At 46.8% G+C, this 62,728-nt stretch overlaps 3 protein-coding genes across 7 annotated transcripts; 1 reads left to right on the forward strand and 2 right to left on the reverse strand.

The window, feature by feature from the left end:
* Positions 1 to 9,306: 9,306 nt before the first annotated feature.
* ISCU (iron-sulfur cluster assembly enzyme) lies at positions 9,307 to 16,477 on the reverse strand. Of its 2 annotated transcripts, none has more exons than XM_035017222.1 (5): positions 16,321 to 16,464; positions 14,491 to 14,604; positions 13,505 to 13,615; positions 11,511 to 11,589; positions 9,307 to 9,844 (listed from the first exon to the last, which is right to left on the reverse strand). In XM_035017222.1, exons 1-5 carry the CDS (start codon positions 16,432 to 16,434, stop codon positions 9,759 to 9,761), a joined length of 504 nt encoding a protein of 167 aa, XP_034873113.1. In that variant the 5' UTR covers positions 16,435 to 16,464; the 3' UTR covers positions 9,307 to 9,758. The 2 variants fall into 2 exon arrangements, with proteins under 2 accessions (XP_034873113.1, XP_034873112.1); XM_035017221.1 differs by lacking the exon at positions 9,307 to 9,844 and adding an exon at positions 10,844 to 11,073 and having other exon boundaries at positions 16,321 to 16,477.
* Positions 16,478 to 17,808: 1,331 nt separating this feature from the next.
* SART3 (spliceosome associated factor 3, U4/U6 recycling protein) lies at positions 17,809 to 52,921 on the forward strand. 2 transcript variants are annotated; one of them, XR_004681436.1, is made up of 20 exons: positions 17,882 to 18,196; positions 26,056 to 26,182; positions 27,256 to 27,360; positions 30,332 to 30,516; positions 31,691 to 31,742; positions 32,855 to 32,979; positions 36,512 to 36,667; positions 37,392 to 37,530; positions 38,001 to 38,108; positions 38,538 to 38,615; positions 38,741 to 38,799; positions 39,742 to 39,851; positions 43,011 to 43,123; positions 44,431 to 44,507; positions 45,089 to 45,257; positions 47,436 to 47,890; positions 48,428 to 48,580; positions 49,415 to 49,605; positions 50,580 to 50,832; positions 52,755 to 52,921. XR_004681436.1 is itself a non-coding variant. In XM_035017223.1 (19 exons), exons 1-19 carry the CDS (start codon positions 17,882 to 17,884, stop codon positions 50,755 to 50,757), a joined length of 2,895 nt encoding a protein of 964 aa, XP_034873114.1. In that variant the 5' UTR covers positions 17,809 to 17,881; the 3' UTR covers positions 50,758 to 51,656. The 2 variants fall into 2 exon arrangements, 1 of the variants encoding a protein (XP_034873114.1); XM_035017223.1 differs by lacking the exon at positions 52,755 to 52,921 and having other exon boundaries at positions 17,809 to 18,196; positions 50,580 to 51,656.
* Positions 52,912 to 58,691, reverse strand: FICD (FIC domain protein adenylyltransferase). Of its 3 annotated transcripts, none has more exons than XM_035017225.1 (3): positions 58,588 to 58,691; positions 56,756 to 57,125; positions 52,912 to 55,807 (listed from the first exon to the last, which is right to left on the reverse strand). In XM_035017225.1, the coding sequence occupies exons 2-3, from the start codon at positions 57,054 to 57,056 to the stop codon at positions 54,732 to 54,734; spliced, it is 1,377 nt and encodes a 458-aa protein (XP_034873116.1). In that variant the 5' UTR covers positions 57,057 to 57,125; positions 58,588 to 58,691; the 3' UTR covers positions 52,912 to 54,731. The 3 variants fall into 3 exon arrangements, with proteins under 3 accessions (XP_034873116.1, XP_034873117.1, XP_034873115.1); XM_035017226.1 differs by having other exon boundaries at positions 56,756 to 57,108; positions 58,588 to 58,689; XM_035017224.1 differs by lacking the exon at positions 58,588 to 58,691 and having other exon boundaries at positions 56,756 to 57,680.
* Positions 58,692 to 62,728: the final 4,037 nt, after the last annotated feature.

The following is a 62,728-nucleotide window of genomic DNA, read 5'->3' on the forward strand; positions in this document are numbered from 1 at the left end:
TGATGGTAGAGGAAGAGATGGATGTGGAGGTGATGGTAGAGGTGGAGATGATGGTGGTAGAGGAAGTGGGGGTGGTGGTGGAGGTGTTGGTAAAGGAGGTGGTGGTGATGATGGTGGAGGTGATGGTGGAGGTGATGGTTAAGGAGGTGGAGGTGATGGTGGTGATGGTGGAGGCAGTGGTAGACGTGGAGGTGATGATGGAGGTGATGGTGGAGGAGGTAGTGGTTGAGGAGGTAGAGGTGATGGTGATGGTGGATGTGATGGTGGTAGTGGTAATGGTAGAGGAGATGATGGTTGAGGAGTTAGAGGTGATGGTGGTGATGATGGAGGCAGTGGTAGAGGTGGAGGTGATGATGGAGGTGATGGTGATGTGTGGAGGAGGTGATGGTGGAGGAGGTGATGGTTGAGGAGGTAGAGGTGATGGTGGTGATGGTGGAGGCAGTGGTAGAGGTGGAGGTGATGATGATGGAGGTGATGGTGGAGGAGGTGATGGTGAGGAGGTAGAGGTGATGGTGATGATGGTGGATGTGATGGTGGTAGTGGTGATGGTGGAGGAGGTGATGGTTGAGAAGGTAGAGGTGATGGTGGGGATGGTAGAGGCAGTGGTAGAGGTGGTGGTGATGATGGTGGAGGTGATGGTGGAGGAGGTGGTGGTGGTGGACATCCTTGCCTGGTGACTGATCTTAATGATAGTGCTTCCAAAGTTTTCCAGTGGGCAAATGGTTTGCTGTTAGTTTTCTGGTAAATATCCTTTTTCAAGTTAAGGAAATTCCTTTCTATTCTTAGATTGCCAAGATTTTGTGTCGCAAGTGGGTACTGAAGTTTATTAAATGTTTTCCAGTATCAGCTGAGATGAGACAAGTCCTTTTTCTCACTGTGGGGAACTGGAGGCAAACATCACTGGGGCCATCTGAATGGGCTGGGTTTGTCTCGGGCAGGGAGCCTCCCTGCGCCCTGTCCGCCTTCCTGGTCTCTCCTTTCTTCTTCCCTAAAACACAGACGCTTTTCAAGGCCTGAGGAGGGTGAGGCATCAGAATAGAAATGATTTCCCCGTGCTGGGTCAGCGCTTTCTGCCTGCCTGACTTCGGCTCCTGTTTCCTGTCCTAATCCCGGCGGGGGGAGCAGTTCCCCCCAGCTTGTTCCAGACATAGCCCGAGACATTCTGAGGTTGCGTTAAAATGTTGGTGGCAGACAGACGGGGGGCATCTTGAAGCCTTGCATTCCTCTCCAGGATACCAGAAGAGGGGTGGGGGGAGGTGGAGTGGGTATGTGGTGGGGGAGGAATTTTTCTTGGGGGGGGTTGATTCAGGGTGTGGGGAGAAGGGCTGGTTGCTAGGCGAAATCGGCAGAGATGAATCATGTTCTGGCATGAGTTGGTTATTGGCTAAAATAGAAGTTGTCCAAGTTTGTGGAATCTTTTTGTTTGAGCTGGAAGGGAATATGGAATCATTGGGCTCAATCTCCTCCTTTTGCAGAGAAACTGCAAATACAGAGCAGGAGAAAGATTTGCCCAGGGATTGAGAATGGGTCTCTTTTGCCTCCCACCTTTTTCAGGACTCGTGGCCAAAACGGGCCTTTGGGAGCACTTCCCGTATTGTACACAGTTACTGTTCTAGGCATCGGAGATTGACTGGTGAGTCCTCAGACATACCTACCCTGAGCAAGGTGAATCCAGAGTGCTGTGTATGGTGGAGAAAATGGACAGGGTGATGAGCTAGTGAGTAGGCATGGGTTTCTACCTGAGCCAGGGTGGACGGGATGAGAATGGAGGAGGCAGCCTTGGGAAGCTCTGGGGAAGGGGGCTCTGGGCAGAGGGGCCAGCAAGTGCAAAGGCCCTGAGGTGGGAATGAACTTGGTGAGTCTGAGGGATGGCAGGGAGGCCACTGGGGCTGGAATGGGGTGAGTGGGGCAAAAGGTAGGCAGGTAGGCCTCAGGGGCCAGAGAGACGTTCAGTGACAAGCTGTTGCTTGGCATGAATCCTGACATCTCCTGCCCTGTGGTGCTTGCTAAGGGCCTGTCCTGTGGATTTAGTAAGCACCTACTGTGTGCCTGGCTGTCCTGGGCACTTTGATTGTGTGACCCCATTTTGCCCTGTAACAGCCCCTCGAAGGTTTTTTAAATGAGAGGGGCCCACACTTGCTTGTGGCCATGCAGTGTAGGCGGCCCTGACCCAGGCTCTCTCCCTGAGGCCGTCAGCTCCATCAACTTGGCCAGAAAGGGACTTGCCTGCACGAGCAGATCATCCTTTGGTTCAGCTCCCTAGAAAAAAGAGTGGGAAAGGTCAAGAGGAGACAGATTGCGGCGGCCGCCCAAGAAGGCTTGCCAGGAAGCAGGGCCATGGTGTCCTAAGCCTTTGGGGTTAGAATGGATGAGTACCCACTCGAAGGGAGATGGTCTCAGGGGCCCTGCTGTTGTGGGAAAGTGAGCAGGATTCTGGGGCTGCAGGGCAACTGGGACAGTGTGAGAAGCTCCCATAAAGCTCCTTTGCCCCCAGATAGTAAATCCAACAGATGCCTGGAATTCCACCATTAATGATTTATTCATTGGTGGTAAGCCCTTGGCTCTTCTTCTTGTAATACACACATCTCCTTTGGAAAACGAGTGGGAAGATGAAGGCTTGAAACCAATATTGTGATAAATTCTAGAGATTGTAAGCGACAAGGGCCCAGATGCAACTCGGAGGGGCTACTCGATTTAGAGCTCCCCGTGGGATGGACAGGCACTTTTGTTGGGGGTACACGGCTGTCCATCTCCTCCCTCAGCCCAATCCTGCTTTCTTACCCCCCTTCCACAGGTGTTGATATCAGGAACACTCCCAAATAAATACCCTTCATGCTAAGTTCCACCTCAGAGTCAGCTTCCTGGGGAATCTGACTTGTAACAATGATGGTGAGGATGATGGGGATGGTGATGATGAGGGGGATGGTGGTGATGATGAGGATGGTGGTGATGATGGGGATGACAAAGATGGTGGTAGCGATGATGGGGATCATGGTGATGATGATGGGGATGGTAGTGATGTTGAAGGGGATGATGGTGATGCTGATGATGACCATGGTGGTGGCGGGGGTGATGGTGAAGGTGATGCCAGTTAACATTTATTGAGTGCTTACTCCTTGCCTGGTTCTGTGTTTTTTTAACTTGACCGATGATAATCCATTCAATCCTCACAACAATCCTATGACTTAGGAGCCAGTTTTCTGCTGATTTTTCAGAAAGGGAAATCAAGGCTCAGAGTGGTTCGGTACCTGCTTAAGGTCACATGCAGGGATCATGGCAGAGCTAGGATCAGAACCCAAGTCCCCGGGTCCCCATCCAGGGCTGCTCCCTAAGGCCCTGTTGTCCTGCCAGCGACCCAGGGCTGCGTATGGTGGGGAGGTGTTTGGGCAGAGGGGGGTCCAGCCCAATTTCCCCACTGGGGCTTCCTGCGACCCATTGGCCTGAGGTACTGGGGGCAGGATGGGAGGTCCCTGGACCTTCTTTGGCACCAGCAGCTCTAGGCCAGTAATAGTTGTCCTCACCCTGGGGGCCTTTTGGAGTTATTCTGGGAGCTGGGCTTCTCTGAGGTGAGACCAGGAGCTGGAGTTTTCCCAAGATAACTGGGCGGGGAGGGTGGTGGTGGTATCTGAGGCTGGACCTGGGGGAAAGCCATGCCTGTGGTTGGCCAAGCACGGTGGAGGGAGCTTGCCCAGCAAGCCGTGTATGACAGAAGTCACAGCTGTGTGTGTCCTGCACGGGGGCAGCCAGACGAGGGCTCTGCAGCATTTAGAAGGCCTTACTGTGAGGGCCACTGTGCTGGAAAAGACATCATAGGTTGAAAACTTCAAGGTTCTAGTATTTTAAAATGAGTGACAGTAACAGCAACGTAGAAGTAAGAGTAACTGCAATTACTACGCATAATGGTCATAATAACACCAGTGGTAACAGTAATCAGGGCAGGGGAGAGAATGCAGTAGAGAAGCAGCAAGCAGAGTGCCAGGACTCTGGATCCAACAGCCTTGGGTTCGAATCCCACCTCTGTCACTTCCGAGCTGTGTGGTCTTGGACATGTCACTTTACCTTTTAGTTTCTTCATCTGTAAAATGGGATAATAATAGCCTTTGAGCCTTCCTGGGAGGAGTCCATGAGCTCCTCTGTATCAACACCGAGCAACTGTGCCTGGCAGGTGGTCAGGGCTGAGCTGTTGTGCGTGATCATAACCGGCACCGCGACAACGAGCTCTGTGTATCACGTGCTTTATTGCATTGTCTCTTTTAATTGTCATGTCAACTTGACTGCGTAGGTACTGTTTTCATTCCCATTTTGCAGATGAATAAGCTGAGGCTCAGGGTGCTTGAAGTCCCTTGTTCAGGGTCACCCAGTGGCAGCTGGTGTTTGAACCAACCTTTCTGATTCCAGTGCTCCCAGTTCACTCTGCTTTGCCCTGCTGGTTGCCTCCCTGTCTGGGGACAGCCTTCTCTGGGGGCCGGGGGGGCTTTTTGAGGGTTGGCTGAGAAAGCCAGCAGATAGGCCAGAAAGAGCCACTGATGAGGAATGTACTCTACATCCATCTTCTGGTTGGGGCTGGAGCTCATCTGCAGGGTCCCCCTCACTCTACCAAGACTCAGTGGGACCTAGAAGTATTCTGTCCTGCCATGAGGATGGACACAGAGCCTGCACTCCTGCCTCAAGTTCAAGGAGCCTCAGTTATCAAGAGGCACCTCTCATTTGTTTGGCATTCATTCATGAGAGAGAGAGCACCGAGCAAGGGGGAGGAGCAGAGGGAGAGGGAGCAGACTCCCCGCTGAGCAGGGAGCTTGATGTGGGGATCGATCCCAGGACCACAAGACCATGGCCTGACCTGAAGGCAGACGCTTAACCGACTGAGCCACCCAGGGGCCCCTCATTTGTTTGGCTTTTAAAGAAGACTCCAGGATAGGGACAGCTAGTTTTAACAGGACATGCTTAATGTGAGGATCTAACACTGTGCATTCTGATGTGGCCCCAAGTGGCCAAAATCTTGGAATAACATCTAGGAAAGGTTAAATTAGAGACATGGTCATAGTTGTGGTGTGGTGCTTTGAACAGGGTGGGAGGGGGATAGAGGACCCCAGCAGAGTGCCAACCTACTGCTTCCTAGCTGTGTCATCTGGGGCAAGTCATTTCACCATTCTGAGCCTGTTTCTCCATCCATCCATCCATCCATTCACCTACTGTCCATCTATGTATCCATTCACCCACTAACCCACCCATCCACCCACCCATTCATCTACCCAACCATCCACTCCTGCAGTCTCCATCCATCCACCCATCCACTGATCCACCCATCCATCTATCTATCCACTCACCCATGAATCCATCCATCCACCCACCAATCCACGCATGCATGCATGCATATATCCATCCATCCATCCATCCATCCATCCATCCATCCATCCATCCATCCATCCACTCAATAGGCATTTAGGGAGTCCCCTAATACATTAAGAACTGTACCAGATGCTGAGTCCCCTAATTAAGACATTGCCATGAAAATAATCTACACAATCATCAACAGAAAACTAAATTATGGACCTTCATACATGGAATGTTGTGCAGCTGTTAAGAATGTGGCAGGTCTATGGGAACGGATAGGGAATGGCCTTCAGAAATATGGTCAAAAGGAAAATGAACATGGCAGAAGCATGTATAGTATGTTACCGCCTGTGTAAAAAAGAAGTAAGAGAATGGTCTATTTAAACACATGTATACTCGGATTTGCCTAGAGAATTTCTGGAAGGACACCTAAGAAACGAGTATCAGAGATTGCCTCTGGGGAAGGAGACTGGGGAATTAGGGATGGCAAGGACACTTATATAGCACTCTTCCATTTCAGGTTGTTTGAATTTTTTTCTTGTAGCACGTTACCTATTTAAAACTGAAAGAAAAAAAAAAGACTCAGTGTCTGCATAATGATTTGGAAAGACAACAGAACAGCAAATTACAATGCTGTCCATACACATATGTGATTAAGAATAGGGGACTGTGAAAGCAGAGAGCGGCACCTAGCTCAGCCTGGGACAATCTAGAAGGCTTCCCAGAAGAGGTGATGCCTGAGATGAGGCTCCCAGGCTGAGTGGAGGTTAAGGGAAGACTTTTGGCAAGGGCATTCCTGGCGGAAGGAATAGCAAGGGGAAGGCCTAACGGTAGGGTTCGGCATCCTGGAGCAAATCCATCGATGTGGTAGGAAAAGTTTGGACAACTGGGAGCCATGGACAAGGTCACTTTTGTTTAGGAAGACCCCTCTGGCAGCCACGTGCAAAGTGGATCCCAACAGTGAGACTGGAGGCAGGGAGACTAGTGGGGAAGCCGGGAGAGAAGAGGAAGGTCTAAACTGAGGCAGACGCTGAGGGTCAGAGAGGAAGGGACTCAGGAGCTCTTTTGTAGATGGGAAGTGACACCTCCTCACAGGACCGTGCACAGCCACTGAAATCATTTTAGCGAATTGATTTGCAGAGTGCACCGTGGTCTCACCCATGGGTGCACACTGGAAGCTCCTGGGGAGCTTTAAAAACACCAGTGCCCAGGCCCCACCTCCAGGACATGAGATTTAATGAGGCGCCGGGGTTAAACTGGGCTCCCAGACGACTCTGATGTGCAGCCAGGTCAGGGCCATGATGCTTGGTGGTGAGGTGGTCAAATGAATGGATTGGGGCTCATCCTGTGTTGGTGTATCATCTCCATGTGAAGGCTCAGGGCTCAGGTGAGCCTCCGATGTGTGGCCGGTCAGAATCTTTGGTGTGTTCTCCCAAAAGCAAACCAGGAAGGAGAAGTGTGGGCTTTGGCTTGAGTTGGTTTAAATAATGTCCACCTCAGAGGGTTGTCACAAGAAGGAACAGAATACTAATGTTAAGGGCCTGGCACGGGGCTTGGGTGCGGGATACTCTTGAAACTTCTACATCCATATCTCTCTGCCGAAGTTTGACTCAGAGGTGCTCAGATCTACTTTAAGCTCATTGAAGGGTACACGATGCCCTCGTGTGGTTAAAACTAGATTTGTCTGGGCAACGCGGGGAGAGGGGGAGATCTTGAATGTAAGTCACAAAAATTCGTTTCTTTTAGCTGCACAACCACGTATTTTGAGCTTTGGACTGTTCTGGTAATGTTGCCTGAGCTGTTTGTGAGCAGCCTGTGATGTGCAGAATTCTGGTTCAACCCTCAAGAGGCAGAGGTCTCATTTTTTAAATTACAAAGAAAAGCAGTGGGGGAATTGCAGTGTTGCCATATATAATGAAGAAGGGAAAGAGACCAGCTTAGCCTAGAGGGATTGTGAATTAAATAGTAGAATGTGCCACACAGGACAATTTGACGTGACTCCACCCAGAGGCCCTAATTGGAGATTCTTATGAGGCCGTTCTGTGGCCCTCTCCACAGACTATTGAGGGAATTGCCTTTGAAGTTCTGGACTCAGGACTTCTCCAGGACTCAGAGAACTTTTTGTTTTTTCTTTCTTTTTTCTTTAACAAAGGAGACATATTTAAGAGAAGAGACAGCCAGCCCATGCCTGGACAAAAAACCACCATCGGAAAACACACATCTTACTTTTGAAGAGTTGGAAGATTTGAGATGGTTAGCTGGTACTTTAAGATCATGTTTTTGCTAGAAAATTGGGCCTCCTTTAGTGGGATTTTGGCTGATGCAGGACTGTGGGTACCTCGCAGAATGATACCCACAACCCTGGGGGACAGATGGGGGTCAGGAGGGACGGTGGGTAGAATGTTAGGCATGCGGGGGCCAGGGATGGATGTTCTTTAAACCTCACGTCACTGTACACGGAGAGACAGTTCAGAGTGAACTACTTGAATAGCACACCTGTGCAGGGCAGGACGGAGAATGGACAAAAGCAGTTTCTTCCCTGTGGCCTGGCTCCCCCACTACCCAGAACCATCCAGGCGGCCATCAGAAGTCACAGGCATTAGAATCACCTGTAGGGACCTAAAGCCAAAAATGATGGGCCTAGAAATCTCCATTTTCAACTCATCCCCTAGGTGTTTTTTTTTTAAAATCATATTGTTAACAGCCTTTAATGTATGAAATCTGAATCCTGTCAGTGATATATACATACCTAGATAAACTTCTTGGGTCAAAGTTGTGGCTAAATTCATTCTTAAGTTCAGGGTTCCAAGTGGCTGGGCCAGTTCTCTGAAACCTCAACAGCCTTTCCTCACAATATTCATCACACTGGATTTTCATTACCAGCTTATCACTCTTGCACTAGACTGGGGTCCCCTTGAGAGCTGACGGGCACATTCATTTTGCTGTGAAGTAGGTACCAAATTATTTGATACATGAGTAATGGACATGTTTCTATTCAAAATTATTGAGTATTTGAAAATCCTCACAAAGAAACGGACACCAAGGCTTTTGAGATGTAGCCTGTGCTAAATCATTTTTAAGACTTGGAGCTGAAGCATTTTAGTATAAAAAGCTGGTACCTCTATACTAGTAAGAACTTCAACTTCATCATCTGTTTAGCTTTGCCTTCTAGAAAAATCTTCAGCTTTATCCACTCTGGCTGCTATGTTCGGAGATCTTCCAGTCTGGGTGACTTTGAGAGCATCATTTGCAGGTGAGCAGCTCGGCCTTCTCCTGTAGTGCTGGTAGTAGGCCTTATGCCTGTGTTCGTGTTACTTCCTGTTTTGTCATTTGAGGTCCAGACCCACCCCTGTGGTGGCCACTACCGAAAGCAGATTTTGGTAGACTTTGAAAAGCTTGTTTTGCCAGAGGCTCCACGTGCTTCAGGGTTTGCAAGACGTAAGGTTCTACAAGTTTCCCCATGCCAGAGGGCAGTCTAGCTGCTACCGTGGCCGTGGCCCTGGCTCGGCCTCACTGCCCTGAGAGCGCACTTCATCCCAGCCCAGGGGCCACCAACTCCACCCCTCTACCGGAAGGTGACAAGGCCACCACCACAGACACAGGTGCTCCCCGCCCCCCCCACCCCCCCCACGCAGCTGCTCTGTAGCTTTAGGGGATTGGCGGAGCCAGTGTTTCTCAGGTTTTAGCATTTCACAAACCAGTGAAATTACAAAAAGAATCTTCTGGACTCCTGTTGATTTGTCAATCTATTTTGTAAAGTACAACGAAGAGATGGCTCTCTCCTTTCACCTTTGCCCCCATTCCATAAAACATGACACACATCTGGCTGGCTCTGTCCATGGTCTTTACTGTCCAGTTTGCTCAGAAAGGTGCACACATCATCATGGTCCTGTACCTGGGAGCCTCAAGGGGCTATGGGCAGGACCCTGGGGTGAATGAGGGATCCAAGAGACAAAGCTTATCAGAGAAAAACATGGGTCTTACGTTCTTTTATTTTATATATATATGCAATATACTTATATGCAAATCTGTTTTATGTACAATAATTGGTTCTATCAAATAATCATACCGCAGCCTTCTATTGGTAATCTTCCCCAAGGTAGTTTTAGGTGAAATTAGATATTTGTGCACTTCGTGGACTACCGCACTTGAGCCTTCGTGACTAATTTCAGTTTTGAGGCCAAGCATACAAATCAAAATATAAACAGGGTTAAAGCGCTAAGAGTGGGCTGAAAGAAAGCACAGGACTTGGAATGAGTAAACTGTGTATTTTGCTTGCATGGCAGCCCCCAGGTAACCAGCAAGCGCTATGCGTGTCTCAGAGCTCCTTTACTATAGCGTGGGGGGGCTTTTGAACATCTGTAGTGATTGCGCGGCAGGTGGACAGACAGCAGGTCTGACCTGCTGGATGCTTTGCTGAGGGCTCACTGCTTCTCCGCCTCTCCTTTCTTGGGTTCTTGTTTCAGTTTGTAATCCGCTAGGGCAGCCCTGATTGCATCTTCGGCCAGCACTGGAAGGAGCACAAGGAAAGACAGTTTGTAGACTGTACAGAGAGGGTCTTGGGAATCGCATCTTTAAGAGCTGGAGGGCAGTGGTGCTGAGAAGGGCTTACCAGAGCCCCCCAGCCATAGTGCTGGGGGTCAGGAGCAGGCCTGGAAAGCCAGCCAGCTGTTTCCTGAGCCCAATTACTCCTGCCTGTGGCTTAGGAGGCAGACTAGGGTTTAAATACCTGGGATTCTAGGCTAGTCCCTCAGCCTCCTGGAATCCCCTTTCTGTTCTATAAAACTGGAACTTTTTTTTTTTTTTAAGATTTTATTTATTTATTTGAGAGAGAATGAGAGACAGAGAGCACGAGAGGGACAGGGCAGAGGGGGAAGCAGACCCCCACACTGAGCAGGGAGCCCGATGTGGGACTCGATCCCGGGACTCCAGGATCATGACCTGAGCCGAAGGCAGTCGCTTAACCGACTGAGCCACCCAGGCGCCCAAAACTGGGACATTCTTTCCTTGCTGGGATAGTGTGAGGGCTTAATAAAGTGACATGTCGGAAGGCCACAAGAGTGGTTAGTTAGTTCTCATCTGCTCACACGGAAGTCAGGAATAAATGTAGTGAATGCTATTTGAGCAAGCTGCCATAACGTAGGTCATGCCACTCTGTTGACAGGTGGCATCTGCCACATCCTCCTTAGGGATCCCAAATTCGAAAACTCTTACTTTGGAGTCAATATGAAAATGAGGCTATATGGGAAAATAAAAGTAAGCAAGCAGCAGAGAGCAGTAGCTAAAGGCTGCAGTGCCCCAGAAGGCCAAACGAAAAGGCTGGGGGTTTCTGAAAATGTTGACAAGCTATGGCCTTTATTTCTGGGTACTTGGAATCCCAGCTCAGATGGAAAGAACTCGGGTCTTAGCAGACTTCCTGACGACTGTGTTAGCACGTCCCTGCCCCTCAGTTCCCCTGTGAGTCTTACTCTGGCAAGAGGCCTGGCTCTCTGCTGATTTTTAACTAATTTGGTCAGTAAGTTAAGGCTACTGTTTCTCATTCCCTCCTTCCCCTAGAAGGTTGAGAGAAGATGGAAAAAGCTTTAGATTTAAGACAGAGACTGAACTGGAACGCCAAGTGTAAGTCCTAAGGCATCTGGGCTTTCTCTTAGGACAGCGTACAGGGGACTGTTGCACGACGGGGCTTAGTCACTCCATACGCACGTACACACGCAGGCAGACTGATACACGTAACTGCACCTGGGAAGGGAGTGGTAACACATGCGACAGATAGGATTATGGCAGAAGCTGAACTGTGCGGGAACAGCACAGATTCTGGAATCAAAGATTGGGGCGTAGGGCCTGGCTTTCCCACTTAGAAGCCATGTGACTGGGGTGCTTTAAGCTGAGCCCTGCTTTCCTGGTAAGAGGGAGAGATGATGACACCGTCTGTGGACTAGAGGACAATTCTGAGGCTTAGAAATGATACCACAAAGTGCTCGCTTGATGCCCAGCACACACCACCTCCTGTAAGACCCTCCTGGAGATAGGTTGTGAGACCCAGGGGCTTTAACCATCTGAGGGTTATGGACTCCGCGACCAAACGATTTGCCATTACTCTGCACAAATGCCAGTTGATGCCATTACAAAATTACTCCCAACTGTGCAAGCTCGTTGGCATTTTGGAGCAGACTTACTGGAGCAGTGCAGTTTCACGGGGGGAAGACAGAGCTCCTTGGCGATGTCCGTGTTCTTGATGGTCAAGGCTTCCTCCACCTGAGAGGCATATGTGAGAAAACAGTAGTTTTAGTGATGCTCTAGCATGAGGAACAGGCAATAAACAAGGAAGGCCATAGAGGTCCTGAGGACAGGGTGGTGGGGGATGACTTTCCATTTAACAACCCCAAAGGACGCTCACTCGTGCGTCAAGGCTGCAGCTGGGACTGTCCAGTATGGAGTATACACACTCCACCACTTGGCTGGGTAAGCAAGGCCGGCAGAGACACTTCTACAAGCCAGCCAGTGAGACGTCTCTTAGGGGTCTGCTTGAGGCCAGCGACAGGAGTCTCTCTTTAAATTTAAAAGCAGTGGTTTCCTATTCTGGTTTTGTGAGCATCAGCTTCACCGATGTCCTTGTACCAAATGTTTAGAATAAATCCCTTCAACTAGAAGTGCTGACTGGTGTCAGGGCGGTCAGAGAGATGGCAAGGAGGCCAGTGGCACTCCAGCACTTGGCAGTGGCACAGACCGGTCTTGGGATCATCCTCTGCCCAAAAGAGAATCTGTCTGGTTGAAACAGACCAAAAAGGATGCCTGAGTTTGCTCGAGTGCCCAAGGGCATGGGAGGCAGACGCACGTGGAGCGGAGCCCTGCTGCTGCCTTAAGGAAAGCCGGGGTTCCCCATCTGTCCCCCAGTTTCTCAATTCTGACTTCAAGGGTAAGGCTTCACGTTCTGTTCCTAGTAACTCAGATGGGAGGACCTCAAGGTCAAAGAAAGGCCCTCTTCCTCCACTTTCTGATCACAACTCAAAGGCCAGATTCTGGGAGCACAGGTACCTTGTCTCACTTCCCCTTTTCCCTGAGGATAGGTCTTAATAGATCACTTCAGAGGCACCTCCTCCAGATCAGGTTAGGTCTGTGCTCGCCGGAGAAGCTCACCAGCCAGAAGGCCCAGAGCCACAGGAAGCAGGGGGCACAAGGCATTGCTGTAGAGCTGCCCAGCTCCCCAAGCACACACCTCTGTGACTCAGCTCCCTGAACTTGGTCCCTTGGGGCTGCAAAGATAAGCAGCCCTGTATTTTCGCTTTTCCAAGAGGTTTTAATGACTGGATTTTAGAAACTCCAGCTCTTCACTGGGTTTGGGACCTTCTACCTCTGCAGCTGCTGGGAAAGAGGCTTTGGCAGAGAACAGAACAGAAAAGATGCTCCAGCTCCTCGCATTTCCACCCTCAGAGGGTCTGCCAATGAGCCACCTAGATCACTGTTCTGATTTATTTGTTCACTTTGCCTCTATCTTTGCGGTTTTTGATTCTTTAATTCCTCTTTTAGCACAGGCTAGTTTGTTATTTCATGAATCCTTACAAGCCACCTGCAATCCTTCCTGAAACATGATGGAAGGAAAAATAAGAACACAAACCACAGTACAACCTCTCCCACCCTTAGACTCCTAAGAAATTTTAATCAGCAAACTTGGAGAAAGCCATAGATTTCTTTATACAGAGGAAGAGGTGAAGTTTTTTTTCTATTTAATTAAAATCAAAACTAAACAGAGGTGCCTGGGTGGTTCAGTTGGTGAAGCATCCAACTCTTGATTTTGGCTCAGTCACCATCTCAAGGTTATGAGATTGAGTCCTGCCTCGGGCTCTGTACTGGGCGTGGAGCCTGCTTCTGACTCTCTCCCTCTGCCCCTCCTCCTCCTCTAAAAACAAAAACAAACAAAAAAACCCTAACAAAACACCACCCAAATCCCCAAACAAAAATGATCGACAAAAACCCCCCAAATAAGAAACACTTAACAAAATTATCCATAATCCCCAATGTGGAGAATTTAATCAAAACCTGAGGAGAAATTTAAAAAATTCTTAGAATATTTTGAAAAAAATCAGCCCCCCATAACTAGACCCTTCTCTTAACTCAGAGGCAGGTTTGTCAGGAATGTGATTTAATTCTGTCAATCTGCAAGCAACCTTACCGTCTTCCCTTTTACCCATTCAGTGGCTAACGAGCTGGAGGCAATAGCAGACCCACAGCCAAACGTCTTAAACCTGGCGTCCACAATCTTCCCCTTTTCATCCACTTGAATCTAGAAAAGAGAGAGGAGTTAAGCAGTGGTTCCTGGCACTGCCCCGTAGAACCTGCATTTATGGGGTTCACTGGGGCTCTCCCCAAGGGCTTTGGTCTTGCTTTCCACACCCTAAGTTTTAACATTACTGAATTTGCTTTGTCACAAAGGGCTCGGTGATGAAGTGTTAAATGTAGGAATGATCATCAGAATGATACAGGCCTACCCGGTAAAGATAAGCTGAAAAATACGCGCCCCCCCCCCCCCCCCTTTTATTTTGCAACCCTAGTCTGCTTTTTGGCTATGAAGTTCTGCTCCTAGCTGCTCTGTCAATCTGCATCTTTAAATGCTGGGAGAGTCTGCAATAAAGGTCTCTGGTTAGTGCTTTTTAGTTTGGCATGAAATGACATCTAGTGGTTTCCTCCTGCCTTGTTTCTGTTTTCCAAGATAGGCATGAAGACCTCTGGCAAGCTGCCTCCTCACCACAATGAAGTAGATGTGGACAAAGCTACGGTTTACTCAAAGCGCCAGTCACTACCTTTGTGTTGTTTCCAATTTGGGGGAGGCTTGACATGTGGCATTTCCTGTCTCACTGGGGATTCCTAACTAAATGGTTGTGGTTTTCCTTTGATCAGTAAAATTCACAAAACTTTCTACTTAGCTGAAGTTGGAATTTAAGCTGATAGTTGAGTAGAAAAGTGACACCAGAAGGGGCCAGCACAGTGTACAAGAGAACTACTGCCCTAATAATTAACTTCGAACCATATCATCATCTCACAAGAATCCATACAGAGCCCAAGTGGAAAGCTGTGCGTGCAAATGCTTTGTAAACAACGAAGCACCGTATGAGCAATGGGGTCACTGTCATTACCATCAAAGATAAAAACCAGTGGTACCTGCAATTTCATTACATCACCACATGCTGGAGCCCCCACCAATCCAGTTCCAACATTTTTTGATGTCTTGTCAAGGGACCCCACGTTTCTAGGATTTTCATAATGATCAACAACCTGAAATGAGAAGGTTAAGAGAAATCTATGATCACCCTTTTTTGTTACTGGTCTCCCCAACCTGACGGTAAGCTCCTTGAAGTCAGCAAGCTGAACCTGGCAGGCAGCCACTAAGCATCAAACTTCACCTGGGGAGGAAGGCTTACACTTATGTCAATGGGACTTTATGACCCAATCTTTGTGTACCTCCAACTACCTTCAGAGATTTGAGTTACTGGAGAAAAATCAGCAAAGTCATGTCTTAAATCCATAGTTTTTTTGTTTTTGTTTTAAAGAATTTATTTGAGAGAGAGTGAGCAAGAGAAAAAGCATAAATGGGGGGGCGGGGCAGAGAGGGAGAGAGAGAAGCAGACTCCCCGATGAGCTGGGAGCCCGACTTGGGGCTCTATCCTAGAACCCTGGGATCAGGACCCCGGCTGAAGGCAGACGCTTAACTGACTGGGCCACCCAAGCGCCCCTCCATAGGGTTTTTGATCACAAATAATTACCTGATCTTTACCACCTAAGTCACCAGATTTAGGCTCAAATAACATTTCTGGTATTTCCAAATAAATCCATCCTCAAAGGATGATTAGTATTAAGAATTTTAAAAATAAGTATGGTCCAGTAATCGAAGGATTTCCCGGAAGCCTCAAGGAGAATGTTACACGAGGAACAATGCTATGGAATGTGTCCATTTGTGTATGATAGAACAGTAACTGTCCCATTACTCGATTTCAAGGGCCAAAAATCTCTCTGGTGGAGCAGCGCACCCTGGTGGCTGAAAAGCTGCCAGCCCGCGTTCGTCGAGCGCGTATTGTCAACAAAACACACCCCTACGCGGGGGAGGAGGAAAGTCCCAGGCAGACGCAGAAGCCAGAACAGAATAGCTACCTATTCAAACTGGCACACAGAGGGCTTTACTGTAACCTTGAGACTTGTTTACTAGTTAGTCTAAGTCTCCGATCTTCCAGTTTCTTTTACCCACTTACCCGACCACGGATTTTGACTCCAAGCGAAGGACCTACAAGATAGTACTTCGTCTGGATTTTTTGCCCCATGTTGATTCTTTAGTCGTTTTCGAGTGGGAACTTTATGCCCTCGGAAGGCAAGGGCTGCAAACTATGCACCTATCCCTACTCCCCAAAGCCCTCCCCCGCTCCCCGGCAAAAAAAAAAAAAAAAAACAACAGGACAAAATTAAAACATTATGACTGTTGATTACGTGTCTGATTCCATTCGGAGGCTGAGTTCCTACAACAGTAACTGCACCGTAAATGATCTCATGTGCTGGGCACCATGCCGAGAACTCCACTCTCGTGTAGGGAAATGCTAAGAACCCATTCTACAAATGGGGAAAACAGGTTCAGCGCAGAGCAGGGACTTGCCCAAGGTCATTTGGATAGGGCAATGGCCTCGCTGAAGCCGGAGCCCGCGCCAGTGTGCGTCTGTCCCTGGAGTCAGGCTGGCAGGTCATAACAAGGCCCTCCTTCCTGGACTGTTGGGTTTTGAGGCACGAAATCACAGCCAGCGGCGGGGCCCACGCGCAGCGGTTAGTTTTATCTGCGTAGCGAAGGAAACCTAGTCCAGTCAGAGTCGAGTGAGGGTGTGGCCCTTACCCCCTCGTCTCCAGATCGGGCCTCCGCTGAGCGCCGGCATACCTGGGTCCTTTCCGCGGTACTCGCCCTCCCGCCCCCTTGCCAGTGAGGGTCCCGCGCATCCCCTCATCTGCCGCTACCTTCTTGTGATAGAGCCGGGCCGGAGCCGACAGCTCCCGGGCAGGCAGGCGGGGGCTCCGCAGCAGCAGGGCCGACGCCGCCCGCCTCAAACGAGCTCCTCCAGCCGCCGCCATCTTCCGGGCTTGCGTCTGCGCAGGCCGAGCGCGAGCCGGAAGGGAGGAACGCGCCCGCGAGTCGGCTCTCGGCTTGGAGCGCGCACCCTTTTACGTCACCGCGACTTCGCGCCTGCGCCCTTCCCCATCGTGCGCGTGTCTGCCTTCGGTCCTGTCTTTACCACGCCCCTCCGGGGTGGGCGGGACGCTGAACTAAAAGACTGAAGTTCGGAGGGTTTGTTCGGAGTGCAGGGTTTGGGTCTGAGGGGGCCTCGGGCGGGAGTCGGGGCCCAAGTTTGCGTTCACAAAGCCCACCGCCGGAATGCGGCATAGCGGATCAACCAGTCTACTTTTCTCAATCCGATTTTGCAGCTTAGCAAGTTGAGGGTCAGAGAGGTTTAGTAACTTGTCCAAGTCTGTCCCAGACAGACTGATTTGGGATTTAAGCAAGGAAATCCTGAGTTAGAATCCGGATTCTGCTCCTTCCTGGCTGTGTGGCCCTGGGCGAATGACATCATCTCTTTAAGCCTTGATCCTCGCTTTTGTACTAATTCAAGGACAATTCATTCATTGAGCAAGTGTCGTGTGTCAAGGCGCTATACTAGGCTTTGGGGGGGTCCAACAGAAAGATAAACACCAATTCCTTACATAATTAACCTTGCTAATGAGGGAAAAAGGCAACAAGTAAACAATATTTTCCTACCTCAAAAATGGGAGCTTAACTGAGGAAACGAACAGGCCATACCCCGATTTTTTTTTTAAAAGTATGTATGTATATGTCTGCATGTATTTCTTTTCATAAAGCAGCAAACTAACATTTACATGACAATGGCTGGAAATGAAGAGTTTCTAACTAAACGCTTAGTAATGGAATTTATTAATATTGGTTCGCAGAATATGATTTTATAAAAAGCAGAAAACACACCTGTATTTAACGCTTCCTTGGGCACCAGGTATTACATAAAGGGAGGGAATCTCTTAGGGAAATAGGTTTTTCTCGGGAATGGTGCAATCGATCCTTCCCCGGGGACTTGGAGTTTTCTCTGCGTTTGAGGCTCAGTTGCTGGGGAGACTGAACCACGCGCCAGGTCGTGTTAGGCGGTAAGGAGGGCGTTTACTCCGATTCCTTTTGACCTTCTCAAGATGGCGCCAAACCCTTCACTTCAATCATCACTGCCTGACTTCCTCTACGGCCTCCACTTCCTGTGCAAAGACCCAACTTCTGCCCGAAGTTGCGACGGAACACATGCCGTGTTGGGGAGTCTTATTCTGAGAGAACTTTTACACCTATGTAAGAGCAATACGAAAAGTTTCACACATTGCGAGATTTTCCCGTCATTCGAGGCTCGCAGTTTCTCTTTCGGTAGCAGGGAGAGCGGGGTTTGATCAGGCGCACGCCGCGGGCAGCTTCTACTTCAGCGGGTCTTCGGCGGCCGCGAGAAGACCCGGGAGTCACTGCAAGCGCAAGATGGCGACGGCGGCCGCGGCATCGACTTCAGAAGCGGAGGCCGAGCCCAAGGCCGGGCCCACCGCAGAGGGCGAGGAGGATGACGTTAAGACGGCTCGGACGAGGAGGAAGGTGTTATCGCGGGCCGTGGCCGCTGCGACGTACAAGGCCGTGGAGCCGGGGTGGGACCAGCCGGAGGAAGGTGCGAGTGAGAGCGATGGGGACGAGGAGTACGCCATGGCTTCCTCCGCGGAGAGCTCCCCCGGGGAGTACGAATGGGAGTATGACGAAGAGGAGGAGAAGAACCAGCTGGAAATCGAGCGGCTGGAGGAGCAGGTGCGTCCGGGGCTGGGCGGCGGGCTCTTTCTCTCGGGTTCCCAGGCGCCGGCCCTCCTCCCCGGTCTCCGGCGATAATCAAGCCGCCGAGGCCGCAAACCCGCTATTAATCGCCACGGCTCCCGTCTCTTGAGCGTTACCGCTTGCCGGGTGCTTTGCAGGCGTTATCCCATTGAACGCCCGCGGCGACCCGGTGAAGGAAGTAGAGTATTCCCCGTTTTACGGGAGGAAATTGAGGCTCCTCGTGGAGGGAATTCTGTAGCTTGCTGAAGATTACGCTTCTGCAAGTGGCGAACCAGGCCTTGAACTCAAACGACTCCAGAGCTCCCGTTCTTAACCACACCGTTAAACTGTGGTCAGCAACAGCAATAAAATTGTACTCGTGAGAGAGAGGGTTTATTTTTTCTCTTTTCAGTAGCGATGCCCACAATGATGAACTACGGTGTGATAGAGCAATGACGATGATGATAGAAACGGGACGGTAGAAATTCAGCGTCTGGAGGCTGAGGCCCCGGTTGTAGCTAGTCCATGCTTGTGTGAGCTTAGGCAAATTTCTTATCTTCTCTGAGCCTCCGCCTTCTCACCTGTAAATTGGGAGCGACAATTTCTGCATCATGTGGTTGTCGTAACAGGAATTAATAGCCCAGTGCCTGGCATGTCTTGGTACCGTGATTTCTAAATTGTAACTCCTGTGTAACCCAGGGTCTCAGCATTAGGATAATTTGAGAGAAGGTTAATAAAGGGACTACTGTGTTTATTGAAGTGTGGTCAGAGAGATCAGGAGGTGCAGTACCTCAGGGCTAGTGACCGCAGGACATTGTGTCCACCTTTAGGCCCAAAGAGATGAGGGGAGAAAGCCGACCAGTTTCTGAATAGTTGTGTGGAGAGGGCACCTGAGAGCAGGTGAGACCTTTAGTCAGGGGCTGCAGCCCTAGCTTCCCATCAGGGATTGGGGTGGGGGAGGAATACCCTGATTTCTCTTCTTCTCTCCAGACTTCTTCTGGTGCCCTTAGTGAGGCAAATCCTGTTGGAAGCAAGAGAGCCAGAGACCCCCACGGATGTGGCCCACACAGGAGGGCACAGAACAGGGAGAAGAGGGGGAAGTAGAATTGGGAGGGCAGGGTCCCTGGATGGTTCAGTCGGTTAAGCGTCTGCCTTTTGCTCAGGTCATGATCCCAGAGTCCTGGGATGGAGTCCTGCCTTGGGTTCCCTGCTCAGCAGGGAGCCTCCTCCCTCTATCCCTCCTCCATGCGCTCTCTCTCTCTCTCTCTCTCTCTCACTGTCTTGCAAAAATAAATAAAATCTTAAAAAAAAAAAAAAAGAATTGGAAGGGCAAAAAGAAATGGAGCACATTCTCGTTTTAGCGATGAGGAAACAGGCTCAGAACAGATGATGAAATAATTTGCTCAGAGTCACTCACAAGGGGAATTGAATTTATCAGGGTTGTCTGTGGACCAAAAGCCACACTGATATGAAATCACTTAGTGATGTGAAGTTGTTAATCTGCATTACTCACTTAACATTGCTGGATGTGAGATTCCTTATAATGTCATCTTTAGCAGTGATATTTTTGTTGTGAAATAGTGATGATATCTATCGGTATCGTTTGTTTCATTTGTCATCACATTTGAATGTCAAAGGAGCCCAGTTGGGGTAGGGAAGTGGTTACCTTTCCTGTTTTTTAGAAATAAGTACGCCAGTGTTCACTCAGTGTTTTATTCATTCAGAAAATGCAGTGTAATAATAGGGTGCCAGGCAGACTATGTCCCTGTCCGGATGGAAATCTGTGCTTCTGACTTCTAGCCTTGGGCTTCTCCACGAGCCATTAGCTCACTCTTCGGTGAGTCAGGGGAAATAAGGATTAGCTGTTTGAGCGGAAGGGGAAGCTTGGAAGCAGAAAGATTAAGGCCTTGTGAGGGTAACCAGCTAGTGAGAGAGCAGGATGGTGAGAGCAGAGGTCTCCTGGCTACTGGTGTTCTACAGTTGCCTGCCCTGCCTCAGGTCACAGAAGGTGGTTTGGAGCTCAGACAATGATGTGAATTGAAGAGCCTCTGGCTTTATCAAGCTCTTTGTCATGGGGTCTAGAGATTGATTTTTCCAATTTTTTCAAACCTCCCTCCCTCCTCATCCTGATCCCATCGCCTAGTTCCTGCTGAAACTGCTCTTACGGTGGAGTGTAATGTTGGAAAACTTTTAGACAGGCCTGTGAAAAACTCAACCTTGTCATATTTGCAGATTGCAGTTCTCTGAGTGTATTTTATGGAAGCTTCAAGTTAGTCTGTCTGTCCATGTAACAAAAGCAAAGATTTCCCGTTATTCGTGTTTGTGTCCTGAAACGAAAAGTGGCACCTCATGGTTATTCCAGCTCTCTGAGCCTGCCCTGTCCTAGGTGGTTGAAAGTAGGGTTGTAACAGTGCCTCCCTCACAGGGCTGTTGCGGAGCTTAAGCGACCTGCTGCTTACAAAGCTCCTGGCAGATTTGACACACAGTAGGTGCTATGCCATGGCCCGCTCTGTACTTTCCCCCAGCCTTCCCGTGATTGCAGGGGTGGTGTCTTTTGGACCAGGCCTCTTGTTGTTTCTTCACCACCGCTCCGGGCCTGGGTTGTGCTGTTAGGGGTCAGGAAATCAACACATCATTTTGTGCGTTGGCTGAGCCGCCTCTTTCTTTAAATCTTCCTTTGTTGTTATTGATGTTCTGAGACCAGAATAGACCAGTATATGTGCTCACTTGTTGGTGCTAAGCGAGCTCTGTTGAAATGTCTCTTAAATGCATCTCTGTGCATTTAATACACATGCCTTTGGAGCACCTCTTCTTATGTAGTGTCTTTATTATTTGGGCCTTCTTAGACATCAGAAATTTAGACCAAAAGCCGTCCTGGGAGGCAGTTTCTCTACTTCATTGACTTTGATACCTTTTTATTCTGACCTACAGATGGTATTCATGTAAGGGGCACTTGTATAGATATCAGTACACTAACAGGACTGTCCCACCCCACTTCATGCTCGAAAACCACATTCAGACCCAGGTGAGTTGAGAGCAGTGGGTGACAGGGAGAGCCTCTGCCTCTTCTTCAAGAAAGTACATTTTGGGCAAACTTCACTTTTTTTTTTTTTTGAGAGAGAGAGAATGAGAGAGATCACATGAGAGGGGTTAGGGTTAGAGGGAGAAGCAGACTCCCTGCTGGGCAGGGAGCCCGACGCAGGACTCGATCCCGCGGATCATGACCTGAGCTGAAGGCAGTTGCTTAACCAACTGAGCCACCCAGGCGCCCTTTTTTAAAGATTTTATTTATTTATTTGACAGAGAGACACAGTGAGAGAGGGAACACAAGCAGGGGGAGTGGGTGAGGGAGAAGCAGGCTTCGCGCTGAGCAGGGAGCCCGATGCAGAACTCGATCCCAGGACCCTGATATCATGACCTGAGCCGAAGGCAGACGCCTAATGACAGCCATGCAGGCACCCCGTGAATTCATTTTAATAGACACAACCAGTGCCACTCTGTTACATGTCTTCTGTCTGCGGGCCTTTTTCTTTTGTTCTGTTAGTTTGTCAATCCTGTGTCAGTTCCACGGTCTAATTCATTGTTACTGAGACAAATCCTCCTCTGTGTATTTTAATGCAGTAGCTAGTGTCTAGATTATTGAGTACATTGTCAGAGTGTTAGTTGGATAAGGAGAGGGAAATACTTCGTGCTGAAATGTTGTGGCAGATGTTGGAAGAGTAGACACTAGTGTTCATGTATAGACTTAAGGGAACCTTATACCCCAACTCATATGAAAGCTTTTTGAAAAAATTAAATTTTCCAATTTGAGATAGTTGTAGATTTCCTTGGCAGTTGTAAGGAATTCTACAGCGATCCTGTGTATGCTTTACTGGTTTCTCCCAACAGTAATCTCTTGTAAAACTGTAGTGTAATATCACCACCCAGATGCTGACGTTGATATAGTCAACACACAGATCAGTTCTGTCACCACAAGGGTCCTTCTTGTCTTTTTATAGTTACAGTTCCTGACCTCTGGCAACCACTAATCTGTTCTCAATTTCTATAATTTTGTCATTTCAAGGATGTTATGTAAGTGGAATCATATAGTATGTAATCTTTTTTGGATTAGCTTTTCTTATTCAGTATAATTCCCTTAAGATTTATCTGACTTTCGGGGCCCCTGGGTGGCTCAGTTGGTTAAGCCTCTGCCATCAACTCAGGTCATAATCCCGGGGTCCTGGGATCCAGCCCCATGTCAGGCTCTCTGCTCAGCGGGGAGTCTGCTGCTCCCTCTGCCCCTGCTTATGCTCCCTCTCTCTCTCTCTCTCTCTCTCTCTCTCTCACTCAAATAAATAAATAAAATCTTAAAAAAAAAAGATTAAGTGGGGTACTTGGTTTTCATTTCCTTTTTCTGGCTGAGTAGTATTCCACAGTGTGGGTGCCCCACGGTTACTTTAACCATTCACCATCGAAGGACGTCTGGGTTGTTTCCAGTTTGGGCTACTAGGAATAAAGCTGTTATGAACATTCGCGTACAGGTTTTGTGGGAACATAGGTTTTATTTCTCTGGAAAAATACCCAAGGGTGCACTTGCTGGGTGATGTAATTATGTGTTGAATTTTGTGAGAAACGGCCCAGCTGTTTTCCAGAACTACCATACACATTTTACATTCCCATCAGCAACATCAGCAATGTATGAGTGAGCCGGTTGGGGTTTTTTCCTCCATCTTCTCCAGCATTTGGTATTGTCACTATTTTTTATTTTAGTCATTCTGTTAGATGTGTAATGATACCTCATTGTGGTTTTTTTTTTTCCTCATTGTGGTTTTAACTTGCATTTCCCTGATAGTTAATGATGTTGACTACTATGTGCATTTATTTGCTGTCTGTGTGTCCTCTTTGCATATGCCTGTTGGTTCATGTCTTTTACCCATTTTCTAATTGGATTCTTTGACTGTTGAGTTTGGAGTTGTATCTTTTAGATACTAGTCCTTTGTTGGATATGTGGTTTGTACATATTTTTTTGAAGTCTGTAGCTTGTCTTTGCATCCTCAGTAGAGTCTTTCATAGAGCAAAACGTTTAAATTTTGATAAGGCCCTAACTGGTCTAGAGTTTTTATCATGAATGGTTGTTAGATTTTGTCAAATGCATTTTCTGTATCAATTGATATAATGATTTTTGTTTAGCCTATTGATCTACTGGATTACAGTGATTGATTTTCAAAGACTGAACTATGAACTAGTCTTATGTACCTAGAACAAATTCCATTTAGTCATGGTGTATGATTCTTTTTATACATTGAATTTAGCTCTGTAAGTTTTCCTCTCCATACTGCGTTAGCTGTATCCCTTATTTTGACTTGCTGTATTTTCATTTTCGTTCAGTTCTACATATTTTTAAGTTTTCCTCAAGACTTTTTCTTTGACCCATGGATTCTTTAGAAGTGTATCACTTAATTTCCAAATGTTTAAAGATTTCCCTTACCATTACTGATTTCTAATTCTGTTGTGATCAGAAAACATACTCTGTATGATTTCACTTTTTAAAAATTTGTCAGTTTGTCTTACAGCCCATGATTTGGTCTCAGTAAATCTTCCATGGGCTCTTGAGAAAAAAAAAAAAAAAAGATGTATTCTGTTACTATCAGATGGAATGTTCTATATATGTTAATTAGATCCTTTTGGTTGATGATACTGAGTTTCTTCTGTATGCTTGCTGATTATTCGTCTAGTAGTTCTTTTAGTTGCTGAAGTGGAGGATGTTGAAGTCCCTATTGTAAGCGTGTATGTGTCTCTTTTAGCTCGAATAGTCTTGCTTAATCTATTTTGAGGGTCTGTTGTTTGTTGCATGCACATCTAGGATTGCTTTGTCTTCCTGGTGGGTTGACCCTTTCATCATTTTGTAATGCTCCTTTTATCCTTGGTAGTTATATTTTCTCTGAAATCTGCTTTATGTGATATTAATATAGCCACTTCTTTTTTTGGACTAATGTTTACATAGTATATCTTTTTTTATCCTTTTACTTTCAGCCTTCCTGTGTCCTTGAATTTGAAGTGCATTTCTTGTAATCAGCATATGGTTGGGTTGTGTTTTTATCCACTCTGCCATTCTCTGCCTTTTAATTAGTATATATATTTTTAAACATTTATTTATTTATTTTATAGAGAGAGTGTGCGAGGGGAGGGCCAGAGGGAGAGAAGCAGACTCCCCGCTGAACACAGAGCCCCATGTGGGGCTCAGTCCCATGACCCCGAGATCATGACCTGTGCCAAAATTAAGAGTCACATGCCTAACCGACTGAGCTACCCAGGCGCCCCTTAATTAGTATGTTGAGACCATAAACGTTTAAAAGATGTATTTATTTATTTGTCAGAAAGAGAGAGAGAGCTTACAAGCAGGGGGAGTGGCAGGCAGAGGGAGAAGCAGACTCCCCTCTGAGCAAGGAACCTGATGTGGGACTTGATCCTAGGACCCTGGGATCATGACCTGAGCCTAAGGCAGACGCTTAACCGACTGAGCCACCCAGGCGTCCCAAGAGCATAAACATTTAAGATAATTATTGCTATGTTAGGTCTAAAGACTGACATTTTATTATTTTCTATTTGTTTCTTTTGTTTCTTGTTCTTCTGTTTCTCTTTTCTTGCCTTCCTATGAGTTACTTGAACATTTTTTAGGATTCTATCTTGATTTATTTATAGTGACTTTTAGTGTATTGCTTTGTATAGTTTCTTAGTGGTTGCCTTGGGAATAGTTTATTTGACTTACATGATATCTGTGTTCTACCACGGAGTGAAGTGTGGATATCGTCCTTCCATTTAGGTCACTTTAGCATCCTCACTTTTAAATATCATTGTTTTGAGTATCAAGTGGTCTTAAACTTTTTGTGTCAGTATCACATACAACTTAGAAAACTCATGAGAAGGACCATCCAGGATACTTGTCTGTATTTCATGCTCTTTCAGTTCTTCATTACTGATGCTACAAGATTTCTTTTATCATTTCCTTTCTCTTCCTTTAGCTATCTTTAAGAGAAAGTCTGCTAGTGACAGATTCTTTTAGTTTTCTGTTGTCTCAGATGTCTGATAGCTTTTTAAGCAGTTATTTTAATTTGTTTTAACTTTTAGTTTGAAAAGTTTCAAATATAAAAATAAATCTCTAGTACCTATCACTCAGCTTCAACAGGTGCTGCCATTCTTGTTCCTCCCAGTAGGGGTTTTTGTTTTTATTGTTTTTGTTTGTTTAGTAAAAGAAAAGAGCTCTTAACCTATATAGCTGGCAGGTGCTAAAGCATGTTATTAATCACGTTTTTAAATCCTCACAAGATGATGATGGGTATTAAAGAGGGCACGTACCGAATGGAGCACTGGGTGTTATACGCGAACAATGAATCATGGAACAGTACATCAAAAACTAATGATGTATGTATGGTGATTAACATAACATAATAAAAAAAAAAACTAGTAAAATAAAAAAATAAATAAAATCCTCACAAGAACCTTAAGGACTAGACCCTAGTGGTATCCCCATTTTAGAGATGAGGAAATGGAGGCTTAGCAAAGTTAATGACTTGCCTTAGGTCACACTTGGTGTTTGTTTCATCAGAATGTTTCTGTATTTCAGAGAACAACCCAACTGGGTTCTGATAGGGACTGGAACAGAGTGGAGGCGCTGTGCATTTATTAGAGAAAGCCCCGTTCATTGATTTTTCTTCCTCTTCCTGGGGGTATATTTTGCATTGCTGTTTCAGTGGCTCTCCCAGATAGCCCATCTATTTTGTTTGTAGCGGACACGTGCGTTGTCACCAGTGGTGAAAAATGCTAAGTTATTTTGATGGTGGCATTTTAAATCTCACCTTGTGTTTTTTTCCTCTTAGCTATCTATCAACGTCTATGACTACAACTGCCATGTGGACCTGATCCGACTGCTCCGGTTGGAGGGGGAGCTTACCAAAGTGAGGATGGCTCGCCAGAAGATGAGTGAGATCTTTCCTTTGACTGAAGGTAACGTGTCAGCAGTTGGGCTGCTTTTATAAATACAGAGAACTGAAGAGTATACATTCTGTTTTCAGTGCTGAAACTGGGACGTGTTCCTTAAAGAAGTGTGGAACATATAAATACAGTGGAAAGAAGAAAGCCCATCATCCAGTGTCAGTGTTTTCTAGTTTTTCATCTTTTAGTTTTTTGCAGAACATAGTTGTGATCATGTAATACTGACTCATGTTTTGGATCCTGATTTTTTTTCTTTATCCTACGTCATGATTAAACTTTTCTTGTATTTTTCTGTTTCCCATTCCGGTGTTCCGTTTTCTCAGCATCAGATAACTGTATCATAATTAAACTTTTATAAACAAATTTTCATGTAAATGTTTAATACCTTGTTTGTTACACAGTAGTTGGGCGTTTAGATTATTTATACTTACTTGAAACAGAATTACGCTGTGCCTCTTGTAGATCAGTCTTCATGAATGTTTGTAATTGATCTTTTAGGGAGGAATTGGAAAACACTGGTCTCAGATCCAGCTCTGTCCCCCTCTCCCTGCCCAAAAGCATAACTGCCGAGTATAGAAGCTGAAATCAGATTGCCTAGATTCATTTGACTGTACATCTTACTAGCTGTGAGACCTTAAGCGAATTATGTAAACATTGAGACTCAGTTTTCCCAGCAGTAAAATGGGGCTAACAGCAGTTTCTACCTTATAGTACATGGAGTGGATGAGGTATTCTGTGTACAACACATAATAAATGCCCTAGGATGTTGTAAATGCTTAGATAGGTGCCATCATTGTTCATTATTATGACTATCAATTACAGGAGTTTTAAAAAGATTGAATAAGAAATCCATATATGTAAGTACTTAGCAAAAATATAAAATGCCCAACAAGTGTAGGATATTATGATTTTAATTATTTGATCTTATTTGGAAGCATAAACCTGTGTGCTCAGTACAAGTTTGAAGAACTGCTGTATGAGATGGGTGAAACGCTTGTGTGCTCATGACTCGCAGTAAAGTCCCTGCTTCCATCCTGCCCTTTGGTGAAGGAGATGGTGATGCAGGAGGTGCTGTTGTCTTGCAGAGCTCTGGCTGGAATGGCTGCATGACGAGGTCAGCATGGCTCTGGACGGCCTGGACAGAGAGCACGTGTACGACCTCTTTGAGAAAGCTGTGAAGGACTATATTTGTAAGTTCCCTGTGTGCTTTTTCGAGGGGTCTGTGGATGCATCTGTCTCTGATGCCCTGGGTTGCGTTGTGAGGTGTTGCTCCTCAGAAAGGAGAGTGTTAGTCTGGCAATTAGAAAGATTTGAGTTTACTTATTATTCTCATTGTGGTTTTCTTTTCTTTTCTTTTTTTAAAGATTTTATTTATTTGAGAGAGAGAGATTGAGTGAGAGAGAGCATGAGAGCGGGGTAAGGGGCAGAGGGGGAAGCAGACTCCCTGCTGAGCAGGGAGCCCACTGCGAGACTTGATCCCAGGGCCCCGGGATCATGACCCGAGCTGAAGGGAGACGCTTAACCAACTGAGCCACCCAGGCGCCTCTGTCTGTGGTTTTCATTTGAGGATATCTGGTTCTAAAATACAATTAGAAGAAATGTTTGTAGTAAGGGAGTGAATATATTCACACCCAGCATTGTTTTGGCAGGGAGAATTTACATGGTATTTCCAGATGACTAAAGGTTGCCTTTTACACATTGAAGAATTGGTTTTTAGAAGTTTTGGACAGAACGCTTTTTTTCTTTTTTTTTTTAATATTAAAAAGCTTTTAAAAACTTTTTATTTTAAAATAATTATAGATTTACAGGACAATAGTACAGAGAGGTCCTATGCTTATTTCATCCTGCTTTCCCCAGTATCTTGTAACTACTCTACAAAATCAAAACGAGGGAATTGATCTTAGTACAATGTGCGTGTCTGCTTCTGTGACATCTAATCCCATGTGTAGATTCTGGTAACCACCACTGCAGATAAAGAACCCTCATCACCACAGAAGTCTGAGTTGTGTGTTGTCTGCTCGTTTTGACATTTTGCCAGTGCATGTGGAGTGTAGACCTCTCTCCCTTTAAATTTCTTTACCTTCCCCTGTTGGTAGTATGATTCTCTAAATATTCTCTTTACCTATGTATAGGACACGTCAGAGAATGTTGTGGACAAAGTATTTTTAAAAATATTTTTAAAAATTTCCTTTTTAAAAATTTTTTATTTTTTAAGATTTTATTTGAGAGAGAATGCACTTGCAAGTGGGGATTGGAGGGTGGGGAGGAGTGGAGGGAGAGGGACAAGCAGGTTCCATGCTCAGCCTGACCTTGAGATCATGACCTGAGCTGAAATCAAGAGTCAGATGCCCAACCACGTGCCCCCCCCAATTTCCTCCTTTTAAATTAAACATCCTTCCATATCTGGTTTTTCCCACTCCCCATTGTGAGCATTTCCCCTTGTGAGAAGCACTGGAACTTGAAGATGGACTGCCCTGAGGAAGAGAAATTTTCATGTGCCTTTACCAGCCAATAGAATTGATCAATTTTTAGTTTTTATAATCCAAATACTGCACATTACAGGTGTTTTGTGAATATGAAATTACACTATATGTGCTTTTAGTATTCTTGTGTCTCTGCTCTGATCCACCATGTGGCTTCTTAGAACCTCTTGACGGTTCCAAGGGTGTGAGGCTCCCATGTTTTCTGATGATCCTGTTAACTCCTTTGTGAAGGTCTCAGAGTCATCATTAACAGCACCTCCCGAGACTGTAATGTTTTTCAGTCCTTGATGGTCTGCAGTCACCCTGCTATCGGGCCTCCACTGTCAGTGCTGAGGTCAGCGTGCCTTCCTATCCCCCAGCTGCTTCAGGGCTGCCGGGGTCTGGAAGCCAGATAACCATGCTTCTTAGATTAGGTCTCTTAAAGTAGTTTTGAATGGGGACCCGTGGGGTTCTTGTGTTAGTTTCAGGAGCTATAGAGCATGGAAATTGTGTCCCTTGTTTTGTGAATGTTCGGAAGCCACTCTGGCCTGCTTCAAGAGTCGCATGCTCTAGCAGTTGAGCCAGCCGGGCGCCCCTCTCTTTTTTTGTTTTTTTGGGTTTTTTTAAAAATTTTTATTTATTTATTGAGAGAGAGAGAGAGAATGATGGAGAGAGCGCATGAGAGGGAGGAGGGTCAGAGGGAGAAGCAGACTCCCTGCCGAGCAGGGAGCCCGATGCGGGACTCGATCCCGGGACTCCAGGATCATGACCCGAGCCGAAGGCAGTCGCTTAACCAACTGAGCCACCCAGGCGCCCCTCTTCTTTTTTTGTTTTGCAGCCCATATGGCAGCTCTGTACTGGTGAGCTAAAACAGAGTAGCTAATAAACTTTGGCTAAGTTGTCTGAAATAAACCCGTTTCAAAGAAAAAACAAGCCCCAGTAAAACATACAGTAATTGTCAAATTGGCTTCTTTATCTTTTAAGTATTTTTATTTTACAAGGTTAATGGTTAGGCCTGTGAAATTATTTTCAGATCTTTGAAAAGTGACTTAATAGGCAAAACGTGTGCAGTGGGAACCACTGCATTCCTAAGGAGTTTAATTCATTAGTCTGCTTTTAAAGCCGCAGGGGTGAGTAAATAAAGTTTAAGAAGAAAGTGACAAAAAACGGGGCAACCAGATCTTTTCTGGTGTTGCTGTTTAAACATCATTACAAAGAGAAACTTAAAATATAGACTCTGGTTATAGGGTTGGTGGTTTCAATTTGTTCTTTGACTTTGACCAGAAAGCTTATTAAAAAGGTTCAAAAGTTAAAAAAAATCTAGGCTTTGAAATCTTTCCGAAAATTGACTCAGATTAGTAACTATTTTTATTGAATTTTCATTGAATTCCTTCCATTTTAATAAATAGGCTTTATAATAATGAGCATATTACATATTACCCGCTGGCCTATTCTGTTTATGCAGTAAAATCTCAATAATTATAACCTAGTAGGGACATTGTTTAAGATACACGTTTTTTTCCAGGTGCAGTATTAGTAATATACTACATACGTTAGGATGCTTGTCGATGTGCTCTTGCCTTTTTGCATGAATGAGTACTGTTTTGGTGGGCATGTTTCTTTTGTGATGCACTGGAACAAAAGTTTTGATTTTTGGGTATTTCATATCCTGAATTAATAGAACGCTTCTCCTTCTTAGGTCCTAACATTTGGCTAGAGTATGGCCAGTACTCAGTCGGTGGAATTGGTCAGAAAGGTGGCCTTGAGAAAGTCCGCTCTGTGTTTGAAAGGGCGCTCTCGTCAGTTGGCTTACATATGACCAAAGGACTCGCCATCTGGGAGGCTTACCGGGAGTTTGAAAGTGCCATTGTGGAAGCTGCCCGGGTGAGTGCCCCGGTCTCTGTGACCGGTGCTTGCCTTTGAGTAGTCGGGGCTATCTTTGTAAGTGGCCTTGGAAGAACACAGTTAACAAAATCATCCTCGCCAGTCCCTTAGTGGGTGGGCAGAAAGTAAAATCAGTAGTCTTTGTGGAACAGCAAAATTGGTTTCTTTGACTCAAAGATAACCCTGTAATTTTTCTGATATTTAAAAATACTATTTCAATTACTGGTTCCAGGTGAATATACAAGAATAACTACGTCACTCAAAAAGAATACATACATATGTATATCAGTCATGTCCATTAATAACTGCAAGAGATAAGAGATTTGACCCCATCATGACTGGATTTTTTAAAACTCTGACTCAAGGATTTTACAGTCCCTTCCCAGTGCGCCACTCCCCTCCCCGCCCCGTGTTTGTGTGAGTTACCCTTGGTACCTAGTGGATGGAGCCCTGCAGTAGTAGTTAGATGATTATTAGTAAAGTAGCCCAGGGCCTTGTTGATTACGTCCCTATTGAAAAGTCTGCAGTGGTGCCTTCAGCGTATGCCGACAGGCATCGGGGCGAACTCCTTCGGTTGACATTTTTGTGGCCCTCTAGCATCGGACATAACCCTGCCCCCCTCCACAGTCGTGCACTTGCTGGCTTCTGTACTGAATACTGTTCCTTCGACTGGGAGTCCGTTTCCTCCTCTCATGATGTTGGGAGAGCCTGCAGATGTTATCCCAAATGCCAGCTCCTGTGGGCATCTTGCCTCATTTCCTCCCTTCGTAACAAAACGCAGCCTTAAAAACCGGCTGAAAGCACGGTCCTTGGCTACTTGTGATCCTTTCTTTCGTGATGTTTATATTCTGCTTCATTGTAGTCATCTGTGCATTTATGGTCAATATACACATTTCTTAGGTTCCTATTTGCTTTTCACCCCATCATAAACAGTAGCAGAGGCAATGTTTATTTTTGTGCCTCGTGCAGCATTTGACACAATACCTTATGTATCAGAGGTCATATATATATATATATATATATATTTTTTTTTTAGTTTGAACTAAAAAATTGGTTGAAATATTTTTTGAAGTAGGAAGGACCACAAAGTTTGTCATTTACTACACATTTGCTTCTTTAGCCCATAGCTGGCTTCCTTTCCCCTTTTGACCGGGAACAAACCTTTGATTCACAGCTGGAGAAAGTCCACAGTCTCTTCCGGCGACAGCTGGCGATCCCACTCTATGGTAAGAGAAACTGACCTGTCGACAGCCGGCCCTGCGTGGTTTTTAAAATGCTTTGGGGTATGTCCTGTCATTAGGTCTTTCCCAGCATCCTGTGAGGCAGATGTTGCTGGTGTTCTTACTCTCACTGGACAGTGTCACTGTGGACAAGGCCCTTGGTAAAAACATACCTTGAATTGTTAATGGTCAAGAGGATTGAGGGTCAGCCAGCAGGACTAGAAGCCAGACTTGCTGACTCTCAGTTTCCTCTTTTAAGACACTGTGTTGGAGAGGTAGAGTTACTAGAAGGAATAGGGAAGCTGACTGCCTATATTTTCGAGGGAAACTTTATTGAGTAAGAGTTCCATTGTGAGCATTTTCTCTTTAGCAGTAGCCTCTTCCATATCAGAATGGGATTTTCCACAGGCTTATATCATTCTGTGGGGGTGATTTGGTTGAGGAGCACTGTTGATTGGAAGTGTTCATATCTGAATTTCTTCTTTAGACGTAGTTATACATTGTACACCCTTAGCTCCTCTGGACAACTGCTTGAGCCCAGACGTAATTTCTCTTTTTACTTTATGGTTTATTTGGATTTGATTTAACAAATTATAAAGTGGCTTTCCAGTTGAATGCTTGGGTGACATGCAGAAAGGCTGGAACTGAGCGGCCTGCAGGTTTCATCTCATGTACCAATGTGACGTGGCATAGTACAGTGAATAGAGCATGTACTTGAGCCAGACTGCCTGGTTCAAGGCCTTGCTCTACTGTGAACTGCAAAAATTGATGTAACCCTCTACTTGTGTTTCCTCAACTGCAAAATGGGGATCAAGTTAGAACCTACTCTGTAGAGTTGGGAGAATCGAATGAGTTAGTGGATGGAAAGTGTTAGAACATAGGAAGCACTAGGTAAGTTTTGCTGTTATTAACTGATTGATTAATTGGTAGGGCTTCCAGGGGAATTGCTTTGAGACAGAATCTAAGGTCAGGCCTGGGCCCAGTGGAAGATTTGAACATAAGAGTTGCTGTGGTCACTGATGCAGGAGGGGCTAGAATCATCCGAGTCTCATGGTTTAATCTCTGGGTTGATAAAACTCAATGGCAAGACCTACGGGGCTGAATCCATCTTTCAATAGATATGGAGGCCACATTTGCAGAGTATGAAGAGTGGTCAGAAGACCCAATACCAGAGTCGGTGATTCAGAACTATAACAAAGCACTACAGCAGTTGGAGAGATACAAACCCTATGAAGAAGCACTGGTAAGTGTTGGCCTCTTTACAGTAAACTTCTTGCTGCAAATTTTTCCCTAATCAGTAGTTGCATCTTTAAAATTTGTTTTGTTGTGAAATCTATAGAGTGTATAAATGTGTGCGTACAGTTTACATACTAATAATAAAGTGAACATCCATGTACCCACCACCCAGGTTAAGAAATAGAACATTGCCAGTACCTTAGAAGTCTCCTATGTGCCCCTCTCCGATTGCCTCCTCTTCCCTCTCCCGAGAGGTAATCACTTTCCTGACTTTTGTGATAATCGTTCCCTTGCTTTTCTTTATAGTTTTACAATCTATGACCATATCCTTGATTAATATATTGTTTAATTTTGCTTGTCTTTGAGCTTTTATATAATGGAATCATGCTGTGTATTTCACTGAACATGTTCTTGGGTTGTAGTCACGTTGATAAGTATAGTCTGTTTCCGTGGCTGTGAAATTGTATGTGTATGCCACAGTTTATATATCTGTGTTCCTGGCTGGGTCATTTTCCAGTTTGTTGCGAGGAGGAGCAGCATGTTTCTGGCCGTTCTTGTGCGTGTCTCTTGGTGCACATATGAAAAGGGTTTCTCCAGAGTGTATCCCTAGGAGGAATTGCTGGATCATAGGATCGTGCTGAACTGTTTTCTGTGTTACCAATTGACACTCCTGCCCAGGAGTTCTCACTGAACTGAGGGTTCTCCTTGGTCTCGCCAGCTTCGATACTGACATAAATTTTAGCCGCTTTGATGGATCTGAAATTGTAGTTTTAATCTGCATTTCCCTGATTACTAACAAAGTTGAGTGTTTTTTCACATGTGTTGGCCATTCAGATTTCCTTTTTTGTGAGGTGCCTGTTGAAGTCTTTGACTCATTTTTCCTTCATCTGTATTTTTTTCTAATTAATTCATAGGAATCCTGGATCTTAATCCTTATTTTGGTTGTATGTATTGCAGAAGCTTCCCCCAGGTTTGTGGTTTGTCTTTTTAGTTTTTTAGTGGCATCTTTTGATGAGCAGTTCTCAGTCTTATTCTATCATTATTTAACATTCTTTCTCTTATGGTTCCTGCTTTTGTTACACTTAAGAAATCTCTCCAGGTTCCAAACTCATGAATATTCTTAGCTCTGTTTTCTTCTGAAAGTTTATAGCTGTGTATTTCATGTTTAGATCTTCATATGGAATTGATTTTTGTGTATGGCGTGAGGTGGGGTCCAGTTTCATCTTTCCATACAAGAAGCAGTTGTTCCAGCACCGATTCTGATAATTCCATCCTCCCCTCATTGATGTGCCGGCCCACATCTGTCAGAGATTAGCTGTCCATTGGGGTGTGGATCTATTTCTGGGCTTTCTGTTCTGCTCCACTGGCTTATATTACACTGTTCTAATAATGATAGTTTCATAAGTTTTGCTCTTAGGTAACATGAATCCCATCCATGTTGTTCCTCTTCAAGAGTGTCTTCTCTTTCTTTAGCTCTTAATACTTGGATTTGGAGTCAGCTTTTCAGGTTGTATTTAAAAACCTGTTGAATTTTGTATCGGAATTGCATTGATCAGTTTGGGGAAGAATAGACATCTTAGAAATATTGAGTCTTCCAGTCTATGAACGTGGTATAGGCCTTTGCTATTTAGGCCTTATCTTTCTGTAAAGTTTTATAAATTTATAATTTCATCTGGTCCCTTGAACACATTCTTTAGATTTGTTTCTAAGTTATTTTTGATCCTATTGAAAATGCTACCTTTTTAAAAGATTTCCTTTTCTAATTGTCCTTGGCATATAAATTGTAATTTGTTTTTTATACTAATTTTTTTGTCTTTTGGACTTTCTAAATTCTTAATAACGACAAATAGATTCTTTTGGATTTTCCGTGTTGACCATAATATTTGTTTTTTGACCATAATATTGTTTGTAAGTGGCATTTTTCTACCTCTCTTCGTCTTAGAATACTTTCAACTTCATTTGCCATGCCTCAGAGTTACACTCGTGTTTTCTTGTATTTCTTGCCTTTCTGTTTGACCTGAAAGGCATCGTTGTTATCTTGCATTGTACAGCTCCAATTTGCTTACATTCACTACATGCATTTCCCACTGCCTTTGCTCTTCTTTACTTGCATCCTGGAGCTTTCATCTGGAATCATTTTTATTTTGCTTCAGTTACACCCTTTAGAGTCTCCTGCACTGGGTATTTGCTGGTAACAGATTTTCTCAGTTTTATTTTGGAAAGCTCTTCACTTTGCTCTTCTTAAAAGTTCATTTCTCAGGATGTAGATTCTAGATTGACAGTTATGTCTCCTGTCTTTCTGGCTTCTGTTGTTGCTGTTGAGACGTCAGCTTCTTTGATGGCAATCCTTGTTTTCTCTCTGGCCCATTTTAAAATCTCACTGGTTTTGTTTGATGTCCCATAATTTCAGTACAGTAGGTCCAGGGGTGGATATCTTTGCATTTATCTTTTTCGTGGTTGGTTGGGCTTCTTGGCTCTCTTTTTGGTATCTTGTTTTATAGTAAGAACAGTGACTTTGAGAGCCAGACTGCTTCAAGTTTGGATGTTAGCTCTGCCAGTTTCATCCTTAGCCGCTGTGTGTATCAATCACCTCAGATGTAAGGTGAGGATAATAATGACACCTCACTGTGAAGATCAAATCCTTAATAGATCTTACACCGGCAAAAGCTTAACCTTCACCTAGATTTTGTCCTTAGTATTTCTTGTGTCTTTGCCAGTTTTCTGATGATTTTCAAGACTTTTTTCATACTGAATCCAGCAAGTTTTAGTTTTCAGTGGCAGTCTGTCTGGTTAACCAGTTTGTCAGTATAACTAGAAACTGAGACTAAGACGTCATTTTCTGCTCGGAGCATGCATGCTCTCCTGCTGGCCAGCTAGTGCTCCCTCTCCCTTTTCCATGTGAAAATGGTTGGTATGCAGTTGTATTTCTCAAAGCCTCATTAATGAAATCCTCAACTGGTTCATTTTGTTACGACCGTTGGTGAAGTGTGGCTGAAGAGGAAAGTTGAGTAGGGGTTTTTGTCTGAAAAGAATTTTGATTGTAGGTCTTTGGATCAGTAAACATTCAGCCTAGCCTTTTTCATGTTCTGCATGTACCTGTACGCTGGCAGGAGCTGATATTTGGAATGAGAAGCCTTAGAATGAAGGCAGCGAATCACTCCAGTGTGGTTGCATTCACTCCACTAAGTAGGCTGAGAAAGTGACTTCTGTTTTGGAGGGATGGCTGGCCATGGTCACTGGCAAAGGTGTTTCTCTTTCATTCAGTTTCTGATGGATGCTCCCATCAGAAACCCCCTGTGGCCTAAGGAAGGGTTTGGAAAAGGGTTTATGGAGCCTTTGTAACTGTTGCCATGAAGAGGCACTGTGGACTCTTACTCTGCCTGTCATGTTGTAGACCCTGGCATGCCAGAGGTTCTGAGAGTGGGGACTGGGGATTCTTACACATCAGTCTTGCCAGAATTTAATATGAAGATATGTTGTGCTTCCTAACAGTGTCAAGTAGCTCATTTCAACCTCATTATGCTTCCCCTCTGCCTTAGTTGCAAGCAGAGGCACCCAGGCTGGCTGAATATCAAGCGTACATCGATTTTGAGATGAAAATTGGTGACCCTGCTCGCGTGCAGTTGATCTTCGAGCGTGCCCTGGTCGAGAACTGCCTTGTCCCAGACTTGTGGATCCGCTACAGTCAGTACCTAGTAAGACCACTTGACTGTTCTAACTTCTCTCCTTTTTACCAATTGAGAACCTGTTCAAAGAAAATCAGCAGGAGTGCCAGGGGTTAGTTGTGTGCTCTCTCTGCTTCCTCATTTTCCCCTCATCCTCCTTTCCCCTCTGCCAACTCACTCAGGGAGTTCTTCTGGTGTTTCAGGTCATTTCCAACTGATCGCTAACTGTAAAAAAATTTGCACGGTCTTCTTACTGAGGACTTCGTGACAGATTAATTTTTTTTCTTGTAACTTTTCATTATGGGAAAAAATGTAAGCACTAGCACTAGTAGGGTGAAACCTTGTGGGCCTATCACCCAGCTCCAAAAATTAACTCACGGCACTAGTCTAGTTTCGTCTATATCCTTAACCTTCTTCCTCTTCCATCTGATTTTGAAGCAGATCCAGAAATCACATTTCATTGGTAAATATTTCAGTACATATATGTAAAAGATTTGAATCTGGATCCAGACTAGGTCCATCCATTAGGATTGGCTGATGTTTCATAAGCTGTTTTCATCTATAGGTTCCCTCTCTGCCTCTCCTCTTCTACCCCAACTCCCCCTTGCAATTTCTTTGTTGAAGAAACCAGTCACGAGAGGCATTTCTAAGGAAATTTCTTTTGTCAGCTGGTTGTGCTGGAAATGTCTCTCGTGGATGGTAAAGTCTATAACGGTAGCATTTTATCTCCTAACTCTGGACTTCTTTATCATAGGATCGGCAGCTGAAAGTAAAGGATTTGGTTTTATCTGTACATAATCGTGCTGTTAGAAATTGCCCGTGGACAGTTGCCCTGTGGCGTCGTTACCTCTTGGCCATGGAAAGACATGGAGTTGACCATCGAGTGATTTCTGGTGCGAATGTTTTTGGGGGAAGACTCTTAAGCTTTCTGTCCCAGGCCAGAAACCTAGTGCTGTGACTGACAGTCATTAAATCAGCCTTTCCCTGGGTGTTAGCTTTGGGACATTGGGTGTTAGTGACAGAAAAGGCCCTAAGTGGGAGATAAACTGGTTTTAAGCTTTTAACATGCTAACATTCATTGTGATTTTCTGAGAAGTTGGGGTCTTTTCTCCAAACTTACTGATCTGGAATTCTTTTCGTGCAGGGCATCTTGTGGAACATGCCCTTTCTAGAACACAGTTTGTGCAAATCCTAGAGGAGCTTTTCTTTTGAACATTTCTCTCTAGCTCATTTACTTTGTTGCTTCCTGTCATTAAGTCATATAGTATTTGATAGTCAGTAGAGGTTTTTATAACCATCTTGATAATTTATATTAACTTTCTTTTCAATTGGTAACAAATCCTGGCTTGTTCTTCAATTCCAGTGACCTTTGAGAAAGCTTTGAGTGCTGGCTTCATTCAGGCCACTGATTATGTGGAGATTTGGCAGGCGTACCTTGATTACCTGAGGAGAAGGGTTGATTTCAAACAAGGTATTTAAATTCACATGTCAAATTCAGTTCTGAATTTTTTCCTAACATGTCTTTCAGTGAGATGTCCCACTTGCCCAGATAACATCATGATTAGGCAAATGATGTAGACCAGCCATTGGCAACTGTTTTCCCCCAGAAATTTTCGCTACTTAAATCCTTAAGTCCTGCTGTGAATTGTAAGGGAAGAGACTTAGGGTCCTTATGTTCTATACCGGCTCCTGCCAGCACTGTCCATAATGTGCTGTTTGTTCCAGTGTCTTTCTCTGCAACTGCGTGATGGGGCAGGACTGGCAGTTTTATTTCTGTGTCCCAGGCATGATGCCAGGTGCATAGCAGGCTCCCAGGAGTTTCACTGTAGGATTTAAAAAAAATAAAAAAGACATGGTATGCGGTTTCATGAAGCCGAATCTCTCTTGCAACTTCTAACAGACTCCAGTAAAGAGCTGGAAGAGCTGAGGTCTGCATTCAGTCGCGCCTTGGAGTATCTGAAACAGGAGGTCGAGGAGCGTAAGTGTGGCTTCACCCACTCCTTGATGCACTTGTCTTTCCTCTTCTTGGTGGATGTGCCTTCTCAGTCAGAGGCTCTTTGTCTCTAAATTCTTTTCTAATTTTGATTAATTCTGTTCTTACAGGTTTCAATGAGAGCGGAGATCCAAGCTGTATGATCATGCAGAACTGGGCTAGGATCGAGGTAAGTGTTTTTGACAGACCTGCCAGTGACATCCACCTTTGAAGGACCTGTGTGTAATGGATGTGGCTGATGTTGAGTCAGAATCCTAGGTGATGGTCTAGGGTCTGTAAGGATTTGTGCTCTATATCTAGCTTGATGCACATTCATCTGTATCTTAGAGAAAACACTAGCACGCAGTAAGAAGTTACGCAGCAAATGTCAGAATGCCAGGAGTTCACTCATGGACTTCTGCCCACCTCCCTTTGGTGCCTGGTTCGTGAGAGTAACCCGGGTGTGTACCATCTGCCAGGCATTTTACTGTGTGCCAGGGAAATTAGGTAGACCTGCTTTATGCTCCCAAGTCTTTGATCTCGTGTGGAGACAGAAATTTGACGGATAATTAGGGGATATAATGAGTTGAATGTTATTGTCGGACCAAGGACCTCAAGTGAGTAAGGTATGGAACTTGCCCTTGATCAGTTCACAAAATTGTGAAATTCTAATCCTGTTTTATTTTCTGAGGGGAGTCAGGTCAAAGCACCAATATCTGTCAGGTTCAGAGAGGTTCACTTGCCCAAGTCACTTAATAAATGGCAGAGCGGGGACCTACTTCTAGATCAGTCTTTTCTCCGCATTGTGCCTCAGATTAAACGCTTGTAGTTAAGCTTGATAAAAATAAAAAACAAGTGACTAGCCAGTTCTGTTGTAAGTACCTGTGGGCTCCTGCTGTTTGCACTCCAGTAGCGTAGGCAGACAGCTTGATGCTTGTCACCTCCGAAAGCCTGAAGTGGTTGAGCTGGGCCTGTTGCTGTGGACGGTGGCTGGGAAATGTCCAGGGAGTTAGGGAACATGGATCGTCAGTGGGGGGGTTTTAAGGCATGTCTGTTCGAAGTATGCTTTGTAATGGGTGCCAGTGTCCTAAGGTTTGAGTCTTTCCTAACGGAGCCTGTTAATGCATTTTAGGCTCGACTGTGCAATAATATGCAGAAAGCTCGGGAACTCTGGGACAGCATCATGACCAAAGGGAATGCCAAGTATGCCAACATGTGGCTCGAGTATTACAACCTGGAAAGGTAACCGGCCTGGGGGCGGGGTTGGCAGTGCCTGTTGGGGGTAAGCCATCTTCAGTCGCGCTGACCCCTGCCGGCCTGGGCTTGCTCCTCACCACAGGCCGCCGGCCTCCCGTCCTTCGCTAGTGGCTTTGTGTGTACTAGGAGAGGCTAGGGACTAAGCCTAGTAATTTGTGCCCGGCCTTGTCGCACAGCCATACGTTTCTTTCCATTTGTTATTTTGGTTTGTTTTGATTTTTGGATCTGAGGGTTTTATTTGACTTTTTGGGGAACTATTTATTTTTTGTATTTGTTTTGTATGTAAAAGTGGAAAGTATTAAAAAGTGAAGAGAAAAACCCCAAATTATCTGCAGCGACAGACCTGGAGACATAACCCCTATTAGCTAATGGTTTGGGTATATTCTTTGAGATTTTTCTATGCTTAATTTTTTTTTTTTTTAAAGAAAATGCAATGATATAGTGTACATGTTACAAATCTCTAAAACTGTTTTAAGTAAATATGACCAATAATATTTATAACATGGGGAAGATGCAAAGAATATGACCAGCTTTTCTATTCATTGTATCTTGAACACTGCATCTCAATAAATACATTTTTATATACTTTTTTCTTTTTTGAATGTTTCGGTTTTTTCCCCAATTTAAAAAATAACACTGTGCTCAAATTAAGATAGAACATTTGCCAAACTATGTGGTAGAGAGTGAAAGTTTATTACCATCTCACCCATAGAGATGACCACTATGAAAGCTTCTTGAGGGGGCACCTGGGTGGCTCAGTCAGTTAAGCGTCTACCTTCAACTCAGGTCATGATCCCAGGGTCCTGGGCTCCCTGCTTGGCGGGGAGCCTGCTTCTCCCTCTGCCTGCCGCCCCCCTGCTTATGCTCTCTCTCTCTCTCTCTGTCAAATCAATAAATAAAATCTTTAAAAAAAAATAAAAGCTTCTTGAATATTCCTCTGAGGTCAGCAGTTCTCAAACTTTTTGGTCTCAGGCCCCCTTATACTCTTTAAAGTATGAGAACCCTGAAAAGCTTTTGTTTATGTGAGTTGTATGTATTTAATATTACCATATTAGCAACGTTGACAAATATTAATATCAATGTCACCATATTAGAAAACTGAAAAATTAAAAAATTATTTAATTGTCAAAATAATAAATTCATTACATTTAACATAAAGAATATATTTTTTATGAAAAATGACTTTTCCAAACCCCAAAATAATTTAGTGAGAAAAGTGGCATGGTTTTGTATTTTTGCAAGTGTCTTTGAAGTCTGGCTTAGAAGACAGCTGGATTCTGGTGTCTGTTTCCGCATTCACTGTGTTGTGAATTCTCATTGAAGAATATGAAGAAAATTTGGCTTCACACAGGAGGTTAGAAGGAAGGGGAATTTAACCTTTTCAGATAATTGTGGATATTCTTTCATACTAGAGCAAAATTCAACAAGTGGTAGTTTCTTAAATAGTTGCAGTGTGGAATCTGAAACCATTTATCATTGAATTTCTCGGACTCTTACATTAATATCCATTGGTCTGTTTTGTACTTTGGATAGACCTTTTACCCACATGTGAATCTGTGACATGCATTGTTCATTTGGAGAATACTCATTCACTAAGTCATGCAGCTCTTCTCAGTATTGACACATTTCATCATACGATATTTTAAAAATCACATTTGGGGGCGCCTGGGTGGCTTAATTGTTAAGTGTCTGCCTTTGGCTTGGGTTGTGATCCCAGGGTCCTAGGATCGAGCCCTGCATCGGGCTCCCTGCTCCGTGGGAAGCCTGCTTCTCCCTCTCCCACTCCCCCTGCTTGTGTTCCCTCTCTCACTGTGTCTCTCTCTGTCAAATAAATAAAATCTTAAAAAAAAAAAAATCACATTTGTTCATATCTTAGTGATCTTGGTAGGAAAATTTTTTTTTTTTTTTAGATTTATTTATTAGAGTGTGTGTGTACGCAAGTGGGAGGTGCAGAGGGAGAGGAAGAGAGCATCTCAGGCAGACTCCCCACTGAGCATGGAGCCTGACCCAGGTTGGGGTGGGGCTCGATCCCACAACTCTAAGATCCTGACCTGGGCTGAAACCAAGAGTTGGACATTTCAACCGACTGAGCCACCCAGGCACCCCAATAGAAAAAGTCTTTTAAGTAGGAAGCTGTCAAACTCAAAGTGGCAGATACAGATTTTCCAAAATTCTGATTTTCACTTAAAAGCTGCCATTTTATCCTGGCACCAAATACAGCCAGGGGGTTTCCTTGAAGTGACGGACTTCCTTCATTAGTTTTCAAAAATGTCTCCAGATACTCAGGTCTCTGTAACCACAGTTTTTGTCACTCAGCTATTTTCTCAAGTAAAAATGGTGTTCGAGGAAAAAACAAACTAGTTCAGCTTGCACCCCAAGCAAAAAGATAGGCTTTTCTTTGTGGCAGCCATTGCTTTATGTGTATGTCTACTTATGTCGCACAGAATTTGAGAAGTATGTGGGTAGCCCTGATCAGTGCTAAGGGCCACCGCAGCTTTTACGCCATCAGTGCAAGATGTCAACACAGTGAAAAAGTCAGTTCGTGTTCAATAATAAAGTAGTTTTGACTTTGCAGATCCCCTGAAAGGTCTTAAGAGACCTTCAGGTGTATATTTGTAAGTTATTTTTAAATAGAAATGGAACATAGCATTTCATAACTTATTAGTAAGACAACGTTGTTTATAATTACTATGATTAGCGGCGTATCTTTCCATGTGAGTATCAGAATGTATGACACGTGAGTGGAAATCTGACCGTCCTCTGGATTGGGTGATTCTCCCGTTGGATAGGACAGCATCCCAGAATTTCTCTAAGGATTTGATCAAGTTAGTGTAGCATTCTTAGATTCCCCACCTGTGTGGCAGATGCCAGCGCTATAAGGCGGGACACCTGGTTGCAGACTACTGTCCCAGATAGTAGCATTTTCTAGTAGCATCTCCTTGCTAATGGAAAGAGTGACTTAGAAGAAAGCCTTAGTGTTGACTGGAGGAAAAAGGAGAAAACATTGTAAGTAGCAGTAGTACAAATAGCTGTGGATAGTTCTGGAAGCCAGAGTCGCCGCAGAGCTTCTGATCTTGTGCCCCTGCCTTTGCGTGCCTTCTGCTTTGTGTCCTGGTGGCAGCAATGGTTTGTTTTCTGTCCTAGGGCACACGGTGACACCCAGCACTGCAGAAAGGCCCTGCACCGGGCTGTCCAGTGCACCAGCGACTACCCGGAGCACGTCTGTGAAGTGTTGCTCACCATGGAGAGGACAGAAGGTGGGGACCCTCAGCTCTCTGCTGCTGGATTGGAGTCTGTCCCCTCCACCCTTTGGTCTCAGGACTATAGTCTGTGAGGACAGACGGTGGCACTCTGTGATTAGAACTGTCACGTGAGCCCACATCCCCTTGCCCCTCTCCTCAGAGTCTCCAAATACAAGGAGGGCTCTCTGTGACGTGGCTCTGACACAGGGTTCTCTTCATCCTTTGTGGTGGATGCTATTCTGTCACTCCTCCCTTGCCCCCAGTCATGACAGAAACATCTTCAGACTTGTTGCCTGGGGATCCAGATCGCTCTAGTTGAGAATCTGTGCTCTGGCACAGTGTCATGAACACCAAAGGCACTCTGAGAGGCAAAGGGCTCAGTGTGGGCATTGGTCGTGTGTGCCTCCCTTGTAAATTTTAGAGCCTCAGTATCAAGTCATCAGTAGGGAAATAGTGAATTTATCCATGGGCATTGATCTGGATTTTGGGTGTAGACTCCTCAGAACTGGAAATAAAACACCCAAGCAACAACAGCAAATAAAAAACACCCCAACGTTTATCATTTGAGCAGCTCTTAAAATCCTCAGTCTTCACATAGATGTCTTGTACCTTTTACATTAGAATGTCTTCATAATCTTCCCTAATGAGAGTAATAGGTCATATTCTGGTTTTCAGGTCTTTTTTAAAAAGGATTTTTTAAAAACTTGTTTTAAGACTTAATAATTATTTACTTACTTTAGAGAGAGCGAGCGAGCACGTGTGGAGCACGCTTGAGCAGGGGGAAGGGGCAGAGGGAGCGATGCCGGAGCTCGATCCCAGGACGCTGAGATCATGACCTGAGCCGAAATCGGGAGTTGGACGCTCAACTGACTGAGCCACCCAGATGCCCCAGGAGAAGGGATGTTTTAAATACACCTAGAAGGGGGCGCCTGGGTGGCTCAGTCGGTTAGGCGTCTGCCTGCTGCCTTCAGCTCAGGGCATGATCCTGGGTTCCTGGGATCGAGCCCCGTGTTCTCCCTGCTCAGCAGGGAGTTTCCTCTCCCACGCCCTCTGCCCCTCCCCCTCTGCTCATGCTTTGTCTCTCACTTTTTCTCTGAAATAAATAAATAAAATCTTAAAATAAACACACCTGGAAGAACTGTTCAAATTCTAAAAAATTCAAGCCTACAGTAAGGAAATCTGAAAATGGAGAGCCAACTCTCCAGTTCTTATTTCTCATGGGAGAGATCTCTTGTGGAGGTGTGGGGGAAATTAAGAAAATTTCATATTATTCAATCCTTTAAAATTCTAAAAAGTGATAGTTTGCTTCTGTTTCTATCAAGGTACCCTAGAAGATTGGGATATAGCTGTTCAGAAAACCGAAACTCGATTAGCTCGTGTTAATGAGCAGAGAATTAAGGTAATGATGCTATTAAAGTCTTCAGAAGCTCTGCTAGCTATTTTGATTGTGTTTGGTATGAATATTTCTTGTCAAAACCTCTGAGGTCTTCCTAAGTAGTATCTTTCACTCAGAAAATATTAGTGACATACTTGAATCAGTATATTTAAGCCTGTCTTTTATCATTTTCTTGGATTGGCTTAGAACTTTAGCCCTGACAATAAAAACTTTATGTAGTTGGGGACTTTGGGATCTAAAGTTTACTGGGATATAGATGGGAAAGCTAAGAATGGAGCCTCACTTAGCCCCGTGAGTAGAAGGTAAACACATCCAAATTAATTAGAGCCCCAGTTTTATACTTTGTTTTCTTTCTTTTGGTGAGTGATTACTGGGGTTGTTGCAGAACATTCTGTAGATGTGAGATTCAGAAGCCCTGGCAGGGAAAGTTGTGAACACGCCCTCCTCCTCCTCCTCGTGACCTCTCCTTTCCCCGGGGTAGCGAATTTCCACTCCCTGCATCCCCTTTCCTCTCCACTTGTCCTGGGCCCATAGAGTTCGCGCAGTTGCTGCGTCCTAGTGATGTGTCCATGTTCCCATCCCAGGCTGCGGAGAAGGAAGCAGCCCTCGCTCAGCAAGAAGAAGAAAAGGCCGAACAGCGGAAGAGAGCGCGGGCCGAGAAGAAAGCATTGAAAAAGAAGAAAAAGACCCGAGGCGCAGACAAGCGCAAAGCAGAAGAGGACGATGAGAAGGAGTGGGGCGATGATGAAGAAGGTAGCGCTTTCTGGAAATGTTATTTGGGAACATCTATAACTTCCAGAGAAGTTACAGACACCGTACAGAGAACTTGTGTCTTGAACCAGCTGAGAATAAGTTGCTCGCATGGTGCCCCGTCACCCTTCCTGTCCCTGTCCATCGTCCACATGGGCGTACTCCTCCCCGTGCTTGGGCTCCCTGCCATGAGCCCGGCACTGCCCTGCAGCCACTCCCGCCTGTCCATCCGGGCTCTACTCCCTCCACTGTGCCATTGTCCCCTCTGCCTGCCCCCTGTGTGGTTCCCCTTCACCCTGCTCGGGCTCCCACAGCCCGGCTGACCCTGTCCCTGCCCTTCATCCCCTCAGGCTGCAGCATCCCACCCTGCAGCCTGCACGGACACCTGCCTCGCTCGGCCCGCCAGGTGGTTTTGACTCGGTGGAGTTTCCAACTAGGGCTTCTCTCGCCCCTGCCATTTCAGGGGTGGGCAGGTGTGGGTCAGATTTATTTCAGCAGGGTCCGGCAAGGGAAAGAATTGTTTGTAGACATTCAAAGACTCCATGCGTTTTCCTAGTACAAAGGTGTCAAACAGAGGGACCTTTCTTGTGCACTTTTTTGAGGCCGTCAGAAATGACCATGGCTGGGTAGCTCGCTGGCCTTCGGGGCTCCAGGTTTAGCAGGGAAGGCAGATGTGACATGTGACCACAGTGGCATATGATTGGGACTGTGGGAGAGGACAGTCTGGATTAATAGTGGAGGCCAGAGGAGGCCAGAGGAGGCCATGGGGGGTCAGCTCCCTGCAGGAAAGACTTCATGTACCTCAGCATCTGGAGGCAGGAGTGGTGACTGTCAAGTGCAAAGGAAGGCAAGGGTAAACCAGACAGAGCGCCACTGTCTGCAAGGCATGAGGCATAGAACACCCTGGAATTTTCTCTGAGCAGCAAATGACTGTTTGAGCCCTGATGCATGCTGAGGGCTGTGTGCTGGGGTAGGTGAGGCTGGAGTAGCTAGGTAGCCGGCCCACTCAGGGCCACTCTGGAATGCGGTGTGCATTGGTTAGACTTCATTAGGAAAGCAGTGAGGAATTGATGGAAAGGTCTGGAAGTAGGGCCAATGCCAACTGGCTTTCAGTACTGACCCTCTGGAGGCAGTGGGGCAGATGGGTTGGAGTAGAATGTTGTTAAACTCTGCTGAAGGACGCAAGACAATAGTGAACATAGAGGAATTATAGTGCTTTGCAGAGTGTGGCCTGTGAAGCGGAGCGCATATGTTAGAGTCACCTAGGGTGCTTGTTTAAATGCAAGTCCCCAGGGGCGCCTGGGGGTTCAGTCGGTTAAGTGTCCCAACCGTTGGTTTCAGCGCAGGTCATGATCTCAGGGTCACAGGATCGAGCCCCATGTCGGGGTCCATGCTCAGTGCAGAGTCTGCTTGAGATTCTCCCCCAACTTGCATGCCTGCACGCACTCTCGCTTTCTCTCTCTCTCTCTCAAATAAATAAAATCTTTAAAAAAGACAAAAAAACCCCCCACAAGTCCCCAAGCCCCATCCCTCCCTTGCTGCCCCCGGCTTTTTAGGAGAGGGGTACTAGAATTTGCCATCTGAACTTTGAGACCCCCTGACCTTTTATGCAATTGACTCTTGAACCTTGGGGCTTAAGGGTGCTGACCCCCTACACAGTCAAAAATCCATGTTTACCCATGTTTACCTTTTGATTCTCCAAAAACTTAGCTACCTACTGTAGTTAAGTAGGTACTTAACAGCCTACTGTTCACTGGGAGCCTTAACAGGATAACGTAAACAGTTGACTAACACCTATTTTATATGTTACATGTATTCTATATCGTCTGCCTACAGTAGAGTAAAGAAAACGTTACTGCAAAAATCAGAAGGAAGAGAAAATACAGATTATGTTTATCATCTCAAACCCGGTCAACTGTATAATTAAGAGTGGATAGCGGGGACTTACGTTACCTCCTCACTTAGTTTAGTCCACTTACCAGAATGAACTTGGGGCCCAGAAAGTAGGGGGACAAGGTGAGTGGGTCAGGCAAGACTTGACAGAGGGCGCGGTGTGTGCCCGGCTCCAGAGACAGGAACGGGTGTGTCACGTGCAGCCACCGCAGGCCCAACATCGAGCAGCTCACTGAAGAGAAGAAGCAGTTCATTAACTGTTGCTGCTTTTCTTCTTTCACCCTGTAGAGCAGCCTTCCAAACGCAGAAAGGTGGAGAACAGCACTCCTCCAGCCGGGGAAGCACAGGACCTAGAGGCAGAAACAGGACTCTTTGGGAAGAGTGCGCCTCTAGACGTTGACGCCCCTTCCAAGCAGAAGGAGAGGGCGGCCGCCCTCAAGAGGGATGTGCCCAAGGTGCCCCACGACAGCAGCAAGGACAGCATCACCGTCTTCGTCAGCAACCTGCCCTACAGCATGGGCGAGCCGGATGTGAAGCTCCGGCCGCTCTTTGAGGCCTGTGGGGAGGTGGCAGATATCCGCCCCATCTTCAGCAACCGGGGCGATTTCCGAGGCTACTGCTATGTGGAGTTTAAAGAGGAGAAGTCGGCCCTGCAGGCGCTGCAGTTGGACCGGAAGACTGTAGAAGGGAGGCCGATGTTTGTTTCCCCCTGTGTGGATAAGAGCAAAAATCCCGATTTCAAGGTGGGTCTGTGCAGAAAACGCCTTTCATGTCGGGTTTCTGAATGCTTTTTGCGTGCAGCAACTAACATTTAGCATCTACATGGAATATCTGTAGTCTGTTAAGAACTAGACTCACATGTTAACCAGGGCCTATTCTGAGCTGGGTAGGTGAGGTCCTGACTCAGGGCGTGGTCACTTTGAGCTTGCCCTCGTTGACAAGTGATGAGAAAATTAGAAATTACCATGATGGCTACTTGCCACTGAATGTTGAGGGAGTGGCAAGGGGTCATGCAGAGTATTTACTATATTACCTTGTCAGATCCTCACCCTAACTCTGAGAATAGCGGCTTTCATCCCTGCCATGTTCCGGGGGAGGAAGGGGGCGCTTTGAGAGGTTAAGTGACTTGCCCAGGGTGACCCCGTTAACAGTTGCAGCACCCAGAGTTGGCTCTGGTCTCTGGCTGGGGTGAGGCCTGTGGCCGAGCCTGGTACCGGCTGTAGTATGGTGCGCTGGGTTGGGCACGGGAGTTTGACTGTTTCCCTCCCTTCTTCCTGTAGGTGTTTAGGTACAGCACTGCCCTGGAGAAACACAAGCTGTTTGTATCAGGCCTGCCTTTTTCCTGCACTAAAGAAGAACTGGAAGAGATCTGTAAGGCTCATGGCACCGTGAAGGACATCAGGCTGGTTACCAACCGGGCAGGCAAACCGAAGGTCAGCGTCTGCGCAGACGGTGTCAGCCTCCTGAGGCTCGGGCAAACCTAGTTCTCCATCTGTTCAGATTATTAGGTTCTGAGTGGGTTCCTCGTTTGCTGAGAAACAAACAAGTTAACAGAACAATAGCGACACTTGGCTCTACGTGCATTTTGAGTCCGATTAACCTGTTTCTAATTATACTAAAAATAACAGGGCATTGGGGGAAAGAAAACTTCCCACGAATTAGCAGGGGCCACAGTGCAGACCGCTAGCTGTGTGCACCCTCCTGCCCAGCACCTCCTCACTAGGCCTCCAGGCACCTCCTCCAATCCGAGACCCCGTCACGTCCTCCCGCTAGCTCCCCTCAGTGTCCTGCGAGATCCTTTTCGTACCACATTCTGAGTAGTTGTTTAGGCACGAGTTTGGGTTACCTGTCTTTCCCCCAGCCCTCCGGGTTGATGGAGAGTTGAAGAGCATGAAGTAAGGAGGGGCCAGGGCCCAGACATGAGGGCTCACCCTGTGTCCAGCCGCCTCATTCATTTGCTCTTGCTGGATTTATACTGGTCTGTCTGTCCCCCTTCCCCTCCCTCCGTATCTTTTCTTCCTTTTCCTTTTTTTTTTGAGCAAGCACAAGGTACGCTGACCTCACAAAGGTTATGTGAAGTTACAGTCAGTTGCAGAAACAGGGAGGAAGAGTAGGGCCAGTGCATAAACCTATAGCCAAAGGATGGTGGTGATGGGGAAGGGAACCTGATGTTGGGGTGCCTGCCCAGTACTGGCTTCTGGACTGAGGCAGGAATTGGGTCCTGGCTGGGCCGCACCTGATCCGGCTCTGGATCTTGCCTCTTACAGGGCCTGGCCTATGTGGAGTATGAAAATGAGTCCCAGGCATCACAGGCTGTACTGAAGATGGATGGCATGACTATCAAAGACAATGTCATCAAAGTGGCCATCAGCAATCCCCCTCAGAGGAAGGTTCCAGAGAAGCCAGAGGCAAGGAAAGCTCCAGGTGGCGCCATGGTGCCTCGGCAGATTTACGGAGCGTAAGTGTGTGCGTGCTGCCCTGCCCAAACTCGGCCCCGGCCAGCACCGTGGTGGATTCGTGTCCTGCTAGTGCAGCGAGCTGGGGCGGGAAGCCAGGGCCTGCTGTTCCTGGGGATGCTCACTGTCATTCCCCAGAGCAGCTCCATGCAGAGTGCAAGCCCGGAAGTGCAGCTCTTCCTGGTGTTTGCCAGTTTACACGTGATTTATCTGAGGTCAGTTGGTTTCTAGGCAATGAGTATATTAAAGTCTTTGGCAGTAGAGTCCTTACGTGTGGATTCAGAACCTGACAACCGTATGCTTGCTGGGGTAGTCTACACTCCGGCTATAATCAGAAGAGCTAGCTTTTCACCTGGTAGGAAGGAGACTGCAAAATCGTGAGGTGGTTTGGTGAGGTCTGAAAGAGGATAGCATTTTTTTTTTTTTTTTAACTTCTTTTTTTTTTTTTTTAAAGATTTTATTTATTTATTTGAGACAGAATGAGAGAGAGAGCACATGATGAGAGGGGGGAGGGTCAGAGGGAGAAGCAGGCTCCCTGCCGAGCAGAGAGCCTGATGCGGGACTCGATCCCGGGACTCCAGGATCATGACCTGAGCCGAAGGCAGTTGCTTAACGAACAGCCACCCAGGCGCCCAAGAGGATAGCATTTTTATCCACCCTACATGTAACTGTTGCACAGGTTGGTCTTTGCCAAGATTGTGAAAACGGCAGTTTGTTGAACTGGTTTTTGCATATTAGAGTCACAGAGAACAGGGATCATCTCCCTTTTCTGGTTTTTACTCTTCACCTATTAACTTGGTACTCTACACATTTCGAGAAACTTCTCTACTAACAAACTACAGAAATGAGCCCGGAAATTATGGTCTTCACTTTGTAACTTTGGGTGATTGAAGACCATCCTGGCTTATTTTCTCAAATAAAGCAGGGGCCGCGAATGGTTGCTTTGCAAGCGTACATCCAGTGTTTGCTCTTCCAGGCGGGGGAAGGGGAGAACCCAGCTCTCGCTGCTGCCTCGTGCCCTGCAGCGCCCGAGTGAGACAGCCGTCCAGGCCGAGAACGGCCCTGCCCCACCGCCAGCGGTCACCGCCTCAGCAGCCACCGAGGCACCCAAGATGTCCAATGCTGATTTTGCCAAGTTGCTTCTGAGAAAGTGAACGTGACTCCTTAGAGGGGAAATGCCTTACTGCACACTGGCCAGGAAGAGCACCCGGCCCCCAGCTATACTCTGGGTATGGAAGGGCCCGGGGCAGCACCCCTCCTACGCGTTTTCCTCGGGGTTAGAAAGGGATGAGGGTGTCCAAGGAAGGAGGCGTGAAGCACTCCCTCATATTGAGGGCAATAGGAGGAAAATGATCACTCCACGGGTTGGGCCCAGTGTGTAGTTTCTTAAGCTCTTTTTGTGTCTTACAGAGTGAGAAACGGAAGTGAAACTCACACACCCCGTTTTGAGACCCACTTGTCCCAATGTTTTCGGCCATCTGACTCCCTTTTATAAGACACTTCTCTTACAGCCTGCACAGCTCATGTGCCCGTCACTCTTTTAATTTTAAAAGACAAAATGGCAGATGCTAGTAATTCACCAGAATGGCCTATTTTAGTAAAGGGGTGGTGGGGATAGGGGAAATCACATAAAAAACATTTGATGGATTTTTGTTCACGGGGGGGGGGGGGGGGGCTGTGCGTTTTTATATTATGTATTTGTAAATGACACATCAATCCATTGTTTTATGTTTCCTAAAAGCAAAATATTTGTGACCTTTGTTTTATATGGGAGTTCTGTGTGCCACCTGCTGTGGACCATTTTCTTTGCCTAGTGATTAGTGAACCATGTTCTTTGTCTAAATATTGAGTTTCAGCCCTTTGGTTTTGTTTAAATACCATGTCAAGTACAAACTTAAATTCTCCCCACTTAGCTTTGTTTATTAAACTGAAGTTGTCTTCAAAACTTCTTGCTGAATGGTAGTCAGATGTGCATTCAAACATGGATGTATTTTGAAAATGGGTGCACTTGTCTTACCTAACAGATGTGTAAATAGAACTTTTGTAAGTCAAATCCTATTGTCCCTTTGATTTAAATCATTTCAGTTGTGATGGGTCTTCTTCAGTTTTAAACTTCACTTTGCTGCATTTTGACCCTTCAGCTTCTAGGCTTTTTTTTTTTTTACATCTCATCTCTTATCAAATATTTAAAAAGCCATGTTGCCAGTTCAGTAGGGAAAAGGACTTTTTTATAAAGACACTCTGGGGGAAGAAATTAGGAAATGCTTTCATGCGTGCTAGAAATCAACCCACTTCAATTGGTTTTTAAGTTTTTGTGCATCAGGCTTTACTACATTTTTAATGGGAAATTGGAAGTGTCATCCAAAAGTGTTGACAAAAGAGCAAAAGGACCTCATGTGCCTGTCCTTGAGCTTCAGCATCCCTCTCTAGCACAGGGGCCTTCATCTCTGCCGCCCCTGCCCTCCCTGTTACATCGTGGCCTGTGTCAGACATGGCGGCAGCACCACCCCCCCCCACCAGGGGACTGCAGCGAGTGCCTCCAAGAGATAAGGCCCCCCAGGCCACAGTTTTATCATTACTCCTAGAAATAAGCCCAATAATGCCTTCAAGTCCTCAACTATCCAAATTCCTAGTTTCCTGTTGTTTTGTAAGTGCATCCCCCCTCCCCCAGGAGGTTAGGATCGGTTGATAAACCTCTGAAGTCTTTTAATCTGATGGTTCCCGTCTACCTTGTCTCTTTTTCACAAAACATTTTTTGTTAGGTGTTAGTTGTGAATTAAATTCACGTAGTGGCCAGAAGAAGTGTGCTGTATGTAACCCTGGTCCCTCCTGTGTTCTTTGGAATGGGCACTTCCCCCCGCCCCTGGAAGCCTGTTGGTTGGGCGAGCAGACTAGGGACAAGCAGGGACTGCCACCGAGGAACCCCGAGTAGCTCCTCACCCATCCAGGCTGACGTGGCTTGCTTCCTGCTGCTGCACGTTTCACCGTCCCTCTCTCAGTGTTGGCCAGTCTTCTGCCCTCACTTCATGCTTTCTCGCGTCAACACAGGCTCATTACAGAACCGAACCCGCTCGGACTTGAGCTCAGGGTGTGGACGGTCCTAGAGACGGACTGTCAGGAACATGTGAGTGGGTTTATGTGTTTTCCCCAGGAAATCAAGAACTGCTGGTAAAGAGAAGCACGAATCACCATTTGCGTTACTGGCGTGTTAGTGGAAGACAGTGCTTCAGGCCCACCAGCGCAGGTAGGTAGCTTACCCCCCCAGTTCCGTCTCACCTCCCTCTCGAAATGAGCGCCTCATTCCATAGTACAAACGGGGCTTAACGTCCCGAAAGGATTCCTCCTTCATCCTTGTGACAGATGGGAACATCGTTTGAATAAGACCGCGAAGTCTCAGGCCTTTATGTAATAAAATACTTTATTAGAGTCAGCAATCTATTAAAATAACGTCCTGCACAACAGAGCTTAAAGTGCACGTTTCTCTCTCGTACAAAGCACACACTTCTGTCAGGCTTCCTCAGTGTCCTTATAAAACCAAGACGAAAGAAGAGTTCAGGGGCAGAGAGCCCTCATGGCAGCATATGAATATGCAAATATTTTTCATAAAGGTTTGAATAACTATCCCTCGGGGCCACTTCACAAAGATTTCTTAATCTTTCAGAAAGCTACTCTGTGCCTGTTACACAGTTAAATAACTATAGAAACATCTACCTCAGAAGAGTGACCTCCTTCCTGTCAGGGTATGACTTCCCAGGTCAGAGACTACACTTTGTATGTGTTCACCACCATTCTGACCCTGACAAAGTGCACGACAGTGCTGGACGTCCTGGGCCCCGTCACTGGGAGAGGAACCCGTGGCCCTTTGGACTCTGAGCAGCACAGCGGCGGTCATGGCGGCACCTGGGCTGACGTGCTCTTGATAGAGAAGAGTCTTCTTCCATAGAATGAAGACTTGGAAACTTGGCCGGATCACATAGGACATTTTATCATTTTACAAGATGCCAGAAAAATAAGGCCAGTCCAAGGCAATCTCTCTGCTTCCCCGAGGGGACGCGGGACAGTACAAGGGCTGGGGGAGGCGGGGGTCAAGTCAGTAAGTGGAGAAGACTGCGTGACAAACGGGGCACATCCTGCCTGGCTGAAAGGTTTGCCTTGGTTTGGTAGAAACTCCCTCTAATTCATTATCAAAAATGCTAATTTGGTGTTGACGTGGCAACTTTTTTCTCAGATGTGTTCTTGAATATCTGCCTACGCGAGATGTTCAACTCCAGAGTCAGAGATGAGGGCAGACTCGGCTACTTGCACAATACCTGATTTGCAGTAGGATTCAGTTGCGTGACAAACCCAGAGAACTTGTAAACTAAAACATCTGGTCTGAGTTGCTGCACACGAAGTGCGAGAAACATTTCATACACAGAAAACCAAGCTGGCCACTCCCCTATTCTCTTAGTTAGAAAAACAGTCTTGATAAGGGGACATAACAGCCTTTGGCACTAGAGTTTGCGAGCTAACTATGACTTAAGGACTTCCTTGAAATGAGAAAGGTATCTACCTAGAAATGTCAACATTAATTTTATTTCATCTCTCAGAAGTTTGCTCTACCAGTGAGAATTAGTCACACCGCCAGCCTCTTTGTAGAAGCAAGCTTTCAGTCCTTTCTCAAAACCGGGACCAGGTTCTGCCCAAGAGTACTGACCTCTCAGGTCAAGTCACAGGACACTTGGAGGAGTTCCTCCTATGGCTTTTGGACCTCCTTCCACACTTCTGGCCTCTTCCCACCTGAGTGCAAATTCTGCTCCAGAACCTGTGTTCTGGTCACAACACACAGCACTGATGCTCCCAAAGCCTCCCTCCTTAGGGACACCAGTGCAGACAGCAGACGCCACACAACATTTACTAGCCCCAAAGAAGAAAATAAATAAATAACTTGGGCTGAATTATAAGTTACCTTAGAGATAAGGCTTAATAATTTAGGTGTTTGTTTTTTTTAACTAAAACATTTGGAGGTAAAGAACGTTTAAGTTCCTTTTCTGTCTCCTTTTGCTTTAGGAGACAACTAGGTTTCTAGAAATGCTAAGGGTTTCCCCTCCTTGGGACATCCCTTGTCACCAAGGGAGGATTTCCAGGGTTAGGGCTTCACAGGCAGTGTCTCCTTAAACCCGGAGTGGTTGGGTTTGGCCTCGGGCAGTGCCACCGGGTACTCTGTTGTGGCAAAGAGCAGGGTGTCCAGAGTGGTCTCCGTACACTTGGCGATGAAGCGAATGAACGGCCTCACGTCGCCTTCATTGGCGACCTCCAGTACATGGTAGTACTCGGACCTCTGCTCCTTGCGGATGGTGATGGGTGGGTAGCCCGCCTGCATCAGGATGAGGTTCATCAGCAGGCGCGAGGTCCTTCCGTTGCCATCGATGAAAGGGTGGATGTAAACCAATTTATAATGGGCCAAGGCCGCAAACTCCACTGGGTGCAGATTCATGGCATCCTCGGAGTTGAGCCACTGGATGAACTCCTGCATCTGCTTTTCCACATCTTGAGGATGGGGAGGGATGTGGTGTCCCACGAGGACCTGTGTCGTCCGAAACCTGCCAGCTTCCACTGGATCCACGTAACCCAGCACCCGCCTATGGATCTCCAACACGTCGCTGATGGTGACAGACCCGATGCGGGAGACTAGCGTTGTGTTGATGTACGTCATTGCTGCGTGCATGCCGATAACCTCGTTCTGCTCCTCCAGGCTTTTCCCTGGCACGGCGTAGCGGGTCTCCAGGATGTGCCTGATTTCCGAGAGGGTGAGGGTGTTGCCCTCGATCGCGACTGTGTGGTAGATGTGATGGTAGTAGGTTTCCTCCATGACTCTGCGCAGCGCAGAGTTGCCCTTGGGGATGGACATGACCTTCTTCACTTTGCTGTCGATGATGCTAAAATACCTCTGGTCGATCTCCTCGACCAGCGGCAGCGTCCGGTCCCGGTTGACCAGCGCTTTCTCATGGTAGGGCGAGATGGTCAACGCTCTGGTGTATAAGTAATCCGCCTGGATGATGTCCTTGTCCTCTTCTGAAAAGATGCCAAACTCGTTGAGTGCATCCACGAAGTCTGGGTCCATTTTGAGGGCGTGCAGGAAGAGCTTGTGGGCTTTCTCCCGCTTGCCTTGGCGTTTCATCTCCAGGGCTTGGTTCAGAGCTGCTTTGGCTTCCAACTTACCAGCTAGAAAAGAGCCAGAGAAGCATTGGCGGGAGAGTGGGAAGGGCAAAGGATGTTCAGGAGAGCTGTCCCCTGTGCTGGCCCTTCAGGGGGGCTCGTTCTAGTCCCTCTGCTCACTCTACACTATGGATGCATTTGTGCCCCGCAGCTGGTTTTTGTCTGTGTGTCCCCAGAGCCATTCTCTGTACCCTGGAAGTACCACTTGGACTCCCTGGACCCCTGCCTTCTGAGTGCCCGAGTGAGTGGCTGCGGCCACAGCTCCTGTTAGGTGGCTCTCCCATATTCTCAGTTCTCTGCTGTCCTGGCTCAGTCCCGGTGATGCTGGCCCTGGCCCCTGTCCCTTCAGGCCTAGGCTGGTAACAGTTCCCCCCCTGGTGCTAGGCTCCAGAGGATTCCCCATCCCCGGGCTGTTCTTTAAATCTTTTAACCCAGTGGTTCTCAACCAGGGGTGATTTTGTACCCCCCCTCCCCCCCGGCGACAGATGGCAGTGTCTGAAGACGTGTTGCTTGTCGCGGGGGGTGGGGGTGGGTGGAGGGGTGGGGTGCTACTGGCATCCAGTGGGTACAGCCCAAGGATGCTGCTCAGTATCCTACAGTGCACCCCAGAGGACAGTGCGGAGGGAGAGAAACTGCTCTAGATCTAGCCCTCCCTCATCAGCCCCTCCACCCACACACAGGGCTGCTTTTCGTCACACGCGCAGGCTCTCTCACCCTCTGGTTTCTGCCTGGTGCACTTGCCTCTCATGCCTTTTCCTTTGGGTCATTTTCCTATTTACACTGGGGTCTCAGCTCAGGCATTCCCTCCAGGGAGCCCGCCAGGTGTGCCCGGTTTCCCACCACCGTGCTGGTGATGCTGTTATCTTAGCCAGTGGTCAGCTTGTCTAGGCTGGGAGCTCGGGGCGGACTTACCCAATTAAGGAGTGGTGAGGAGAGCTGGCCGGTCTGCCTTACCTGGAGAGGCCTTGGTCTTGACCGCCAGCGGTGGTGCGTCCCCGGAGGTGACACTGAGCTCTGTGGACGGGCTGCTACACTTGGTGACGGCATGCTGCACCCTGTCCAACTTGCTCCTGAGCAGGTAGAAGCCTTTGAGCACGGTCAGACACTGCTCTTCTAAGGCCCCCAGCGGCAGCAGCAGCGCCAGCAGGGACCCCAACACCATGCTCAGCAGCATCACCCACAGGAAGCGGCCCCAGACGGAGACCCATTTTGGTTCAGTCACTGCCATCACTGAAGCCATCAGCACGAGTGTCATCTGGACTCAGGGGTGGGTACCCTGCACATATTCAGTTGCCTGAGAGCAGGATCTGCGGGGAACCAAGAGCTGTGGATGGGGCAGGGGAAGGGGACACGTTCAAGATAGGTTTCTGAATTCAGCGGGGGGTTGGAGGCCCCCACACCTCCTATCACTATGACCCAGAGGTTGGGGCAAGGCAGGAAGTGGATTTAAATGGGGAGGGGCCGGCCTGGAGGACGGTTGCCACTTCCAGGGCGCCGTGACTCTGAAAAGCAATGCCACTGCACTCAACATTTATTGAGCGCTTACTGTGTGCCAGGCCCTCGTAAGCACTAAGGACCTCACACATACTATCTCTTGCAGTCTTCAACAGGAGCTGATGTTACCGTCATCCCACTTCTCCAGATGAGGAAACAGGCTCAGAGAGATGAAGCCCCTTGCCCAAAGTCACCCAGTGAGTAAGTGACAGCCTTAGGACTTGAATTCAGGAACCCATGGCTCTAAAGTCCCCTCCCTTGACCACAGATCTGTGCCCACACACATATCCAGATTGGCCAAGGCAGTTCCGAGGTCTAGTCTTTGATATGCACAACTGTTTGGTGGCCGCCTCTTCATGCCCACATCCTGGTATTAGCCACAGTGCTGCTCCCCTCTCTGGCCTTCCTTCCCTGACCTGTCCAGTAAGGATTTTACCTAGAGCCTGGACAGTCCAAGCATCTCAAAAGGAACTTAAGCTGTGGGCCAGAGTGGGTGAGCACTCACCCTCCACATGACAGTGGGCATGTGCTTTGGGCTGGCAGTGGGAGTGGAGGGGTCAGGTATGCAAGCACCATTATGCTAACAATAAGCATTTATTGGGCAACTGTGGTGTACTGAGCACTAAGCTGAGTGCTAGCCACGCGTTATCTCAATCATTAACACCTTATGAAGGAGCTACCCCCAACTCCATTTTACGGACAAGAGAAACTAAAGCAGGGTAAGTCAGTTTCTAGAAGGCCAAGCTAGTAAACAGAAGCATCAAGAATGAATTCCCAGTGCTTCTGGGAAGACTACCCAGGTCTTAACCTCTACCTTATTCCCAACCAGGGCCCATGCATCCCTGCTCCAGCCTGCTCCTGGTGCTGGGCCTCCAAGACCCAGAAATGACTGATTAGGTTTCTGATCGCCCAGGGCTCAGTCTAATGGGGGAGCCTGGCTCGCTGCTAACACCTGAAATGGCTTGGTCTGCGCTCTAACCGGGGTACGCTGGGCGTGCTGTGGGGGGTTTAGAAGAGGGTATGGGTCACTGCTTCGTCCAGGTGCTCTGGGAGGCTCCCGGAGGGACGGGATCCGCGGCGGGGCTGGAGTTCGCCAAGGACCCGGGTCTGCGCCGGGGGAGGCACGAGATGCGAACGTCTCACTCCTCACTACCCTAGGAAGGGGGAAACTGAGGCCCAGAGGGGCGATGTGGCTCGACTTAGGTCCCTCTGAATCCCGCTCAGGGCTCACTTCCCCGCTGCCCCCTGCCCAGCTCGCTCCTTCCGAACCCCTAGGGCTCGCCCCCTCCTACCGCGCGCTGCCGCCCGACCCTGCCGCCGCCTTCCAGGGGCTCGGAGGTTCCGCTGCCACCCGCTCCCACCCGCTCCCAGGCCCTGCTCCGCCGCCGGCCTTGTGGCCCCGCCCCCGGCGACTCGCCATTGGTCGGCCCGCCATCCTCGTCGCGGCGGATTGGTTTCCCCGACTTGTCCTCCCCTCGCACTTCCGGGTTCTAGCTTCTGTGTCGGCTTCCCCGGGAAAGACGCGCCGTGGGTCACCCCCATTGGCTGGCTCCTGTGTTGGTCTCGTGCCCGCAGCAGCCAATAGGCAACCGGAGGGGCGGGGCCCGGGCGACAAGCGGGAGTAGCGGGCGGAAAACCCGCGCGCGGTGATTTGGGGGCGCGATAGGTTCCGCGACGGAAACTCGCAGTTCCGCCTGCCGTGAAGTGCTGTCCTTCTGCTCCTCGTCTGGGGGCCACTCTCCTGGCCCTCCGTTTCCTTAGGTGGAAAATGAGGATGCTCCGCACCCTGTTAGTCTGACTTCAGAGCTCCTGTTCTTAGACCCGACTCTGTGATATCAGGGTTGACACTTCTCCGTCTTTCTCACCTCTCTTTCCCTTTTCCTCCCAAACCTTTTAATTTGCATCCACTCGAGAAGGAACTGGCCGGTTTGTTATCTTCCCAGAGAGACTGGGATTTTTCCCTGAAGCAGAGAGCTGAAACCTCCATCCTCGTTCACAAATATTGAAATGCAACATCCAGGAATGCTAAGCGTTAAGATGTTAGCCCTATTGATTCTGGAGGCGGAGAGACCCCGGCTTCAATCCGGGCTTCGTCATCTAAGCTCTGTGTGACCTTGGGTGTTATTCCAAGCCTCAGTTTTTCCATTTGTAAAATGGGGACAAACAGCCGACTTTGCCTTTGGCCTCAAGTTCAGGATCTGCGGAAGGCCCGACTCTTCAGGATCTGACCTCCTCCATGACACACATCCCCCTTGGGAGCCACTGTCAGGCAGTGGTTGTGGGTGCCGCCACCGGAGCCACACAGCCCTGGGGTCTAGTACCGGCCCTGCCACTTGGAAACGGAGTTACGTTTAGCAAGTGACTCGATGCCACTGGTGCCGTCTGCCTTTCTGTAAAACGGGGACAGTGCGGTGACACTACCTCCTCAGAGGGTTTTGTGTGAGGGGGAGTGAGATCCTACATGCCTGGCACAAAGCAGACATTTGATAGGTATCTGCTGTTGCAGTTATTCCTAGACAAGACACAAAGTCATCGCTGTTTTGTTATTCGCAGAAGAAACTGTCAGAGCTCCAGGTGGCTCCAGTCACTGGGGAATGACTCCATGTCCTTTCATAGGTCTCAGTCTGCTTCCAGTTGAGGGAAGCCACTGACCTACAGCCAGGAGTGCGCTGTCGTAAAAGACACCATGGGGGCGGGGGCGGGGGCGGGGGCATTGCAAGGTGAAGGACCAAACCGCGCGGGCTGTGCTTCCTGTTTGTATCTAGTAACCGTTGCCCAAGCTTTGTGTCCTGGAGCAGGTCACTTACCCCGCTGAACTGGCTGTCCTGGGGCTTGTGGACTTCTGCCCCTCCCAGGCATAAGGTGACGTCATCATCTGCTTATAAAGGCACCATCCGGGGGCCCCTGGGTGGCTCAGTCGGTTAAGCATCTGCCTTCAGCTCAGGTCATGATCCCAGGGTGCTGGGATCGAGCCCCACGTCAGGCTCCCTGCTCTCCCTCTCCCTCTGCCCCTCACCCCTGCACACTCGCTGTTTCAAATAAATAAAATCTTAAAAAAATAATAAAAAGAAAAAAGTTAAAAGAAATAAAGGCAGCATCCACTTTCCACATTCCGAGGTGCCAGTGTCACCTCTTCAATGCGCTTAGAATTATAGGTAGCAAACCCAGAAGCTACACAAGAACCATCTACGAGTTAAACTACCTGGGCATGGGACAACAGGGGGAGGTAGGGAGTGTGGAGAAGGTGAGAGTACCTGCCTTATCCAAAGTGGGCAGCAGCTTCTAAGCTCTAGCCCACATTTATTGTGTAAAAAATATATATATTACGTCCGAAAGTTGGCAGATTTTCTAATTTTTCAAAAGAAATGTCAGGCCTAGATTTTTAAGCAAACTCTCCAGATTTTTAAACAGTTGGCACATCTGCCCACTGGCTTCGGAGGGTTGCCAGACCGTAATCCCTGTTTTAGGCTTTTAAAAGGGGCGGGAGATGGTGGCTGGGAACACAGGAAGGAGCATCACAAATGCCTCTCTCGGCAGATGATCGCACCACTGCCTATGGCCACCAGGGGGCAGTAATTCACCGGGCATCACGTCCCCCCCTACGATCTCTTTGTCAGATCTCAATTTTCTCGTCTGCGTTCAGCTGCCTTGAATGCACAAAATACTTTGGTCCTTGAAGCGATAGTCAAAAGTTGGCTTGCCCCACCTTAAGCATTCCGTATTGGGTGGAAATGGCCTCCTCGCGGCCCACGGAGGAGTTCTCTAAAAGCTTATCTTGACACTTGACAACCTGGAAAGTGGCTGCTTGGGAAATGTGTCCATTATGCAAAACCAAACCAAACCAAACAAACCCTTGTACATCTTTAAGAAACAGCAGTCAAGCGCTGCTTGCTGGCAGAGTCGGATTCTATTGCTTTAGAAACACAAAACTCCCCAACTGGAGGTTCTATTGCTTTGAAATGGCTCCAGAATGACGCCACTTCACGTAAAAGAAAATGCACCATACTGGTCCCCTCCCCCCACTCCCAGGTGCCTCTCATTTCCCAGCTGGCTTGAATTGTTTTTTTCTCCTTTTAACTTAGGGCTGCTGTTGAAGGGGCCCCCCCCCCCCCCCCCCCCCCCGCAGTCCTTCTCCCTGACTACTGACATCTTCGGTTTGCATACCCAGTGGGGTCATGCCCCAGTGCCTGGGGCATCCCCAAAAGGCAGGGTTTGGGGGAACACCGCCCTGGAGGTGTCCTTGGGCCCAGGGCTCCTGCTCTGGATTCAGGATGATCTCAGACATGCAAATAAGTGTTGTTTCCAGAGCAAATCACTTGGGGAAGTGATTTTTCTTACTTTCAAAAAAATTAAACATAACTGCTTCTTTTCTTGTTAAATAGTCAAAATAACCAACTACTTTCTTTCTTTCTTTTTTAAATTGAAGTATGGTTGGCATACAATATTATGTAAGTTTTGGGTGCACGACAGAGTGATTTGACAATTCTGGACATCACTCAGTGGTCACCACGGAGAGTGCAGTTACTGTCGGTCACCTTACAGTGTTATTACAACCATTTTATTTCCTAAAAGCAAAATGGGATCACAGATATAATAAGAAGGCACAAGTAAACAATAAGAAAAAAATTCCCATGCACAATTATACTAGATATTTTTTATGCATGTCTATTTTTAAATTATGAAGTATTTCAGACATCCAGAAGGTATAGATAATAAAATGGGTACCTGTGTGCCTGTCCCCCAGTTTAAGAAATATCATATTGGAGCGCCTGGGTGACTCAGTCGGTTAAGCATCTGCCTTCGGCTCAGGGCATGATCTCCAAGTTCTGGGATTGAGTCCCACGTCTGGCTCCCGGCTCAGTGGGGAGTCTCCTTCTCCCTCTGCCTCTCCCCCTGCTTGTGCTCTCTCTCTCTCTCTTTCTCTCAAATGAACAAATAAAATCTTTAAAAAAGGGAAAAAAAAGAAAAGGACTAGAAATGATCCAAATACCTATCAACAGGTAAATGGGAAATAAACTGTAAGTGCAGTAAGACAGCAGTGTATGATTACTGAGCCAGAATTAACTGTATCAACATGAATATAATCCTCTAAAATATAATGCCAAACCAAAAAAAAAAAAAAGCAGGAGAATACACAATGTATATATGACATGTAAAAGCATGCAGAACATCACTATATATTATTTAGGAGTATATACGTATGGTTAAAAACAAGAGGCCATGGTATGGATGTAATAAGCAACAAATTCAAGATGGTGATTATCTCTGGGAGGGAAGGAAGGGAAAGTGACAGGGGAGAGAATGACTAGGGCTTCAGGGCATTGGTAATATAATCTATTTTTTTAACTTACTTACTTACTTACCTACTTACTTACTTACTTACTTATTTATTTATTTATTTATTTATTTATTTATTTATTTATTTATTTATTT

This window comes from Mirounga leonina, unplaced genomic scaffold, assembly GCF_011800145.1.
Source record: "Mirounga leonina isolate KUSES-001 unplaced genomic scaffold, KU_Mleo_1.0 Mir_171, whole genome shotgun sequence".
In the NCBI taxonomy this organism is placed as follows: Eukaryota; Metazoa; Chordata; class Mammalia; order Carnivora; family Phocidae; genus Mirounga; species Mirounga leonina.

Coding starts and splice junctions, on each gene's coding strand:
- ISCU (XM_035017221.1), bottom strand. CDS start 16,434: ATGGCGGCGGCTGGAGGAGCTCGTTTGAGGCGGGCGGCGTCGGCCCTG. Junction 14,605..16,320: donor CCCGGCTCTATCACAAGAAG/GTAGCGGCAGAT, acceptor TTCTCATTTCAG/GTTGTTGATCATTATGAAAA. Junction 11,590..13,504: donor AATGGGTAAAAGGGAAGACG/GTAAGGTTGCTT, acceptor TATGCCTCTCAG/GTGGAGGAAGCCTTGACCAT.
- SART3 (XM_035017223.1), top strand. CDS start 17,882: ATGGCGACGGCGGCCGCGGCATCGACTTCAGAAGCGGAGGCCGAGCCC. Junction 18,197..26,055: donor TCGAGCGGCTGGAGGAGCAG/GTGCGTCCGGGG, acceptor TTTTCCTCTTAG/CTATCTATCAACGTCTATGA. Junction 38,616..38,740: donor GAAACAGGAGGTCGAGGAGC/GTAAGTGTGGCT, acceptor CTGTTCTTACAG/GTTTCAATGAGAGCGGAGAT.
- FICD (XM_035017225.1), bottom strand. CDS start 57,056: ATGACACTCGTGCTGATGGCTTCAGTGATGGCAGTGACTGAACCAAAA. Junction 55,808..56,755: donor CAAGACCAAGGCCTCTCCAG/GTAAGGCAGACC, acceptor GCTCTTTTCTAG/CTGGTAAGTTGGAAGCCAAA.